This window comes from Sander vitreus, chromosome 21 (assembly GCF_031162955.1).
Source record: "Sander vitreus isolate 19-12246 chromosome 21, sanVit1, whole genome shotgun sequence".
Taxonomy (NCBI): Eukaryota; Metazoa; Chordata; class Actinopteri; order Perciformes; family Percidae; genus Sander; species Sander vitreus.
In genome coordinates this window covers 27,451,333-27,523,421 of record NC_135875.1, presented here as the reverse complement: position 1 = coordinate 27,523,421, position 72,089 = coordinate 27,451,333, and the positions used below count along the sequence as shown (strand labels likewise).

The following is a 72,089-nucleotide window of genomic DNA, read 5'->3' as shown; positions in this document are numbered from 1 at the left end:
TCACAGCCCTCTACCTGCTGAATAACCTAAAACACTGATAAAGGTCACATGCTCATTCAAAGTAAAACCTAAATATTTATATTGGTCGGTATATGACATCACCAATTAAACAAGATGAACTGCGCTCCTTGAAACTAATTGCTGCCTGAAATGTACTTTTTGTATTTTATCCTGGTTTTCCCACTGGTCTACATCCCCGGCACCATTTAGCCACAACATCCTGGAAGTGGAACGTCGTGGATATAGACTAAGTTCTTTCATATAACATAACATAACAACATAATGTTTTTTTTTAAGGCCGATATCAATTATTAGTAGTTAGTGAAACCGATATTTGGAACCGATATGCATTCACAGTGAAAATGAAAATCTTTAAGTCAAAATTAGGATTTTGGAATGTTACAAACTCCAACACAAAACTTTGTTTAAATGCTTTAAGCAATTATTTAATAAATTAGAAAATGTCAACATAATCCCCAGTAACAGTCCGATAGTGTTGTGTGGGGGTGGGGGGCATTAAGTCAGACTCAGTGGTGAGTGAAACTGAAGCAGAGGGACAGACACAGAGCTGTAGCAGAGCCAAAGTACAACACTTTTTAATACATTAACTTTATCTGTTATCACACATTTAACACATTTCCTTCTTTCACAGGAAGGTCCGGGTCAACATTAGGGTCTTTAGAAACTCATTTGGTCTGATGGCTGCTTTAATGTAGGTGCTAATGGGAGGGTCACAATTAAAAAAGGTATTCTGCTCGTTGGAAAGAACTACCGTTATCTTCATTAACACGCAAAATAAGTCATATTGAATCTGGCAGCTAGAAATGTATAGCATATTAAATATTCCATGTATTTGCATCACCTTTGTTTTAAATCCCAATGAAGAAATACTTTGTATTAACAATGTTTTGTATTTCTTTGTGTTCTCTTTATTCCAAAGAAAACTTTTGAGCCAAATGTCCACGCTGTGAGGAAAAGCAAAGATGAGTGAGTGGCCATCAATAAGATAATGCCAGTCTCCTGTTTATTAATGAGTTTTAAACTTTGCATATTGTGTGCTGTTAGTATGTAGTGTATTGTGATTATAAATATCACATTTGATTCTTGCCCAGGTTAAAGGAAGCGATCCATGTGACTCCAAAAAAGGAGAGACGAGAGAGGGATGAGAGGAGGAGAGAGAACAGAGGGAGGAGGAGAGCGAGGCCTCAGACTATCCAGTCTCACTCCATCTTTGAGCAGGGTCCTGCCGACACCGTACGCAAAACAGGTGCACAACTTCTTTCTTTTTCCTTTCTTTTTCAGTGGAATTTGAGCACCCTTCACAATCAGCCCATCTCTCTGTTCAGGTTTGCGTGGTGCCATAGACCTGCATGACTCCACCACCTCTCCTGTGTGTAAACTGGTGAAGAAAGAAAGGAAAGACTCGGAGGAGGATGAAGATGAGATACTCAGTAAACTACAGAAAGATGATGTGAGTATTTCCTGCTAGCTGCTGTACCTTCAGAGGATACATTCACAATTGTTCAAGGCTGTCTTAAAACAACAGTCAAGTGCCCATATAATCATTTTTCTTTCTGTAATTTTTAGTCAGTTAAACACTAGTTATTAACGGCGTTAAGGCAAACCCATTTTAACGGCGTGAATTCTTTTATCACAAGATTAACTTTTTGGCAAAGCAAACTTTGTGCTTTTTCACATGCTGTTGCAACAACTAGTAACGTTAGAAAAACTACAAAACCACACCGGATCTAGCTAGACCGGAAACAAAACAACAGGCACGCCGCACACACTTGTTTGGGCTTGCGAGCCGGCCAAAGAGTAGTAGGCTAACGTTATGTTTTGAGTGGATGGCGAGCGCGAGACGCCGAAATGGATGCCAATAAGATTCTGAATGGAAAGTTTACTTTTAAAAAGTTGCCAAATGGTTCCATTGACAAGACCAAAGTGATCTGTGTGTTTTGTCGTTGTGAACTGAGCTATCATCGCAGCACGTCCAGTCTGAAATACCACTTGATGGCCAAGCACACAGCTGATGGCCAAGCACACAGCTGATGGCCAAGCACACAGCTGATGGCCAAGCACACAGCTGATGCCAATTCTCCGCCCCCTCATCAAAGCCGTTACATTGTGTGAGAGATTATTTGCTCCAAGTGAGAATGTTAGTGTGAAATTGAACACTACAGTATGCCAATGTTGTTTTCAATAAAAAAAAAAACATTTGCACAAAGCAAGCTGATCCACTTTTCCATGTTGATAAGAGCATTAAAATGAGAAAAAATAATGGGACAAAAAGAAATCTAGGGACATTTAGAATAGATAAAAATGCGTGATAAATTGCGATTAATTGCGAGCTAATATTTTAATCGTTTGACAGTCATTTTTACTCCTGAAGTTTGTATGCAGCTTCAGCAGTCTGATTTAGGCAAATCAAGTAGGTATTTCACAGTTAGTCTTTTTGTAGTCTATATTCTTCGCGCTCCACTTCTGGAATTGCTCCGGTGCTGCAGGAAATTGTACCAGATGCATGGATTTTCCGTTTCCTTCCTCTGTCTCTGTGTTGGATTTGTGAGGACTATGGTTAACTGCTCCTCAGATCTCTGCAGGGTAAATCCAGACAGCAAGACTATCTGATCAATCTGAGTTTTCTCTTGTACAACTATTTTGCAGCGGCTCTGTGCGGAGTTTAGCACCGCCCATGATGATTGTGATTGGTTTAAAGAAATGCCAATAAACCACAGCATGTTTTTCTCCCATCCCTGAATGCTATGTGGACTAGCCAGACCCTCCTTCTGCGCGCTTTGGAGGAGGGTCTGGCAAAGTGAGACTAGTCTTTTTGTACAAAATTCCCTCGTTGTGTTACTATCCCTCCGCTGCAGTTCAGCAAGGACCCTATCATTGCAAGTCCAATATATTAACCCTCCTCGTAGCTCTGGTCTGTTGTCTACGCACTGTTTGGCTATATATATTTAGCAAATATTTGGCTACGGGTGACACCTTTCACATTAGAGATTTCACATAGTCATTTGATCCATTGTTAAAGTACACTGTGTAGTAGTGTTTTAAGTATTATATTAGCTAAAATCAGTGTCTTCATTCACAAATATGTCCTCATTGGTGTAAAATGACCTCTGCCAATGATCTGATTTATCCTCGTAAGCGAAGAATTTCGTATCTGTATTTACATTGGATGGGCAAGTCCAAGGAGGCTTCCATGTCGTTCCGCCATTTTGAAAAACTATAATCACTGAGAGGGACATAGAGCACTAGCCTACCTGTCTAGCTAATCCACAACGCGGTTTTGTTCAGAGCCAGCGTCACGTGACTGAAACCAGCTGAAACGGAGACGGAGATCAGTGAGAGGCGCTTGTCACTGCCCTTTAGTTCATAATGGAGGATCATACTTATGCTGAGCACAGGAGAAGGAATCCTCATCGCCAAAAAAGTGAAAATTGGAAGACATGTTGTCATAGCTTCTTGGTACATAACGGCTACCGTAGTTGCAACACGCATTTGAAAAAGCGAGGTGCTAGAGAGCACTATTGGTTTGAATGCAAAACACAATTTTACCGCTAGATGGGAGAAATTCCTACACAGTGGACCTTTTAATATGAGAATATTGACTTTAACATCATATCATTAAACTAAAGCAGGGGTCCAAAACTGCTGGCTTTTTCTCAGTCTTTTATTTAAGAGTGCTTTTCTAGGCTGGTCTTATTTCACATTCAACATTTAAGAAGCTGCACCTAACTGTGCATCACAGCACTCTGATTTACCATGACACAACTGATACAATAATGTCTCTTTCTAGACATGGAGGACAGATTTGTTTTTTAAGGAGTTTAATGTGTCTGTTTCCTGTCTCATCTGCAAGCAGAAAGCTGCTGTTTTCCAGGAATACAGTCTCAGCATCACCCATCTCATCATTGGTCATAACTAATGTTATATGTTGCACCTACAGTTCATAGATGATCCCGGGCTGAGGAATGATGACAAGCTGAAACCCATCCAGCTGCCTCTGTGTCAGTCCAGTAGCTTCAATAAGAGTCGAACACTGACAACCACCACAACATGTGAGAAAAACCACCTCGGACTACTACTCCTACTACCACTACTGTCTCACCACTAACAGTGTCACATTACATGCCTGTAAACAAAGAGCTCATTTCATTCAGGACATTCACGTTAAGGTATTAACCATCTATTTCAGCAATATCCATTTCATTTTGGCAGTGTGTCTCTACTCATGTGATGCTCTGGATCTGGAACAAATCTGAGCAAGCTTAACACAAACTATCGCTGAGCTAACAATCACCCTGACAGAGTCTGAGACACACAACTTTTATTGAACACATTAAGTAAACATGCAACATTTACGTAGGACTAAATGCTAATACTGAAGGAGGCTGGGGGCATGTAAGGAGTTATTTCTGAAAGCAGGCAGCAGTGCAGCAGCATGATAAGCACTCAGCGTTGTTGCATGCAGACCGAATGAACGCTAAATGTTTATATGGACCACCTATTGTGAGAGATAAGATAGTGGACATGTGTGAATGGAAAGTGTATGGAACACATCAACTAAAAAAATTACTTCCATTCCTGCCTGTACTGCCACGAGGCTCCATGTCCGTGCATGATCAATAAGTAATCTGTTGCAGCCCGTTCTTGTGTTGAAGTGTTTGTTGTCATGTTGGCAGGTGCGGAGAACCCTCCTCTGTTCAGACCTCCGTCCTGTAGGGCTCAGAGTAGAGCAGGCCACAACAGAACAGAGCTGCCCAAATCAGAGCCACCATCTTTGGTAGAACTGCTGCAGGATATCAGCCTGTCTGGCAGAGAGGAGCTCTTCTTCATGCAGTTACCTGACAGTATGCCGGGCAGAGCGTCTGGACAGAAGGTTGACCCCCCTCAAGGATCTACAGCAGAGAAACTTACCAAGAAGGAAGGCAAGCCTGAAGACAAGAGGCCTTCACATCTACAAGCACAAGTGAGTTCTTGTGCACATTGAGCACATAACTTTGGCTTACTTTGCTGCATTCAATGCCTCCCTCTTTTTCTGCTTTGTGCTGTTACTAACCCTCTTGGAAGCCTTTTTTCTGAATAATGCGTCAACCCTGAGGAGTTGTACTCTCTGAATTTACTTAGTGGCATCTCTTCATGCAGATATATCTGGCATTACTTGCTCAGGTTTTGAGACATACTGTATGTGTCCGAGGTTTCTGCTGCTGCCTTAAAAACCCCTGAGGAAGACACTGTCATAAACAACAGCAAACTACACGTTTTATGTCATATGTAATATCTCCAGATCAATGCAGTGCAGCATTTTTTTTGTTAAGAAGCAGAGAGATGCACCGTTTCAACTAGGCCTTCCATGCGATCGTAGGTCTTCCAGAAGCTTTTTGATCCAGCCTGAAACTACAGTGTCTTTGCACAATAAATCTATAATTATGAATCCATGTCAATCTATATCACCACATCACTTCAGGCTAGCATTGTTATGTTTGTTTAGCATGAAAGCTAACACCTGGGCATGCCAAAGAGGGCTTCTATGTGATCTTAGGCCTTCCAGAAGCTTTGTAATCCAGCCTGGAACTGCAGTGTCTTTTCGGAGACTTAATGGACCTTTTTCACAGCAGACATTTTGCTTTTGGATTTTTTTCCTTTCCTTTATTGTGTTATATATCTTTTTTGTGCATGTTATATGTTTATGTTTACAAAGTGAAAAAGCCCAAAGTCCACCCCAAAGGGACTTACCATCTCCAACAGAAAACACTGTTCACAAACTGCTCCAAACAGCTCTATTGTAGTCCAGCCTTTACTTCAGAGACAAACGTGGTCACTTTGTAACACACGTTATAACGCTCGCCTAGCTGCTAGCATGGCACGCCCTCATACTCTGCTTCTGACTGGCTAGTAGTCCTTACCTAGGTACTGTCAGGACACGCCCTCATACTCTGCTTCTGACTGGCTAGTAGTCCTTACCTAGGTACTGTCAGGACACGCCCTCATACTCTGCTTCTGACTGGCTAGTAGTCCTTACCTAGGTACTGTCAGGGCCCTCATACTCTGCTTCTGACTGGCTAGTAGTCCTTACCTAGGTACTGTCAGGGCACGCCCTCATACTCTGCTTCTGACTGGCTAGTAGTCCTTACCTAGGTACTGCGCATGTGCGACTCCCAACAAAGATGGAACAGCAGTGAGATGTCTCACTCTGTAGCTAAAACAGAGAGCTCAACACACAGGGTGAAAAGAGGAACTGCAGCAATGTGCAGTACAACAAAAAGGTTTTGCCTCTGGAGCAACTAGGGGTTAGTGTCTTGCTCAGGGACACATTGGTTGATGTATCGCAGTGGGAATCAAACCCAGATCTCCCACACCAAAGGCATGTGTCATATCCACTGTGCCATCACCACCCACTATTTATTTTGGCCTAAAGATTTCAGTCAAATTTACAGACATTTAGTACTGTACAACATATGAACTGTTGCTCTTTTTAATCCAAACATGCTAGTCTCAGCCAGTTATTAACAGATTTTGTATCTCTGCCTGTACTCAGGAGGCTGCGGTGAAGGAGGGCTGCCCGGTGCTTTCCCAACTCCCAGAAGGATTTATGGGTAAACTGCAGATCAGGAAGTCAGGAAAGGTGGAGCTGAAGCTGGGTCACGTTGTTATGGACGTCTCTGAGGGCGCTGCATTCTCCTTCCTGCAGGTAAGAGAGTGTGTGTGTGTGTGTGTGTGTGTGTGTGTGTGTGTGTGTGTGTGCGCGCGTGCGTGTGCGCGTCATATAATAACATCCATCCATCCATCTTTGTCCACTTATCCGGGGTCGGGTCGCGGGGGGAGCAGCTCCAGCAGGGGACCTCAAACTTCCCTTTCCCGAGCCACATTAACCAGCTCCGACTGGGGGATCCCGAGGCGTTCCCAGGCCAGGTTGGAGATATAATCCCTCCACCTAGTCCTGGGTCTTCCCCGAGGCCTCTTCCCAGCTGGACGTGCCTGGAAAACCTCCCTAGGGAGGTGCCCAGGGGGCATCATTACCAGATGCCCAAACCACCTCAACTGGCTCCTTTTGACGTGAAGGAGCAGCGGCTCTACTCCGACCTCCTCACGGATGACTGAGCTTCTCACCCTATCTCTAAGGGAGACGCCAGCTACCCTCCTGAGGAAACCCATATCGGCCGCTTGTACCCTGGATCTTGTTCTTTCGGTCTTGACCCAGCCTTCATGACCATAGGTGAGGATAGGAACAAATATTGACCGGTAGATTGAGAGCTTTGCCTTCTGGCTCAGCTCTCTTTTCGTCACAACGGTGCGATAAATTGAATGTAATACCGCACCCGCTTCATTGTCCCCTCACTTGCCAACAAGACCCCAAGGTACTTGAACTCCTTCACTTGGGGTAAGGACTCATTCCCTACCTGGAGTAGGCACTCCATCGGTTTCCTGCTGAGAACCATGGCCTCAGATTTAGAGGTGCTGATCCTTATCCCAGCCCACTTGGTTGCGAACCGATCCAGTGAGTGCTGAAGGTCACAGGCCGATGATGCCATCAGAACCACATCATCTGCAAAGAGCAGCGATGAGATCCCCAGCCCACCGAACTGCAACCCCTCCCCACCACTACCCCTCGACATCCTGTCCATAAATATTACAAACAGGATTGGTGACAAAGCGCAGCCCTGGCGGAGGCCAACCCTCACCTGAAACGAGTCCGACTTACTGCCGAGAACCCGGACACAGCTCTCACTTTGGTCATACAGAGATTGGATGGCCCTGAGAAGGGACCCCCTCACCCCATACTCCCGCAGCACCTCCAACAGTATCTCCCGGGGGACCCGGTCATACGCCTTTTCCAGATCCACAAAACGCATACTCCCAGGCTCCCTCCAGGATCCTTGCGAGAGTAAAGAGCTGGTCCGTTGTTCCACGACCAGGACGGAATCCGCATTGTTCCTCTTCAACCTGAGGTTCGACTATCGACCGAACCCTCCTTTCCAGCACCTTGGAGTAGACTTTACCGGGGAGGCTGAGAAGTGTGATACGAGTATCACACTTCTCAGCCTCCCTGGTCCGTGTAATTGGCACACACCCTCTGGTCCCCCTTTTTGGACAGGTGAACCACCACCCCTGTCTGCCACTCCTTAGGTACTGTTCCAAACTTCCACGCAATGTTGAAGAGGCGTGTCAACCAAGACAGCCCCTCCACACCCAGAGCTTTCAGCATTTCTGGACGGATCTCATCAATTCCTGGGGCTTTGCCACTGTGGAGTTGTTTGACTACCTCAGCGACTTCCGCCTGGGAAATTGACGACAATCCCCCATCATCCTCCAGCTCTGCCTCTAACATAGAGGGCGTATTAGCTGGATTTAGAAGTTCCTCAAATGCTCCTTCCACCGCCCTATTACCTCCTCATTTGAGGTAAACAGCGTCCCATCCTTACTGTACACAGCTTGGATGGTTCTCCGCTTCCCCCTCCTGAGGTGGCGAACGGTTTTCCAGAAGCACCTTGGTGCCGACCGAAAGTCCTTCTCCGAACTTCTCCCACACCCACTGCTTTGCCTCTTTCATGGCAGAGGCTGCAGCCCTTCGGGCCCTTCAGTACCCTGCAACTGCCTCTGGAGTCCTCCGGGATAACATATCGCCGCTGCCTCTCTCCAGTCACTCTCTAGCTCGCTTGGCCACATCACCGTGCTCACAGGCGGTCGTTGAGCTACAACTAGCCTCTGGCGACCTGACATCACCTGACATGTCGCAGCGATGACATCAGCTGGTTTGAGTCGAGCTGAGACGGGCCGGTTCAGACCACTGACACTTTTCCCCACAACGTTCTAAAACGGTGTTGTCTCGTTGCGACTCTTTGGTCTGAACTGGGCTTTACTCAAACATGTCTATGCTTGTTCAAATGAGCAAACTATAGGCAGTCACACAGAGTGGTAGGAGTATGTGACATTTTGATAAAAAGCCTTATGGCTACGTGATTATGCGTCACGTTTTCTTAAAAAATGTGATGGAATATGCGGAATGTCGAGATATGTTAACATTCAGAGTAGAGGTGTGAATCTTCAATGATCTTTGGATTCCATTATGATTATCATGTCTTAGATTCGATATCTCGATGCATCACGATGCGTCAAATACATTTTTCTATTAAAGCCATATAGGATATTTAATTCATAGCTTTTCAAGCTTCAAAAACCAAACATTCTGCAGTGCTCCAATACTAAAATAAATTGGATACATAAAACTACAGCACTGAGCACATGGCACTTCCTGAATGTGCAAAACATACCAGAATATGTAAACAGAAATGTTGTTAGGCCTACATTAAATTGTAAACAGAAATAATCGATTATGGCCCGGCTGATTATCAATGCAGCATCGTCCATGTCCACGATTCGATGCATCCATTATTTGATTAATTTCAACACCTCTAATTCAGAGCTTTTTTAATTTTTTAATATTTTCTTTTTAACTGCGGTAAATCTGCCGAGTTCTGCGTTTACAGATTCCGTGTGGACCTATTAATAAGAATATACAGTACATTTCCATTTTCATTTCAAAAATGTTAACATCATTTTAAAATCTAATTCATTTTTTTAGGAAAAAAATCTTTCCAAAACTTAGGTGAACAATATACCAAATGATTATAATTGTCACATATAATGTATTGCCAAATGCAATCTACTGGACTTTTTTTTTTTTTTTATTGAACACTTAACTATTGCAATACCAGGTTATGTCTGCCAATAACATGTGATTCGAAAAACCAAGCCACTCTGAAACTGTTAATATAGAAGCCAGCTATCCCTCTTCCTTCTGCAGCAGCTGGTGTCTGTGCGTCTGTCTGATGGCCGAACTGGAGACATGATGGTGTTGGGGAACGTCCACCACAAACTGGTCTTATCTCCGGACTTCCAGGCTTTACTGAGACAAGCTGCACCGCAGCAGGGACAAGGACCCTGATCATCTCTCAGCCACTGCACAGACAGCCAACACAGCTGAGAGTCATAGACCTTTTGAAAGAAGTTAACATTTGTTTGAATTGTGTGGGATTCCTGATCTGATGTTTTGTTACCATGCCAACTGATCACTGTGGAGGAAATGACAGGTTTGTATATTCTCCATACCTCTCCTCTGAGGTTTTAAGGCAGCTATGTAGGTTACCCTCAGTAACCTGTTTTCTTTGATAATTTTTATGCTTTGGTTTAGTTTCGTAAATTTTGAACATCCTGTGATGGCAAAACCATCTGTCAAAAGACACCGCCAGAGGAGACATGTTGTTTTTGGAAAGGATACAAATTGTGATGTGGTAAATACTGTACATGGCGTCAGACTCAACCTACTGATCCTCAAGGACTCCCATTTACAGAGGGGTGACTTCTGACAGAGAGGAGAACACTCAGCATAGCAGTCAACATGGTTGTGAGCTTAGAGGCTTAAAGCTTGATTTATGGTTCTGTGGAGGCTCCACGCCGAGCTTTCTCCATAGTCTACGTAAGTGGCCTGATGTTTATACTTGTGTGTTGGTGTGCGTGTCGAGCCAGCATGTGTCTGTGGGGGGAGCGTGTGGTAGAGCGAGGGAGAAGTGAGAGAGTGACGGCGATAAGCTTCAGAACGAGTAGAGTGCAAGATAGTACCCTAAGACTCTAGAGTCTTAGGGTACTAAGCTGGAATTTGTAACTTTTTTAGTATTTAGCAAACTTAGATATAGTAGTGTTTTCAGTATTGGTTCTAGATGTTTGTTTTGTCTGTTTGTGAGCCGCCTTGTTTTTTTTGCTACCTCAACATTTAATTGCCAGCCAAGCTTTCAAATCAATAGAAGTACATCAACATGTTCAGAGTCTTGAATGACCTCTTAGTGAAAGAGAGAGAGACTGCTCCATTTTCATTTTGCTAGACTGAAGTACAGCTTTTGATACAGTAGATCAAGTCATCCTGGTATATAAAGATTACTTTTAATGCTATTCATGGCTCCAGGTCATATTTCCATGCTGTGCGAAGCCTCAGGTCCTATTGGCTGTTCTTGTGTCTAGAGTAGACTAGAGGGGACTTGGTCTTTGCTGTCCGGGCACCCTGGCTCTGGAATGACCTGATTTGAGGAGCTCAGGCTCACCTTGTCATCATCTCCCTTTCTACTATTTTTAAAACAAGACAAGTACACCAATAACTTTTTTATGTTTGTATGTCTTTTATGCTGATATCTCATTGTTTTATACACTGTACATTGTAGATTTTAATCTGTCTGTTTTATCATTTTTTTACCGCCTTTATTTGAATTCTGAATCTTTGTTATCATTGTTTATCTGTATAAATAAACGTTATTGATATTATACAGTAAGTGTGGGCATACACCCTGTTATAAACTTCCACCTAGGTGAACTTTTCAGAATGATGTGCCCTATGGCTACATTGCAGCCCGTTCCATGGCTGCCGGTTACAGCGTTCTCACTCAGTACTGGACACATTTCAAAGATTTTTGTTCACATTAATCATTTAAGATACAAATGCATGGGGAAATAGGGTCACGGAGCTATTGGCAATACTATTGGCCCTACAGTGGATAGAGGAGGAGATCAATAACAACATTATTGCATCTGAAAGCTTTTCAGCATTAACAAACCTGGAAGTTCATCATTTAGGAACAGATATAAATGAAATATTCAAAATAATGTACAGAATGGAAATGAAGGGTTCATGTTGGTGTGGAGAGAAACCTTAAAGATTTCTGACGGGGAAGCTCCACAGGTTGACTTCATGTGTTTATGCATGTAACGTGAACACTAGCAGGATCACACATCCTAAAATTAAATATTAAGGTGCTGACTTTCCAACAAAGTCAGCTGAGAAACTCTAGTGAAGCCTTGATTCCATTCAGGTTCAGGTTTGATCTTTCTGTTTGTTAAACAGCAAGTATGTATCTGTTAGAATATGAGAAATGGCTGGTTTTGGTGATGCTGAGGTAACTTTATACCTCAGTATAACTTTAAACTTTGATTGTTATTTAGAAATATGTGGGAATACGCTGCAATACTCCATTCATCCACAGAGTGGAGCTGCAACAGAAATCAAAGCAGAAAATATCCATTTACAGTTTTTCTCAGTCGCTTTGGTACATTTCTCAAATCCGTTAACATTTTCAAACCAGCAAGTTTCAATTACTCAAAACAATTATTACAAACAGCACCACACAATGGATGACCTGCAAAAGCCTGTAACTTGTTCAAAATCTCTAGTCCATTCCTCAGAAGTAAATCTTTATGTCGATGAACATGTCAGTGGCATCATAATGTCGAGTCATTTGTCATCATTCATAAAGAAGAGGCTTAGTTTGGTCAAAAAGCTTAGTCGTGTTCGTGTTGTCAATATCAAATTGTACTCTTTAGGTATTTTCTGATGTACACTGGCTACATTTTTGATGACAATAATTGAAAATGCAAAAGACTGCACCTTTTCTGTACAGAATTTAAACATTTCAACAGTACAAAGTCACACATTCCTTTATGTAACATTAGGATTGCAAGAGATTGGACAGGATTCACATTTATGCTTTTATTTTAGTTTTTTCAACAAATTACATTGCCATTGTGATTCAGAAAGAAAACCACAAACCTATTGTATAGCACAAAGAAGAAAGAAAAATGTCAACATAGAAAAGGTTACCACAGGAAACGTTTCTATCTGTACAATCCCAATGGTTCCAGTCTGTCAGGCTCTTCTTCCTTTTTGCCTCCCTACTCTGCCACCACGCAGCCTTGGTCCTCTTCTTCCAGCTGTTGACCCGGTTTGTTTCCTTGGTGTTCTTCCATTGTCAGAAGTTGTAACACTGTGTTTTGCTCTGTTTAGATATGCTTGCCAATTGAAGTTGATCTAATGTTTCACACAATCGCCTTCATTAGTGAAGTCAAGATTCACCTGAGCAATTAATCAATTCTGGACAAATTCACAACAACATTCTGTAAGAACAATTGGAATGTATTGGATGGAAAACTTGCTTGACCGATTATGACAACCATGTTCAACCAATTTTGCATGTAAAGACATATTCAATGAAGTTATGCCAATATGTTTTGGGGGGTAAGACAATTCATCAGACATCCAGTATATTATATTTTGATCAACATGACATAAGCAATTGATCATGTAAAAAACAGCAGACACTTGTACATGATCAATTGCATGCATGTACAAAAGCAATTGCAATTTGACCAAAACAATGATAAATTGCTTTTATCTTGTGCACAAGTGACTCGATCATGTGAAGGTTGAACAAGCAGTTTTGAGTGTCTGAACGAAGGTGGAAGAAGGACAATTTGCATGTATCTCTGGGTTTATTAAGGGACGGTCTAGCAGCATACCAGAAGGCTGTGAAGGTGGTGAAGATGCAGCATCTCTCATCTGTCATAGCTAGCAGTTGCCATGAACCTAGAGTGTTATTCAATGTGATAAACTCTGTTGTGAATCCATGCACCTCTGCTCCGACAGATGTTTCAAACAGTACATGTGAGAATTTTCTCTGTTATTTTATTGACAAAGTTGCATCTGTCAGGCAAAACGCCAGTGCTAATTTCAATGTGTTTGTACCTGCTGCTCCTGGGCACTCTGCTGTGTTTGGGGAATTTAAGCCAGTTTCTCTGACATTGCTAACTGAGGTAGTGCAACACATGAAACCGACCAACTGTCCTTCAGACATTGTTCCTGCCAGGATAGTGAAGGAGGCTTTTAATGGCACCATTGGGTCAAGTCTTCTTACTTTTTTTAATTCCTGTCTTAGTTTAGGTTCTGTCCCAGCTGCTTTTAAACATGGTCAGGCCCCTACTTAAGAAGCCTCAGCTTGACCCCACAGTATTGTCCAGTTTTAGACCAGTTTCACATCTGCCTTTTCTGTCAAAGGTTTTGGAAAAAGTTGTGTGTTTGAAAACTATGTGTTTTATATCTGGTTTTAGATCACGTCATAGCACTGAGTCTGTACTGCTTAGAGTGCACAGTGATATTGCCTTGACTGTGGATGCTGGGAATCCGTCTGTTTTGGTGCTTTTGGACCTCACAGCAGCGTTTGATACAGTGGATCATGCAGTCCTCCTCTCTCACCTTGATCAGTGTGCAGGCATCCGAGGCTCAGTACTTACATGGTTTAGATCCTATTTGACAAATAGAAGCTTCTCTGTCATGATTGGTGACTTATCCTCGTCAACTGCTCCTCTCTCCTGTGGGGTACCCCAGGGTTCCATTCTTGACCCCACCCTGTTTTCTTTACATATGTTGCCTTTAGGGGCTATTATGAGAAAATATAACCTTTCTTTCTTTTCATTGTTATGCAGATGATTTACAAATTTATTTGCCTATGAAACCGAATGACAGTGTCACACTAGACTCCCTGCTTAGCTGTATTAATGATATTAAGTTGTGGCTTTCACAAAACTTTCTTCATTTGAATGAAGCTAAAACTGAGTGTATCGTCTTTAGTACTTCAGGTATGCCTAACGGTCCAGCTGTGAGTTTGGGAGCCCTGGCTTCATACCTTAAGCCAGCTGTCAAAAATCTGGGGGTTACTTTTGATTGCAACATGAAATTTGATAAGCAAATCAGCAATGTTGTTAGAATGAGCTTTTTCCAGCTTCGTCTCCTGGCTAAAGTTAAACCCTTCCTTAACAGGCATGATCTAGAAAAGGCTATTCATGCTTTCATTAGTTCAAGGTTGGATTATTGTAATGCTCTCTATGTTGGTCTGAACCAGACCTCCATCTCACGACTTGTACAAAATGCTGCTGCTCGCTTTTTAACAAATACATCTAGACGCGCACACATCACTCCCGTTCTCTACACCCTACATTGGCTCCCTGTGCGTTTTAGAATCGATTTTAAGATTTTATTGTTTGTTTTCAAGGCCTTAAACGGCCTGGCCCCGGAGTATCTGTCCGAGATCTTAACCCTGCGTGAGCACAACCGGTCCTTGCGGTCCTCACATCAGCGGTTTTAGAAGTCCCAAGGTCAAAGTGCAAACGGTGGGGTGATCAGACTTTTGCAGTCGCTGCCCCGAGACTCTGGAACAAGTTACCCCCTGAAATTCGGACGACTACAGATGTAGCGCTTTTTAGGTCTAAACTCAAAACGTATCTGTTTAGAAAGGCTTTTAATACGTAGTGGTGGTGTGACAATTTCCCTCTCCTATTTATATGTAACCTTTTCTGATTTTATTGTTTCTATGTGTCATTCTTTTTATTATATATGTTATATGATGTGTTTTAGTCTTGGTTTCTGATGTGAAGCACTTTGGATACCTTTTGGTTACTGTAAAGTGCTATATAAATAAATGATTGATTGATTGAGTGTCAATTGTGATCTGAGGAATTTGTTTTAGGCACCATAAAAGGTCATTTTTTAGAAAGGCGTATGCACATTTTTATTCAGTAAATACACAATACAAAGAAAACATGCCATCGGTAATGCTGTCTGAAAATGGTAGCACTAAATACGTTCTATAAGCAAAATAAACTGTCAATACTGAAAGTACGTTCTTCATAATTAACAGGTGTTTTCATTACAAACATGACGACCAAAAAGAATCTAGATTTTAGGACTATTAACTGACATTGGCTGAATTTCCACATAAAATGTTTTGTGACACCATTGAGCTGCTTCTGATCGACTTCATACGGTGAAATCAGAACAAACTAGTATTTTGCAGTTGGCATCTGAGGGAGGAAAGATCCTTTATGCCACCAAAACATAATCATTTGGATGAAGGCGCTGTGGGAGAAAAAGCTTATTTTATTATCAACAGCTTTTTTTACAGCACTTAACAGAAAAAAAAGCATCTCATATGAAGCTCAACTGGAACAATACATCGTTTGGAACTTTTGGTGTTTAGAAAACCAAACTGTCAGTCAATAATGTTACTTTTGTCATAAATGACATAGCAGTATTTCACAGTTTGACGTTGTGACTGTACAATGTTTTAAGTCAACAACATCAACAAAACAACAAATTCAGTCAGGTTGCATTCAGGGGAACCAGGATAATGTCTGCTCTTTAGAGGAATTTGAACCAATGGAACTTTCTCAACTTACTGAGAACTGGCCAACAAGCTGCACTAAGGGCAGCACACTTCCACACGTGACATACACTTTAAGGATAAGGCGGCTGTCTTTCTAGATTTTGGGGACAACAACAGTAACCCTTCTATTCTCCTAAAACATATTGTGGTTACACTCAGGACAATGGAACCATTTAACCTCAGTATCTGGGCCTCCTATTATCACTTTAACACTTAACTCAAATGTCTAAGTTTCTGAAAACATTACATTTCATCAACTAACTCACTTTCTTAGCTTGGAAAAATCCCACTTTACATCATTTAGATGGATTCAACCAACAATCAAAGCCAGGGTGTGTTTGTAGAGAGCGACAATAAGATCACATTGTTCCTTGTAAAATGTATATTTGGTGTAGTATTCACAGAACAAAGGTAATAATAAGGTTATTGTGAAATGATCTTCATCTGTCTGAATGCTGTAAAAGATTTGCCCTGTTGACCCTAAAAAGCTAAGAAGACAACAGTGACTTTAAAGTTTGAGGAAAGAAACAAGCAGAGCACAGCCCTGGGTCATCAGAAATCCTCTACTCTAGATATGAACTTAAACACATCTTATGTCTTCTTGGTAGTCCTGACAGTTTTCACAGAGCTACTTTTTGTTGTCTTCCCAGTGGTCTTTGACTTCCCTGTGGCAGTGGCCTTCTTCACTGCTTTAGCTATGACCTTCTTCGTTCCTTTCTTGGCCGCTACAGCTTTAGCAGCAGGTTTTTTCATGGTAGACAGGGTCTGCTCCCGGATCAGGTCTTCTCGTCCAATCTCCATCATGTGGTCTTCCCACGACTTCATCTCATTTTTATAGCGAATTTTGTCGTCCTCGGCCAGCTGCGTGTAGACCTGAGATGTAGAACAAACAGATCTGAATACTGCACGCAACACTGAATTTATTGTTTCACATGTGCAGCGGCATGAAGGCCTAATAGCTATAAAAATAGGAGATATGTAATGATTGTTTGGCCAACCTGTTTCTGATGACTGAGCAGATTCCTCCAGTCCTCCATCAGTGACTTCATCTTTGTCTAAATGAACAGCATTGGCAGAAACATTATATCACTGACTATTGTGCAAAGCCATGGGAATTTTGTGATACAAGCATATAATCACACATATCCATAAAAAGCTTAAAAGTGCTCTAAGCGATGTCACACGTTTTTTTAGGCTACATCTTTTATCACATACAGCAAACATCTCCTCACTATCTGCTAGCTGCCTGTCCCCTGAACACACTGTAAAAAACATCTCCTCACTATCTGCTAGCTGCCTGTCCCCTGAACACACTGTAAAAAAACATCTCCTCACTATCTGCTAGCTGCCTGTCCCCTGAACACACTGTAAAAAACATCTCCTCACTATCTGCTAGCTGCCTGTCCCCTGAACACACTGTAAAAAACATCTCCTCACTATCTGCTAGCTGCCTGTCCCCTGAACACACTGTAAAAAACACAGTCTCTGTAGACAGCCCAGACACAAACTGCGCCAACCTGCACCACCAAACATAAACAGTGTTCCAGCCAATAACCGACAAGAAGGATTTGGGGGTGGGGGGGTTAGTGCACGGAAGCACAGGAGGGAGGGGGAGGGGACGGGATGAGGAGGAGGGAGGGGCGAGCTAGCCTTGTTTTGAAAATACTTCAAACGTCAACAAGAAGTCCGTCACCCAACATGGCTTAGAGCACCTTTAAAAGTGAAGCCCATGCCTTAACCTGCATTCTATCTAATTTTCCAAGCAGGGGGCGACTCCACTGGTTGCAAAAAGAAGCCCGTTTCTACAGTCAATGGAAAAATGAGCCTACTTCTCACATAGTTTTCATACCTCAGTAAACATTTTCAAAATGTGTTTATGGTCTCAATCGCTAGTTTCATGTCTTTTTCAATACAGCTTGATGTACATTTTGTAAATTATGGTCCCATTTATATTAAAATTGACGATAAAGCAGGGGATGCTTTAGGGGCGGGGCTACACGCCGACCTGTCAATCATAACAGAGGCTTAGCAATGCTAACCACGGCCCTGTGGACATTAAAAGAGCCGTGAACTTGTTTTTGGGTGTTGTCCATGTTTCCATCTTTAACCTTGACCCTCTCATCAAAGTTAATTGGAACACAAACACTATCTGACTCTCTCTTACTGGGTATTATGTTGGAAGTTTCTCATTTATTAAATAATTGCTTAAAGCATTTAAACAAAGTCTTGTGTTGGAGTTTGTAACATTCCAAAATCTTAATCTTGACTTAAAGATTTTCATTTTCACTGTAAATGCATATTGGTTCCAAATATCGTTTATCAGTTTCATTAACTACTAATAATCAGTATTGGCCTTGAAAAAAACAGTATGGGTGGATCCCTAGTGAGTATCTCATACCTCCTAATGTCAAAAAATCTGAACTGACCAGTTAAATGTTAAGTCATGGTGCTGTGGTTACTGACCTGCATGGTGGTTCCTCTGGCCTCATCAAAGTGCTCCGACATGAATATGTTGAATGGAGAGCGAGGCCGCTTGGGCTTCCCCAGGTTGGTCAACTCCTGGATCACACACGAGCACAGAGGAGGCACGTGTTGTTCAAAAACATGACGACAACAGTTGATGTAATAAGGTTTAGTATGTAGATTGCTGATTGAGGCTATTCCAGTTCATGTGTCACTCCCATGGTAAGCCCTACATTCAAACCTCTGGTTGTGTGCACCCTGCAGTGCTACAGTGTGGGAGCCGGTGTGACACAGGACAAAATACTGTCAGCAAAGTTAAACTTTTAGATAATTTGAAAATCAAGTCTTAAGATGTGTTTCAAAGAGTACATAAATGATAATCTATCTCAAAGCTCTTGACAAGAGAGCACCCCTGTTCCCTATCTACTACTATGTCTATTACCCTCTTTTTGCGGATGGCCTTCCTCTTGGCCATCCTCTGCCTCTTCTCCAGGGCTTGTTGCTGGATCTGTGCTGGGGTCAGCTGGGCCTGGTAGCGCTGGAGGTCCACCTTAAACTGCTCCCTTGCCCGTAGAGAGGCTTCCTGAAAAGGCTACAAGGGTAAAGAGACCAAAAAAAAAGAAGATAAAGTGTATGTGTTTAACATTGAATTAGTATCACAGAGATAATTTGCCACTTGTGACCACTGCCTTATTCTACAATTTAAAAACTCAAGGCACTGTTAAAAACTTGAAAAGGCATACAGTTTATACTGTTTAAAGGCTCTGACACACCAACCCGACGGCCGACCGTCAGCAGAGAAGGCAGTTGGACTGACGTCAGATTTTGAGAGGCGTTAGTCAGGCTCATCCCGCTCGTCATTTCCTGGTTAGCGCTCCACCAATCAGATTGGTCATTGAGTCTGACTGCCCGTCCTCCGATAAAATATGTCAAATCGGCCAAAATGAACGCCGACGGCTCCTCCGACTGACGATGGCACAGAACACACCGAACCGACTCGGGTCAGTGACCTCGCCAGACTGTCAGACGGCCGATTATCGGCTCGGTGTGTCATCGCCTTAACAAGTAAAGGAGTGAAATACCTGTTTCTGTTCAGGGCTCAAAGTTCTCCACTGCTGAGCGACTGTCCTGATGATCTCCACCAATTTGATTTCTGTGAGCAACAATTATATGATGATCATTGACGACAGATATGTAGCATTTGAGTCATTGACTTACCTACTCACACTGCTTATTGGACCACAAGCTGTTACTGCCAAGCCATTGCATCAACTTTATGAAATCAATAACTTGGGATGCCTTCTGTAGAAGTATCAAGTGTTGCAGATTTACCTGGGTTGTGTCTGGTCATGACTGGCTGCTGTTGCAGAACATATCTCATGTATCCGTTGAGAGGTCTCTTTGGGGGCCCGCTGGCCTGAGAGGTCAGCCACTTTACTGAGTTGATGTATGCAGCTGGGGGGACACTGGTACACCTACAGCATGCATGTACACGCACACACAGAAATATGATATCATGATAAGATAATACTTTATTGATCCCGGATGCATGCAGCAATTTACATGGTGGTACATACTCAATAGTAATATACATATAATAATCTCAAAAAGTAGTTGCAGTCCAGGATTTTTTTTTTTTTTTTTTACAACTAATTAATTCTGCATATATCCCACAGACCAAAGCTGAACTTCTTTCAATAATGGTGGATGGAGATATCGGTTTTATTCACGTAAAGTATTGCTAAGTGCACCATCTGTATGTTATTGCCTCAAGTCATACTCTACAAAACAGACAGCATTAAACTGCAAAAAGGCGTCAAACTGCCGCACGTTAGAGAATTTAATTATTCTTTCACTTCTAGCCCTAACCTAAAAACACGTGCATTAGTTTCAATTGAATGTATCCATATATATATATATATATATATATATATGACATATATATGATATTGATTGTTTTTGCTATATATATAGCAAAAACAATCAATATGCCAGCACGTTTAGCTATAACGTTAACCTAGTTGACTGAGGGTCATGGAGTAATTAACTCTCTTATTTACCACACACCTATCCCAATACTAACTAATGCTTGTCATTTTAATGATAAAAACGTACAGTAACGTTAACGTTATGCGGATTGCCAAGCTAGCAAGCTAGCTTTAGCTTGCTAACTGTGCTCTACCACAAGACCACAACTTCAGCTAACGTTAGCTAACACAGTAAAGTAACTTTAGGTTAGCTACCTTGCCAGAGTGCTTGTGCAGGAGAGAACACTGAAGGACTTAGCCAACCAGCTAGCACTTGCTGTCATTAAGCTGAACGGAGCCATGTCGGAGTAAATACACGTAAAGGACGTTAAGCGGAGGAATGGAAGACACACGTATTGTCCCACAAAAGCAGCGTGTTATTATATTCACGCATTAGATTTTTCTTATTGAAGCCGAGCGTCTCCTCCTCCTCCTTGTTGACATGCATGGGCTGCGAAAGGCGCCTTAAGCCTCCCCCGGTGGATTGTGGGAAAAGGTCAAAGACAGAAGCAGCCTATATAGTTCCGTTTCCGCCGAAGTCCTGTTAGGTTTTTTCGAACCGGTACGAACCTGCAGAAGCAGAAGTTTTAACTGAAATATCTGGGGTAAAATGATTTTTAATAGGTTTTCTTGCACTGCATGGAGATTCTCCTTGTGCTCAACACATTGAGACATTCTTACAGTAGAGCGGATGCATTGTTCCCAACAGGAGGCGCCATTGTCACGTGGATGTGTGACTGCTACATTGTTACCATAAACTTCTGTTGGATTGCCCTGTAGACTCTGAAGTGTTACAAACTACAGTTCTGTCGTTATGCAGTTGCAAAACATCATCTTATTTTATACAGTGAGGAAGGGGATCTTCTCAAATGTTCGTAATATAGCCTATCACGTAATCTAGGAATATACTAATCATTTTTTGACCCAGGTATGAGATCACTTTAAGGACTGGATGAACCCACAGGCACCAGAGCAAAAATGAAGGAGCCACCTTAAGTTAAGGCCTATATTGTGCGTCAGTAATTAATGGAATTAATCAAACTAACACAAACAATTGCCACACGGGACCATGGGGCCTTCAGTGTCAGTGGCCCTCTTTGCATGGTCTGTAACCCAGCCTTGTTCATGTGACACAAATATGAAATTATTAACAAAAACTATCAAGGCAACATAAAACACACAACCACTCATAACACAGTAATATAATAGTCACACACATCATAATACACACAAATAATGAACTAATAAACACTTCACTACAGAATGGCTGTAGATTTATAGTGACATCTAACTCTATGAGCAGTAAGAGCTTGTGTACGTATGTCAAAAGTAGGAATACAACTTGAATTAGACAAACTGATCCATTGTAAAAAAGAAAAGAAAAAAAAAAGAAAACAAGAGAACAAGAAAATCTAGATAACTGGTATGTCAGCCTTTGTAAATTGATTAAAGAAGATATAGAGTCTGATATTAAAGATGGAGATAACTATAAGGTTACAAAAAAGCCATTCAATATGAAACCTTATTGGAACAAAGAGTTAAAAGAATTGTGGCAATCTATGTGTAAAAAAGAAAATATGTTTCTGAAGTGTTTAAATAATAATATAGAAAGGAAGGAACTATTAGAAACCTTTAAGAATAGTCAGAATAAGTTTGATAAAAGATACAGATTCTATAAAAGACGTTATCAAAGAGGTTTGGTATTAAACCTGAAGAGAATCCAAACGTCTGACCCTAAGAGATTTTGGTCAGAAATTAATAAACTAGGGCCAAGGCGTAGTTGGAAAATACCGATGGAAGTGCTGGGGATGATGGTAGTTTAGTGACTGGGCTGTCTGATGTCATCAATAGGTGGGAGAAAGATGTTAAAGATCTTCTGATGGAGGGTACTACGAGGATTTATGTCAGAGGAAAAATGTAATAGAGGGCCACATTTTAAAAGGGGAATATTGGATTAATAAGGATCTAAATAATAGCCTTACAAAAGAAGAAGTTCAAATGACTATTAATAAACCTAAATTGGGAAAAGCGACAGGGGTTGAAAATATCCCAAATGAAATACTGAAATCACCCAAACTATTTGATATTTTGTGTGATTTATTTAAAGGATGTTTAGAATCCGGCAAAATACCATCTATGTGGCTTAAATCAATTATTAATCCGATACCAAAATCCCAACATGACAATCCAAGGGTGCCTTTAAATTATAGAGGGATTAGTCTAATGAGCACAGTTTATAAGCTATATTCTACAATACTTAATGAGAGGCTCATGTTGTATTTAGAGAAAGAAGAGCTCCTTGTGGAAGAACAAAATGGGTTCCGTAAATCAAGATCATGCCTAGATCACATTTTTGTATTGTCTACAATTATAACTAAAAGAATAAGTGACAATAAGCCAACATATTCGTGCTTTATCGATTTTCACAAAGCTTTGGATGTGATCAATAGGGATCTGTTAGCATATAAGCTTATAGAGTATGGGGTAAATGGAAATGTTTATGGCACTGAAGTCTGTTTATCACAAGCCCATAGCATGTGTAAGATTGAATGAACTCCATACAAACTGGTTCCCAACATCATCAGGGGTGAAAACAGGGTGATGCTTTGTCTCCCACATTATTTGCAATTTATATAAACGATTTGGCAAAGGAAATTAAAGCATTGAATTGTGGGATAAGATATGGAAATGAAATGATAAGTATTTTTTTGTACGCGGATGACATAGTACTACTGTCTCCATCTGAAGATAATTTGCAGCGGATGCTCTCCTATATTGATGATTGGTGTAATAAATGGAGATTGTTCATCAATAGAAAGAAAACAGAAATAATTCACTTCAGAAAACCTTTAACTACTCGCAGCACTTACAAGTTTAAAATTGGGTCACACAAGCTGAACTTTGTAGACTCATGAATATCTAGGTTTCTGTATTGATGAACATATGAATTTCAGAAATGGTGTTAAGGTTCTTGCTGATTCAGCACGTAGAGCTTTGGGAGGAATCATTGGTAAAAGTAAGACTCTCAAAGACATAAGTCTTCAAACTTATTCTAATCTGTGTGTGTGTCCTATACTTGATTATATTGTGGGTGTTGGAGGACTTAGGAATATATCTAATTGTGAATTAGTGTAAAATAGTGCCATAAGATTTTTTCTGGGTGTGCATAAATATACCCCTATATTGGCAATAGTGGGAGACATGGGATGGGAATCATGTGAGGCTCGCTGGAAGATATGTATAGCCCAGTTATGGAATCGTCTATTAGATATGGACGCAAATAGGTTGACATGGAAAATATTTCTCTGGGATAAACACACTCTTGGTCCTTGATCTAACGACATATGCAAATTGTTTTGTAATTATGGTTTTGGTGAGTTGTTTCTTAATAATGGTAAAAAGGTATATTACTGACGACACCAGTCTTACTTTCATGGAATTGGTATCTAATAAATTAATTACAGCAGCAGGGTCTGTAGAAGATCATCTCAATCAGTTTAATTCTGAAATACTCGGAGTACTTGATGTCATAGCACCTGTTAGGACTAAAATAAGGTCTGGTAAACAGAAAGCCCCATGGAGAAATGCCCTGACAGTAGCTAATCAGAAGAAAGAATGCAGGAAGGCAGAACGAAGATGTCGAAAAACGAAAACACAGATTGACCATGAGATCTACAAAGATAAACTCTGTCAGTACAACACTGTGCTACGCAGTACGAGGCAGTCCCACTTTTCTGGAATTATTAATGATAATATTAATAATACACGTGTGTTATTTGCCACTGTTGATAGGTTAACTAATCCGCCCACACAGTGGTGCCCTGACTTTGTCTCAATTAAATAATGTAAGGAGTTTGCCGAATTCTTCAGAAATAAAATTGAAAACATAAGATTCTGTATTAGCTCCACTCTGACCGGAAATATTGACACTTTATTACCCCATACAAAAGCAATGGTCTCTATGTCTGAATTTAAAGCTATTAATGATAAAACACTCGCAGAAATCGTGCAGACTCTTAAGCCATCCCAGTGCTCTCTAGACATCATGCCTGCTAGTTTCTTCAAAAATGTTTTCAGTGCGTTTGCAATGGATTTGTTGCTTACTGTAAATGGCTCGTTACTCACAGGCAGTTTCCCTGCATCCTTGAAAACTGCAATTATCAGACCCCTGCTGAAAAAGAGAAATCTCGATGCCTCCATACTTATCAACTAGAGGCCTATCTCAAATCTGCCCTTCGTAAGCAAAATTATTGAGAGAGTTGCTCAGTGCTCTCAGGCACTGTCCTCAGGTGGTTCAGGTCATACTTAGATGGCAGGGGATATGTAGTAAGGATGTGGATGAACAAAATTTCCTCCAACTAAATGAAGATAAGACTGAAATAATTCTGTTTGGCAACAAAAAAGGAAGACTGTCACTTAGTACTTACCTTGACTCTAGAGGACTAAAAACGAGTACCAAAGTCAAGAATCTTGGAGTAATAATTGATGAAGACCTAAATTTTGGTCATCACATTAAATCGGTAACTAAGTTATCTTTCTGGCATCTTAAAAACATAGCGAGAATCAGAAACTTTGTATCAAAACATGATCTAGAAAAGATCATTCACGCTTTTATTACTTGTAGGGTAGACTACTGCAATGCGCTTCTTACTAATGCTCCTAATAAGACCATAAAACAGCTGCAACTCATCCAATGCTGCTGCAAGAATACTCACAAACACCAAGAGGAGAGAGCACATTACCCCAATTCTCAAATCACTGCACTGGCTTCCGGTTAAATTCAGAATCGATTTCAAGGCTTTACTTATTGACTTCAAGTCTTTCAATGGTCTAGGCCCAAAATATATTGCCGACATGTTTATTGACTACAAGCCTGGTAGGTCTCTCAGATCAGCAGGTACTGGTCAGTTGGTGGTGCCCAGAGTTCTTTCCAGGAGTGGTGAAACGGCCTTCAGCCATTATGTTGCTAAAGTTAAAGACTGTTCTCTTCTCCAGAGCTTTCAATTAGGCTTGCTTGATGGTATTTGAATTTCTTTATTTGTTTATAAACTGTTATGGCTTTACAATATGTTTGTCTTCTCATGTATCACAATTGTATATTTGTTGTTGTTTCTGCCTGTAAAGCACTTTGAATGACCTCTGTGTATGAGAAAGTGCTCTATAAATAAATTTGCCTGCCTTGCCTAATGAAAAGCTGAATATTGGTTTGTTTAAAGAATCTGTGTTTGCTAAAGACAAAAAGCAGTGGGCCGATGATATATGGGCTAAGTATTGTGAACAGCGTGATTTTTTTGTTTCGTAGGATAAAAGCAGAGATTGACTTGGTAAATATGGATGATGCTCAAAGACTGAGATGGCTGTTCACATGTGAAACATAAATTAGCCAATTATCTAGATAAAGCTTGGGAGAAGAGGAAAAAAGCTCTTTATCGAGAGGAATTGTAGATGAGAATTTGTTTGTGTGTGGTGTGTGTATGTGTATACGTGTATATACATATATGTGTATATGTATACATTTGCATTTATGTATTTCTCCGAATGATTTGTATATGTATTCGATAAATATGTAAATTTGTGGTGTCTTGTAATCCCATGTGGGATGGGCCAAAATGTTTGGCATGATACAGAAATAAAACATAACTAACTAACTACACAGTCTCTGTACTCACTGTGTTGACACCCATTTTCAACTGTATGTGGGTAATAAATTGTCCCGCCACATTGTGTGTTGATAATGCCATCCGCTCTGGCTACCCAATTAGCCTATATGCATTTAAAAACATTCTTCCCTGTTTTGATCAAAGGCTTTGCCCAATACTGCTGCCCCTGGCCCCCAAAACTCCAGGGACCCTGAAATGCCCAGGCTTAGTGAAAGTGATTTGCACTAACTAACTGAAAGAATATGCACCAGTGAGCCACACTATCAATTGACATGATAAGGGCCTTCAGGGGGGGCTGCCTGATCTTGAGACTGTGTCAAAATTAAGTTGTAAGACCACCATTATTTCATATGTTTGCTTAAATATTACATATTACTAAATTAGTTTGGATTTAATTAAAGAACCACGTATCAAATGTGGGGCCAGGTATTATTCTGGAATAAAGAAACTGGAGGCTTTCTCCCATGTACCTACCATAGACTAGGTAGTAATTACAACTGACCTAACCATATTAATACAAAACAATATGACCACTGAATTAGACCATGTCAACACAACAACACTGCAAAATACAAACTGCCTGCCAAAGATTAACATTGTTCAATCAGCACTCTGATAAAAACCATAAAGTCATGATAAAAACTGTACCATTCTTTAATTCAGTACAAAAGGTGCCACACAGGCCTCAAAGAAACAAGTGAGACTGCTTACACAGGAACAGAAAATGGGATTTTTACCATTTCTATAGCATAGATAGATAGACAGACAGACAGACCGGAGGTCAACCAGAAGAACACATTAAACCTTAGGTACAGGTTTCATGGTTAAAAATCTGATTTTTGGGCCTGTGTAAATCCAACCAAAAAGCCAACATCACTGCAAATGTCAGGGGAAAAGAGCACATACTTTTAATGACAGATTTACATTGTGATAACTCTAAATGAAAAAATGTAATACTATACAATTAATAACAATTATAATAAAAAGACAGTACTACGTGCCTTGACTTGCTCCCATTTTCACAGAAACTGCAACAGTACATTGTTTCATTCCACTTGGTCTGCTACAAGATGCAAAAGAACTATAAAAAAACCCTCCATCACCCACTGAAAATGTGTCAGAATAAGGGGCTTACATATTTGGCATTCACCCTTCCACATTTCCATGGTTCACTGTGATTACTTGCTGGCTGCTGATGAGTGCAGCAGGGACTGAACCTGGGGGTTTCCAGTTATGGAGCAGCTTGTCTAACATGTATGCTATTCTTCTGCTGCACTATTACTCAGCTCCTTTAAAAAAACAGAAGGGCTTATTGCTGAATGGCATACGTTGGGATTTATGACCTACAATCCACTAGTTTTACTTAAAAAATGAAGAATGCTTTGTAATTTAACTCATAAATAAAATTTCCTTGATACAAAAACAAACATACCAAACTTTGAAATATCACAGTATCTATGAAATGCCAATAGGCAATATTTCCCTTCTGCTCAAAGTAAAACCTTCTGCTTCCATATAAAAACAAAGAATGTATGTCATGGTCTCAGATTAATAATCATGTTAATAACAGTTGTTTGAATGAAAATTACTTAAGATTACGTAATGATTCCATACTATAACTTACAGTGTGTTGTGACATAAAAAAAAGGAAAAGGAAAAGTTCTCAGCATGTTTTTCTTCATCTTTCTTTTTCTTTACATGGCATACTTTTGGGTCCAATCTTTTGCTAGTTTGTTGTATCTGAGGAGAGAAAAGAAGAGAGTGAATATCAGGTACACACGTCCTGACCTGATATTGATATGACTGGACAATAAAAGCACCACCCAAGCCTGTGTGTATACTCACTTGTCTTTGTCGTTCTTGTACATGTGTGCTATGTCTGGAACTAAGGGGTCGTCTGGGTTTGGATCACAAAGCAATGAACATATGGACAATAAAACTGGAATGAAGAGGAATTTAAAAAAAAGATCACATTAGTTAACATGTAGATAAAGGAGGTTTAAAATGAGCCTACCCCAGATATATCCCTACTTGTAGTCACCAGGAGCGATGAGTTCTGTGTCCTGTGTCAGCATAGACTGGGAAGTGGGAGGGGAAGGTATGCTGTACGAACTCAAGATTTAAATTCTGAACAGCACTGCATTCATTAGTAATTTCCACAAGAGAAACAAGAAGTAAACATTGTGACATCTGTGCATTGAAGAGTCTATGAAAAGTATCATGTTGATCAAGGAAGAGAGTAGTTCTCAAATTGACATCAAGAGAGACCGAGTACAGCATTTTCACTTCAGGCAGAGTGAAAAACAGAGATGAAAGCCTCCCGTTGAAAGCGCGCTCACAAAAGGTCCCGTGGATTATGGACAGCTACAGTAGCTTGGAAAATAGTGTCATGGACACTGAATTTGAATGTACTGTTTATCAGACCCCAGGTGGTGACACTGTGTTCACTTTACTGTTTAAAACCTTTTCCAGGTTAGTGGGATTGCATAACGCTCAAAACCAATACGAGCGGTAACTTTAAATCACCTGTTTCACGTGTCAATAGCGTCTCCTAAGGTGCTGTCTATGTGTTGGATTTCTTTCTTAGCAGTGGTTAGCTAGCAATTAGGCCCAATGCCTGCAACAGTACTGATAATATTTGGCATAATGTTGAGTATGTGAATCGACCAAGACATATTTTCTTTGTAAATAATACAGTCAAGTTAATACAGCTCAAGTTGCTTCAGTTTAGGCTTGTGAATCTAAGGTTTAAATGTTATCCTAACCAAAGCGAAGGCTGAGTTTACTTGTGATCACCAGTTTATGTTTGCTTTGAAGTTTCATCCCGCGTTGAATGGGTTTAGAATATGAACTCACCTGCTCATGTTAAGTCTACTGTATGTGTTGTAATGACAACGTAGTGGTCATAGTGAGTGAAAATGTGATCTGAGATGGTTCTGGAATTGTTCATTAGCTATGTGTGCTATCTGGCAAGCTGAATATAGCTATATATAGCTGAAAATAAAGGTAACTGTTGACAACTTTTTCCATCATAATCTGTTCATTTGGGACCACGCTCAGGACCAATAACACCTTATGTTATATATTTTTCATTGCTTTTGTCGGCCGGCAACATAGCTACTATTGCACCCCCACTAATTTTCAACACTAACCTTACTGTTAACCACTGCTGAAAAAAACCCTAGAGGAAACAATGTCAAGTATAATGAAATTTGACATAATTGAATAGATATAGAGTATTATAGGTACACGTCAAATTCACAGCCATTTTTTGGGTGTATTAAAAAAAAACGATGCTTCTTAAAATACAGATAACATGAAAAACTGACATAAGATCAAAATAATGACAGTGGAGTTGCTGTTGCAGTTACAGTTGACACAGTGATAGCAGCAGGAGGCTGTAATTACCTTTAGACACTGTTAGTGCTGGAGACCACTGTGACCGTAGAATGTCCAAACAGATACTCCCATTGCTGTTTATATTCGGGTGATAAATCTTAGTCGTGAATGCTACCTGTAAAAAAATTTAAATAAATAAAAGAACAGCCACACAGGTTTGTGTGAGCAGAGAAGATGCACTTCCATAGTTACTAGTAGTGTTTGCCTTGTAGCAAAAGGTTCAGTCCAAAATGTGGCTCTAGTGCTGCTTATAGTACTGACCTTATAGTACTGTCCAATAATTTCAAACAGCAATCTTAAGTAAAGTATACTGCCTATTTGTTTTTCTCTTTTTCTGGTAGTAATCTGTCGTGGTAGTTGGGTGCAGAACTGTAAACGCAAACTAAAAGTAAAACTCTGCACTGTGGGAGAATAGTGTGCATACTCTAAATCTGCTAAGAATCAGTATGTAGTAGTTTTAAGAACCTAATGACTCTTGCGCCCAACGCAAATCTAAAATGGGTTGGTCTGAAGTAGCTACATTACTCATAGGTGTGGTTTGGGCGTAACGTGCAATAAACCAATCAGAGCATTATCTCACATTCTCTTTAAAAGCAGGCGTGCTTGTTCCATGGCAGATTGCTGTTATAATGGTAGGCGCACGCTCTTACTAGATCCATGGGGGCACGCCAGGAGCCGTTCACAACCAAGGAGAACGATGTTTGCTATTGATTTTTCTTTTTGACAAAATGTAAATAAAGAAATGTCACAAACTACACTGAATCACGAGGTTATGAATGCATGGTGATATTTTTGCAGTGTAGTCTAACATTAGACCGAGATGACCTCACTATAGACGACGCAGCTCTTCTGTCTCTCCTCTCCCGTGCTGCTGCTGGGGGGCATTTGGGTTAAGTGGCATCGGCGCATGCAGCTCAACATCACATCTGCTTAAGTCCTCTAATATTTCCTCATTTATGTCATCAACACATCCATGATTCATGGAAATGTTGTGTAAAACAAGGTCATATTTTTCCTTGTATTTATGTATGGTTTGCAAAAATGGGAACTGCTGGGTCCGTGAGATGAGAGAAGCAAAGTGTATGCGCGGTGTGCACACTCTACATTACGGCCAAGCATGCGCTCTTAAAATAGCATCTGAATAACGCGCCACTGACTTTAGACTAGGTTTTTCCTGGTCTGTGGCGGAACTGTTTTCTGAAACTGTAAAATAGCACCAGGAACGTTCGCGCCTGAACACGCCTCCTCTTTTCGCTGAACCTCCCCCGGGAGCGCAAGTTCATTCCCTAATTTACCAACGTTAGTCTGTTGAGGAAAAGTCCGCTGTGCGTCGGGTGCAAAATAGGAATGACACATGCGTCGGTGTACAAAGTCAATTGCGCTGGTTGCAAGATAGGGCCCTTAGTATGATATTTCAAACAAAAAAGCAAGATCAAAATTAGTTAAATATGAACAAATTTAATGTTTTATTTGTTGACATATGGCATTTTGTTTGCAAGAGGCCACGGTACAAAGCTTAATAATACCCTCTAAGATTGTATTTTTCATGATTGTAATGGATTGTGGAAAATCCACCAACTGCTTGTTCTTGAGAACAGGCATCCATTACAATCACGGAATGTACAACTTGTCAGGTATTATTCCTTACATAATTTATGAGACAGGAGAGGGGTTTCTGATTGCACAACGACCACAATAAATTCCACAGTACGACAGGTCAAAGCTATGAGTAAGCAAACCAGCTCATACCTTCGGTGGCTTGAATGGGTAGTCGGTGGGGAAGTGGATTGTGAGAAAGAAAACTCCTCCTTGGTAAGGACTGTCACCCTGACATAAAGACATGTAAGACATTGCTGTCAGTAAAACATTTCACACTAAGCATTCAGCTGGAACCAAATGACTGACAATAAGCACATTACAGTCACCTTCAGTGAGGACAGGGGCAACATAATGAGTTTTTGAACATTAAAGCATGTAAACATGTTCTAGTAGAAACCCAAAATACAAGTTTGAACCTAAAAGTGAGCGCTATATGGCACCTTAATATAAAAAGTATACTTTCAAGTTCAAAGTAGGGCTGGGCATTATATATTAATATTATATTGACATCGATATATGAGACTAGATATCTTACATTTTGGATATCGTAATATCGTGATATGACACACGTTGTCCTTTTATGGTTTTACAAGCTGCTTTACAGTAAAGTAATTTTCTGAACTTACCAGACTGTTCTAGCTGTTCGGTTATTTGCCTTTACCCATTTAGTCATTATTTCCACATTATTGATGGTTATTTATCTAAAATGTCATTGTGTATATTTTTCGTTAAAGCACCAAAAGTCATCCCTACAATATCACGGCAATATCAACATCTAGTTTTTGGTCAAAATTGAGCCAAAGTAATACAAGGGGATGCAAAACTATTGAAAGGAAGTGCAAAAGTGGACCAAACAAATCCCCACTGTGGTCTTAAAGGCCTATGTCAAACAACAAGTCCCAATAGCTACTAAGAGACCATAATGTAGTACAACCACAGGAGTACGTATGGGAGGACTGAAAGCCTTAAGTGATGGTGTGATACTCACCGGACCCATTATGGTTGCTTGCCAATGAAACACTAAAAGCAATTAAGGGAGAAAGAGAGAGACAGGAAAATGTAAGCTGTACACATCACAGACACAATGTTCATCAGCCATCATTCAGTGCTAACTTTCTTCAGTAGTACGTTCAGTCCGTTTGTGGTCCAAGCTATTATGCTCAGTTTAGTACAAAATTAGCCTATACAAGCACTGTACATAAGGTGAATGGCTCAGTAGCCTATTATTAATGTTTCTGTGGCTTTAGTGGTCTTTGAATAAGGAAATAACGTTCATTGCTAAAAGCAGTTTGGTCAGTTACAATGGCGATTCAGTATAGTCAGGACCATTTAAAGATTCATTGATTACGATTTGTTAGTACATGTAGTGAATACCTCTAGTGGTGTGCATGGTGCACTAGCTTAGTGTCATTTTTTTGCCTTTTCCCAAAACACTCCAACCTATGTACATATTGCACTAAAAAATCTAAGTTATGATACCTGCAGGCAGAGAACTTCATTGTGTACCCACGGTCCCACTAAAAGTATTGCAGAATTTCACAACAATGGCTAGAATGATGGGTATTTGTAACATTTGCACTACACTTGAAGTAGGCTAGTTGCTGACAAAGCTAAGTGGTGGCTCAGCTAGCTATGTAATCTGGAACCCCTCTTTCTCCCTTAACTACGCCTGGCCCAACAACTGAAAATGCCATCATCTTAAAAAACGTCCATGCTGTCGTTTCTATTTCTAGGACAAAGTCTGTTTCCACAATTCCCTTATTTGTTTATTTTATGTAAGTCGGCGAGAAACATTTTCTTTTGTGAAATACATTTTGGGCATTACCACACATTAACCATAAAAGTGCCAACAGGCAGTGGGAGCACTCAGGACATGAAATGTGCACGTGTACTCACAGTCTTCCCCCACAGGGCCAGCAGAGCACTGTGCTGGTGGGTCTCTCTGCAGGTCATGCAGCTCCTGCTCAATGCAGCAAACAAATACTCCTGTTAGTTATTTAGCTAAACAGGTACTGATCAAATGTAATACTATTTTTTTTTTAACTTCAACTTCAGTAACAACTTGAGATCACATTTGAGTCAAACCTTTTTGGCACTACTGTGATTTTTTGATGATTAATGTTTGAGTTTCTGTAAGTGACACTCCTTTCTTTATGACTAATTCTGTTTCTCTCTTTAACACAAAACTGAAGACTTTATCATGTGCACCAGATGAGTTTTCCCAGGAAATTTATCAGATAACGGAAAGACATTTGACAAAAAAACAAACAAAACAATCCTAACTCAAGGTCAGCTTTGTCTGGTCCTCTCCACGACATCTCAAGGTATTCATTAATGGATGGAGTAGTAAGCGGACCCTGAGTTAAGATTTTTTTTTTTTTCAAATTACTGGTTCCAAGGTTAACTTTCATGTAAATAGAATTGCTTCTTTTTCTCCACTACCTTGTCTCTTCTTCCAACTGATGTTAGTGCCACCAATGTGTTAAAGGTGTCCTTTAACACAGACTTTGCCTGGTAAATATCCATGTCTTTCCACAACCCTAGTTTTTCAGACAGGCTTGCTGTTATTATTTCCAAGCCCAAACTGAGATCTCCATGACAACTCATTTGGGTTATTTTCTCAAATGTTAGAAAGCTTCTCCAGAGCCATAGCAGATATCAAACGGTCATCACAGGCTGAGTAGTTTACTAGTCATGCTTAGCACTAAACTTCAAGTGTAAAGTTGGAGTGCCCCTTTAAAACAACATGAAAAGTAATGCATTTAAGATCTCTGGCTTATTTTGTGAACAGATGAACAGATTCAGCAAGGTAAGGTATCTGTATTAAGGTTGCTGGTGTCAAGAAGATTTAAACAATCACCCCTAATCCCTGACATTTTTCAGTTTCAGTTTTGGATAAATAACTTCATTGTGATGTAACCAATATGCCATCACAAAGCATTTACAAAGAAAGAAATTCTTAAGATAAAGGTTCAACATATATTTGTAATGTCACTTATTAACAAACAAATCAGCAGCCCCAGTAGCAGGGTAAAGGGTGCACAATGATTTGGATGTGGTCGCTAAAAAAATGTTATTAGCTACATAGGGATGTTGGCCTGCATCAGTTTTCCACATCACCGAATAGCAGACATCCCTTCTTGATGTTTCAATGGCAAATAACTTGTCCCAAAAAGCTTGCTTCAGCCCTCCTCCCCTCAGGTTACTTCCTGGTTGCAAGGAGTAGCATAAGGAAGAAGAGCGTTCAAGATCTTCCCTAGGAGGAGCTATACCTATGTTAAAGCTTTCATGAAGTGCACACAATTAAGCAAAATTACTTGTATTTCATCACATCATAATATAAGTTCCTATTTCCCAATTCAAATTCTGTCCTTCATGAGGACTTGTGGTAGTTTAGAGATACCTGACGCTGACCCTATATCCACGTCTAGTATTCTACTAAGGATGTTAAGCTAACTAAATAGCAGGGGTAACGTTATATCAATAAAACGGAGAAATGGCACTGTGTGTTGAGAAGCACTTTCCTTGTCACTGCATAACTTGTCTACCGTCAAGAGGTAAAGTTCAAGTACAACAGGGCTGTTGTCCGGTTACTTAGACAAGTTAGATACCATTAGAAAACACACAATAGTGACAGCTTCGAAAATAGTGACAGATTAACATGTAGCCAGAGTAGTTGTTAGCTAAATTGTTAGCAAGCTAGCACCAAACTTTGAAGTTGTCACTGGCTGCTGTATCTGTTCTGGGACGTGTCAACAAACAAATTATTTCCAAAAACGTTACGAAGTAAGTCAGAAGTTGCTCTGATGCAGGGGTAGCGTTGAAATCGATGTTATTAAACCTTTTTATAGAAATGAACTCTGGGCCAGTTAGCTACCATTAGCTGGCAACCATACCTAGCCAGTCAAATTTACCTTCTGTATTCTTTTCAGTGCCATGTAGATGCAGTTTGCTCCTCAACTCACGTCGACTCGCTCTTTATTTAAATTTCAATATTATTGTTGGCGAACCAAATGGCTGTAGTTTATTCCCTGAGTACTTCGACAACCGGGGATGTGTTTGTGTTTTTATAAAACCTCTTTTGTTTCCGCTTTCTCCTGTTTACGGTCGGTCCTCCAAAGTGGATCATGGGAAACGTAGTTCTGAATATTACAATTTGGTGTACAACAGAATACATCCATGGAAATTACACTAGAAGTCTTGCATTGATATTAGTTCTCATATAACACAGTTTCTGGTTAGTTTGTTCATAATTATGACTTTAATCTCAGAATTATGATTTTTTTTCCTCAGAATTCTGTATTTAAACTCAGCACTTGAATAAAATTGTCACATGTGGCCTGAATCCTCTTCCGTACTACGATCACATGGCATGGTTAGGATACGTTTGAGACAAAGAATTGAGGACTGCTTCATTTCAATGAATTATGGTAACTTTAGCCCCATTTTCACCTGGTTTTAAAATCCGTCCTGATTGATCTGCCAGTGCCTGAATTGGACCAAACAAGGTGCCAGTACCCTAATATAGCAGTTGCATGACATGATCATTGCATGGTAGATATATTTGTATTTTGACATAATTGGTAATATATCCCACTTCTCATGTATTTTGTATAAATGTCATTACATAGGCTACAACATTCCTTTTTTACAGTTGTGTCACATAAATGTTATTTGCTTGATAAAAATGTTGTAGCTATTGATACAAATCAAATTGCACACAAATATAATATTGCATATATGCTACAATAAATGAAATGAAAATATGATATCTGTTGGCCTACAGATTACATTGGATAATGAGAAGGAAAAGCCTACAAAAGGCAAGTATGGGCAAGACTGCATTTATTTAGCTCCAATGATACAGTAACATCAAATGTCACCTTGAAGTACCTTGTATCAAATCAACATACATTTCGTAAAACTTAAAGGTCACATATTATATATATCATAAAATGTTCCCAGTGTGACTGAAGACCCCCAACCTATGAGATAAAACTATGTCTCTCTATTAAATGTGTGTGACTTTAAAGTAATTTAAAGTGAAAAATACAATGAATGGATCCCCATTATAACAAAAACTGATTCATATTGCCTGCATAAACCCCAGAAGAGCAAATGTTGCCTTAAAAACAATAGTGCTTTGGTTCCATTGATAATCATTGATAACATTGATAATCAATTATCTATATCAACAATCCTTTTCTCCTGTAAAGAAATGTTATAAAATACTGCTACTTTGCACATACTGTACGTGTGTGTGTGTGTGTGTGTGTGTGTGTGCGTGTGTTTTAGTCTCTAGTTAGACTAGCCTAGAAATCTAGACGCACCCTAGCGGCAGCAAATGTAATTTGCAGCCAGGGTCAACATCTTGATGTGGGTCTGGCTTGTCAGGCTACCGTTAGACATGAATATAAAGAATAAAGCATATTGAGGTCTGGGCCTCTACATTCAACTTATATAATACAGACAGAAAGCATGTGCCAAATCAGAGTAGTATACTGCCATTTCTACATTATGTAGGGCAGATGTAGGCATACAGCATAAACACCATCATTATGTTGTTATGAGCAAGAGAACAGACTGGACTGGACAGCACTTCATTTCCCAGTAAACAGACTACAATCTGTTTACTGATCTCAGTACTTTGTTTATGGGACTTTAGGCCAATAAGAGTGTTAGCATGAACTTTCAAACAGATACATCTAATTGTCAGTGCAATTATGGACCCATCAAAAATGATTGTAGGGGAGGCCCTAAATTACATGACTGAATTTCTCAGCGAGTGGTGTGTGTGTGTGTGTGTGTGTGTGTGTGTGTGTGTGTGTGTGTGTGTGTGTGTGTGTTTGTGTGGGGATGGTGGTGGTGGTGGTGGTGGTGGTGTTGTTGTTGTTGTCAGGTCCTTAGATAATTTATTACATGCATTCCATTACTTACTAGACAGACAGCTAAGATTTAAACCCTATCTACTACAAATTATGTTTATTTGCAGCTAATCTGTAGTAGATTTACAATCACAATTGTCAATCACAAGCACAGAGACCTGTCTTCGACCTTTTGACAGCTGTGTTGGTAATAATGTTATGAATGGCGAGTAAAAGGCATTAGTTATCTGATAGGATGCAGAGACTGACTAAAATATTGTACTGATACATACTCTTGCTGATATAAGAAAGTAATCTCATAAACTCACTGTTGAATATCTATGCCAGAACATATGTTTAATTAATAAAAATAAATATAGCAGCAAGCGGCAATTTCGGGGTTCAAACCAACACAGGCCATTAGAAGTTGAATGCTGTGAAGGAGACTAATGATGCCCACAAGTGGGAATGAACATATAACCTCATGTTTGTAAGACAGCCATGCTATGTGTGGCAGGGTGAGGAGATGGATAGTAGCTATGGATGGGTATGGATGGTAGCTACAGGACATGCTTTGAATTCATAATATTTAACAATACAGTGTTAGGGACAGATAAGATGGCCAGAGAATATAATGAAAATTCACTATTAAAAAGTACGAGCCAACTACGGGTATTTTAAATAAAGACCAAACCAAAAGTGGGATGAGGGTAAATGGGGTGTTAGGCTACGCTAGGAATGTGCATACTCACCACAGTCACAGCAACTTGTACAGCAAGCAGGTAAACCACTCATGTGTCCCAGGGCCTTTAACCACAGCAAACAGTGAGGAGACCTCAAACAGGATAGTCTCGCTTTACCAGACCTTCCTCTAGAGCGCTACGGAGGAGGGTCTGGCTAGTCCACCCAGCATTCCAGGATGGGAGAAAAACGTGCTCTAGTATATTGGCATTTCTTTAAACCAATCACAATGGTCTTGGGCGGCGCTAAGCTCCGCATGGAGCCACGGTGCCTCTGTTAAATAGCCGCGGGAAGGAAGGAACTTGTAGGCAGATGGACGCTAGATCGCACAGTAGGAGGAAGTAGAGACTCCATCTTTCATTGTCCATCTTTATGTCAGGCCCCCAGGAAGTACCCTCAGCCTTGCAGCCAATTTCTTCCAGTGGCCACTTGTGGTATTGCAACGAAAAATCCACCTGCGGACCAAAAAGGATTTCCCCTATAGGCCACAATTGTAAAAGAAACGTCTGTGAAACTATTGACAGGACACCTCGAACTGCAAACAACTAATGAATTAATCCATGGACTTTTCATATTTTAAAAACTTGCCTTGAGCCAAGAAAAGCGATTTTAAAAACTTCTGACAGCTCATCAATGTAAAGTCTATGGCCTGGGCGGGAACTCGGGGGCGGGGCCATCGGGAGAAACACTACTGCGCATATTCAGTGGGCTTCATATCACAGAAGTAAACCTGAGCATAGAAACTTTTTTGGCATATGCGCCAGGCAAGCTACTCCATTGAACTGAATAGGCGCCATTTTGGGATCCAGTATCCAGTTATTATTATACGTCCATGTTTTACAGTCTATGGGCCAAACAGTGCAAGTACTCCTGGCCCATCATGGGATGCCCAAAAATACTTGTTTTTTTCCTATGGGGAGACTGGTGGATACAACTTGGAGGAAGTGCTACCCTTGGCGTGGTCCACCGCTCGAAATTGCTGCTGAGCGCTGGGCTCAAAGTTCAAATAATTTCAACTTTGACCTCGTTGACACTGACCTTTCAAGGCGCGACCAAAGCCAGAAGCAATGATATGACATATAGCTGCGCTTTGCCTCTGTTCTTGCAATGTGGGCTGCGCCCTACATATTGGTTTTACCTCTGATAATTTGTGACTTAACGGAGTGGCACTTTCTACCAATTATGCTTCTAATCCAAAATCTACACAACTGGACATGTTTCTGAAGCAATGAGATCCGAAATTGGGGAGAAATTATTAACAACGTTGACAGGCAAGAGTGTGTGTAAAATATAAACACAGCAGAAAAGTTGAAGCCCAAGTGATGACGTCGACACGTGTATCGAATCGTATTTAGAATCTGTGGTCGCATCGTTGGTGCGATCTAGCATGCATCTATCATCCAGCCACGACTGCTGCCGCGAATGTAAGTTTGCGACACTAATGGCAAGTGTTGCAAACCTGTGAAAGGCTTTGGGCGCTTTGGGTGCACATTGCCGCGTTCTATTTACCCATAGACTGTATATAAGAATGGACCAACAGATCCCGTTGCTCTGGACAGAGACCAGTGAAATCTATTAGAAGCACTTTTCCCGGTGATGGCTGAGCGTTACTGAGCAGCCTCCAACTGAGCTTGAAGACGTAGATGTGACGTGAGCAACCTGTCTGAAAGTTGGAAGTCTTCTGGTAGCTGTGCCAAGAGAAATCTCAATCATTCCCAATCTAGCAGAGACGGAGAGCGTAGGTATATGTAAGGAGATAACATAGACACAGGCTAATTATTGATCACTAAAATGATAGTTAACATTAGTAATTACACTTAAACAGTTAATGTGAGACGAAACTGCCTGCGCGCTTCTCCTGTACTATACGGTAATTCCTCTACTATGAGACAGTAAGTCGCGTGGTTATGACACAATCGTTAGCCTATTGTTATAAAAACGTCTGCTACGGAGCCATAACGTGAGGTACAAGGTAATGGAGCCTTTTATACATTGTCGTGTTTCTTTAGAAATAAACAATGGACAAATAGAGTCTTTAAACACTTCAGATGTAAAGTTATTCACTGTCAAAGCGACGTCAAAATGAATGGCAGTCAATGGAATGCTAACGGGAGGTGATGGCTTATTAGCATCAAAATGGCGCCATAGGAGGTTCGCGGTCCGAGGAGAAGCTTACCCCCTTGCCCCTACCTTGGAACTCGGAAGCTGGAGCTGGGAATGACGTCATACCCGAGTTGAATGCGTTCTATTTAAAACTATTAAGTCGGATTTTCATTGTTTTCATTAGCTCTAGCCCGGCTAGCTATTGTTAGCAATACCAGTTGATAACAACACATTACGCCGTTTTTTGTGCATGCAAACAGCGTAACAACATGTCCACAGATAGAAGTTGAACATGCCTGTGTGAACGACTGATTTAGTGACACAAATAAGACAGAAGCGCTTATAACTTTATGTTACTGCAGCTTTTCACAACTGTTGATACAGGGGGCAGCCATGTTGGATTTTGAACTCGGGCTACTGCGAGGTTGTGGTACGAGTTCCGAGCTCGTAAATCCGAGGTCAGGGGGCGTGTTTACGACTTTGACCTCGCTAAAACCGAGTTGCGAGGTAAATAGAACGCGGCAGACGGTAGTCCCCTACACTGACCTGGATATCTAGATGAGGATCACTCTACTGACTCCTTTAAATATAAATAATTTTAGGACGACAATGCATCGTTTTTGTGCTCAACCTCAACGGATAGGCCTTCGTCTTGAAGGCGTCTGCATGGCAAGTGTGATGTTCCTCTGGTCTGCTGAATTGTGACGCGAGGAAGGGCTTGCTTAGCAGCCTAATGGACAGTATCGATGACTTAGCAATCAGCACCAGGACTGAACAACCTCTTTATGCAATTTCGAGAGTTTATTGTCTCTATTTGCCCCGCCTGCTTCTCTATTTGCTGACTGGAACTGATATCACTCTTGAGTGTGTCGTAACCTCACCATTACTGATATACAGAGCAGTATTTACTACTTGAAGCGAAGCTGCGTGTGTCAGGCTAGCTGAACTTGATAAATATAAGACCGGAGGTTGGAGGACTTTGCCTTCAAAATAAAGTTGCCACATATATTTGTATTGACAATAAATAACGATGTTCGGGACTTGACCGACACGTAACGCTTGAACAACACGAAAGTCGACTTTTTATCAGCAGCAGAGATCTCCGCATTTAGTACCGTGGTACAAAGCACTGAAGGCAGTATCGGTGCGTCTCCGTTCGTTTTATTTTGGAAGGTGCGAACGGAAATCGTGCTTTGTTTCTATTTGACACACTGATAGGAAGTGGGATGTGGCCAGGGTGTATTTATGCTTCTGTTTAAGATATGAAAATCATTGAATTAGCACTGCTTCAGGAGCCCTGTTTCACCACCGGACACGGCAGTGTTGCTTTCCGTCAAGGTGGTTGTTCTCGGTGGTACAAAACTGCGAACCCAAGCGAAGCTGCTGTGCTGGTTTCATCTGGACTGGACCATATCCATGAGGGCTTTTCAACCTCACGCCCTAACAATTTGTGTGCGGGGCTGTATTCTGTGCTTACGTAATAATAACAGTATGTGAATCGATAGTCATATCGTTGACTTTTTATTTTTTCTTAAGAAAAAAGACTGTGCTTCTCCCCCTTTTTTATAATTTTTTTGGTGCAAATGTCAACAACTCAGCGTCAAGTGATGATGGAGTCCTCTCTAGGTCTCGGAAGACTGGAACTGACCCCCAGTTCAGGAACTGGTGGGGTCAGCCTGACCCCGCGGCTCTCCGGCGGGCACCCCGCGAAAGACAAGTGCGGTCAGCTGCCACTGGGGCCACAAGTCCAGGCTCACCTGAACGGCTGCGTCCCGCTGTCACATCAGGTGGCGGGTCACAAGTATGGAGTGGATACAGTGGGTAAGTAAACTAGACAAACTATCTTTCTTACTTCTGTCACAAAAGATGACTTCCTTTACACATTTATTAAATTAAAACTTCGCAACTTAATGTTGCTTGTTACACCTATATGTGACCGAGGACATTATATAAATTGTTTGGGTTGAGCGGAAAATTCGGCCTACAAATAAACCACCTAGAGTTTTTTGTTCCACTATAAACACACACACCTTTATTCAAACTGTTTGCTCTACCAGGTATGTCATCAGGAACAGTAGGCTAAATTAGGAGATTATGTAATAGAAGTTTGGCCTGGTGATTTTTTTCATACTTAAGGGAGCAGCATGTATACTGTAAGTTAGGATTCATGCACCACATTCATCACTCTGTCACTACTATTCTACACCAACTACATCTTTACATGTGGGTCCCTGCACTAAATCTGACAGAGATGATTTGTGGATTTGTAACTGTGACATCCCTGCTCCATGGTCCCCCTCTTGTCTTTACTGGCACACACACACTCTTGCACACAGGGTACCTGACATTATTAAAGCCTCCATTGTGTGTTATCAAGCTGAATTGATTGGGCATGCTACAGCCAGCAGCTGGTGGTATTTACAGTACCTCTCAGATGGATGAGTCATTGGTCAGTTTGTTACCTCGAGGAATTGCAACTTCCTGGAAGATGCAGCTTTATGTTGTGAGGCAGGCATTCTCAAGAGTGCCCTGCTGCCTGCAGTCAGCCAGAAGGCATCCAGGAAAAACCTGTCTATTCACAAGATTTCCTGTTTTACCTGAGCCATTTTGATGTAGTATACACATTTCTTAGTGTGATCAAACATTTACTTTTTCCATTTGGTTCATCCGTTTTCACTGTGTTGAATTACATGCTTATCAGAACTGTAAACAAAATTTCCTGTTTCTACCTGTCTGTCATTATTATAATGTATGAGCTCCAGTTTAAGTCTCAGCTAATAATGCTCATAATTAGTTATTACTTCATGAGCTCCTGTGACACCAGAGACGATAAATAAATCCATCAGGTTCAGTTCAGTGATCTGCTGTCACAGTCGGATGTGATTTCCTCTATGGGTTAGTAAGTAAGTCATTGTGAACACAAAATGGAGCAAAACTAAAATACAACAATGATCATGGATTAATTGATTACAATATTTAGCCTACAGAAAATAAAAAAAAAAATCTCATCATTAATATGCTTTGCTATATATTTGAACGAAACAGTTCAGTGAGTAAAGTAGGCTGTACTTATCCAACCTTTGTCTCTCCTGAAAACAACTTAATAAAAGCCAGCAGATCTGCAAGAAATAACAGTCATTCAAAACCAATTTTGATTCCTCAACTCTCCTTTTCCCAGATTTAAAATGTTGTGTACTTTGGAACTCGCTGGAAGCATAAGTAGAAGAGACCTGCATCCTATACTTAAGATTTATTTAAACTCCACCACTTTATTTTTTTATCAATGTCAATGAATTAGTCGCTCAACGGAAAATCCATGTACAACAGCGTATTTATTCAGTACAATTACTTACAATGCATTCTCTGGCTCCACCTTCTGCAGTTTGAAGACTTGCTCTTTTCATATCACTGTAAACTGAATATATTTGGTTTTGCACTGACAAAACATAACATTTCAAGACATAACCATAGCCTCTCAGATGGGAATTTGTCACTGTATTCTGCCATTTTATTAACTAAACAGGTAATTGATAAATTAAAATAATGATTGAGTAATCAATAATGAAAATAATTGTTAGTTGTAGCCCTAAATGTGTAGCCTGGAACCCAGACGAATCTGTGAACTCACCTGTTTCGGTGCTTACGGAACCTAGTTACGAACGTAACTGGCATACAGCATCCAGCACAATGCACCAGGCTCATGAAACCCAGATCAAACTGTCAAACTAGGCAGTGCTGATCAAATATGAATGAAGATTCTGTTCCTTTATTGCCTATTTCTCACCTCAAATGTTTTCAGAGACACATTTTAGTGTACTGTTTAGCTGTAACTAGTAAATGTTTGTGACCAGGCAGTTATCTTTTTTGCCTGCTTCAAAACGGTCCAAGCACCGTCCACACTTGCATGTGTCGCCAGAGACGGTTTAGAACCGAGACGCCCCAACTCAGAGTAGTTTCCTGTATCTGTGTCACGTGGGCTCCGCCCGTGCCACGCCTCTTTAGGAGACTAGCAGCAGGTCCTGAGTGTGTTGATTCCAACGGGAGAAGTGAATATAACACAGATTATGACCAATTCTTTCATCCCCATAGTCACCAAAGTAAATATTAGAGCCATTTTCACAAGCCACATATCTCTAGAACATTCTGACACTAAAATGTCATTTTTCAGATGGACAAATCAGGAGAAAATTAAGTTAGTTTGAGACCTGTTTCTGTCTCAGGACCAAACTCTCGCCAGATCTGGCAACACAGAGAAGCTAACGTCAGCTAACGTTCGTTAACGCCCTAACAAAACTAATCTCTGTGATGCTAAATATGAATTTTAGCCGTGTAAATATATAACATTAGCTAAAAAAAAAATGAATACATTTTGCAAGTATAACTTTTCATCCATCCACACGATGTTCTCAACACAACTTAAAATGAGGCCATGCCCATTTAGGAGACAGGAAGTGTGGACTGTTTCATATCATTGGCACTGCTTGAAATGGCCAATCTTTAGTATAAAGGATTTTTGGTGTCGCTCAACGCTACTTTGTTTCGTTGCTCTGATTGGTTGGTTGTAGGTCACGTTTTGTTGCTCTGATTGGTTGGTTGTAGGTCACGTTTTGTTGCTCTGATTGGTTGGTTGTAGGTCACGTTTTGTTGCTCTGATTGGTTGGTTGTAGGTCACGTTTTGTTGCTCTGATTGGTTGGTTGTAGGTCACGCTTTTGTTGCTCTGATTGGTTGGTTGTAGGTCACGTTTTGTTGCTCTGATTGGTTGGTTGTAGGTCACGTTTTGTTGCTCTGATTGGTTGGTTGTAGGTCACGTTTTGTTGCTCTGATTGGGTGTAGGTCTATTCAATTGTGTCCAGAGGCATTTTGGTCTGCGCCCCTTGGAAATCAAAAATGAACTGAGAGGAATCCAGACTAATATGCATTTGTGAATTAGTCTGGCGATGCCAGGCTACTTAATGTGTAATATTGCATAGGCCTGCATTTATTTGCCAGTTGCTTTTGAACCAAAACTTTCTAAATGGAAGATGACAGATGACAGCTCTGGATCTCTTAAATATAGTAATTTAGTTTTGCTGAACAGAAGTTATATATTAAATATAAACCATATCAATAATGTAATCTGAATAATGCTATCCAAATGTGTGCAATATTGGGAATGTGTCTTTAAATATAAAAATAATTGACGGTTTTCTTCTTTATCTTTTTATGTTTGTTACGTTGTTTTATAGCAGCAGTGACACAGTACTGTATATTTGACAGTAATGTGGAATGATCTTATGGTTGGTAGTGAACAATAATTAACACAGGCCACAAATGTTCAAACTAACAGGCTGGGAAATGTAGTAGTGACACAATATTTGAGACTGAGCTAACAATCTCCTTCAGTCTCCATAACAGTTGTAGAACAAGCACTGGAATCCTGTTCAGCTTGTAGCCTACTGCTGCTGACTGAAAATGATCCTGCTCACTCCTTCAGGATGCCAGACTACAGTCTATAAGTCTTTTATTTATATAAATAAATATATATATATATATATATAGTTAGTGTGTGTGTTTAAATGTGTATTATGGGCAGTTATGTGCCATGAAGAGGTTGTGTAGAGGTTCTCATTGATCACTGACTGAAGCAGGTGGTTTCATTAATCCCCATAAATTCGACGGCAACCCTGCCAGTTAAAAAGAAGGTTGTAATAAGATAGAAAGGACCCAGAGGTTATGTCAGCACTGTCAGGAAACTTGAAACTGTACATGCAAATCTGCACTGTTAGTGTGTGTAGTTAGATCATAATGTAGTTACAGGGTTTGATGCAAGACAGACAGGCAAAGGGGAAAGTCCGGCTGTGTTACTCAGTAGTCCTCACCTGTCAGCTGCTCCATGTTGATTCTTCATGTTGAAGGCGGGGCAGGACTTTATAACCTTTCAACCTGAAAGCTACATTTTTCTAAATGATTGCCAGACAGTTCTGTACTAGATTATAAAATATTCTCCAAAGGATGGTAGGTCACTGTGGTTTGAGTAATATGGGGTAGAGAAGCAGTACCAATCTTTTCAGAATGACGCTGCTGACAACCGATATTTTGTTATTTGATATTTATTATTATTGTAGTAGAAACCCAAACTACAAGAATGAACCTGAAAGTTAGCATGTAAGTGGGCCTTTAAAGCGGCTAAAATCAATATTTTTTTAACAGTGTATCAAAAGACTATGTGAAAAACAATTTGAAAGGTGTCTCATGTAGTGAAGAACCTACAGAAAATGATCACCTGAATCTGCAGCTCCCCTTGACTTTACAGAGCTTTATAGTGAGTTTCAGCTGATTGTTCATCTGTCCGGTCTGTTATTTTACAGTTTCAGTTCACTCTCACCTCTCATAGCGCTGTCTTCAGCAGCAGCAAGCAGCTGTTTTCAGAAGAAAACCTTTAAAATCTCACTGTACACCCCCTGCTCAGCAAGGTGGGGGGTCCGTAGACTAGGCTAGGTTGTAACTGTTAACATGGCTTGCTGTAAACACGCAAGCTACGACGTCCTTCCAACTATTCTTTCTTGTTTGTGATGGTGTAAACACAAAAACAAACTGGGAGAGCTGTTGACTTCTCTCCAATCAGATGTTTTCCACGAACTATCAAACTCTTCAGCCAATCAGATTGTCTTGAGAGTACAGCCCAGCACACGCCCATAACAGAGACCACTGCGGGATATCAAAACTAGGGATGCACCGAATCCAGGATTCAGGTTCGGATTCAGCTGAATATCAGGCTTTTTGACGGGCTTCGGTTTCTGCCGAACCTTAGAATTTTTTTTCCCACCAAACCCTACGCTTGCACTAGGCGCGCTACGCTGGTCGACGTAATGACGGCGCCGTTGATTACGGGAAGGTGTTTACGTAGGTGGAGCGTTCAATGCAGTAGGCTGTGAGAAAGTGGAAATGGAACTGGTGAGCAGAAAAAGTGTTGTTTGGCAGTACTTTCAGTCAAAAGAAGGCCATTCAAGTCCAGCTACATGTTCAATCTGCAATGCTGATTAGTCTGGTGGTGGCGAGGACCCTAAACAATACACAACATCACCGCTGTTACAACATCTGGTATGAAACATCTGGAAGAATACGAGCTGAGCATGAAGGAATCTACAGACAGCAGCCAGAATGCAGCAACTTCAGGTACGGCAAAGGAAGGACAGTCACTGTTTACTTCATTAATGTGTTGACTGTGTTCATGGACTGAGGACGGGACGAGGATTCGGTATTCGGTTTTGGATTCGGCAGAATCTTAACCAGTGCATTCGGTATTTGGCCGAACCCCAAAAATCTGGATTCGGTGCATCATCCCTACTCAAAACACAGTTGACAGTCGCTTAACTTCAGCTGCAATTGTTTTCCGATGATTCAAGGCTTTTAAGAAACCATCAATGAAAACATCTCGAAGATACCCAGCTAGTTAACCTCTTGACACATAAAAATCAAACCGGTGTGATTTCCCTTGGCTGGTCCCTGAAGGGTACTATTAAATTCAAACTTCCCATTAGAAAGCGCATGACGTAACAATTTCATTAATATGAGAGTTCCGCGAGACATGTTTGAAGTTGTTAAGCACGCTAGCTGCAAAGGTCTAAAAAGGCATAGAAGGGGATAAGAAATCTTTTGGATTTTATGGTTTTAGTTATCACAAAGGTTTTTTAAAGTTGTACGGTATGATGTAAAGATTGTGTATTAAGTTCATATTGTTCAGTTTGTCATTTTCATTATGCTGTGTGCAAGTGGCCCACAGGCCCTATCTGTGGCCAATGACTTGAGTCATGTGTTAATTACCTAAAGGGGTTAAGAAAACTATTTTGGATTATATGTTTTTAGTTGTTACGCACCATTTCATTGTGTACAATTTTTTCCATTTCCACTACAGACTACACCTGATTGATGCATCCAATTATTAAAATGGTCAAAAATCTCCCAGCTGAGCATACCTTCCTAGAGGGGTCAAAGCTACCCTCCACAAAGACGAGGACATGAGCTTAATATTGAGCCCTATGTGTGGCGCTAGATAGAAAGAATGATTGCATCAGGCAAGTTCCACCAGTTAAAACAAACAAAAAGCAATATAATATATGAGGGTGGTATATGATCAGGGCGTGGTGGTATATAGGGCGTGGGTGGGTGCGGATGCTCTGTACAGTATATTTTCCTGCTTTTTGGGCCTCTGCCAATCACATGACTGACTCAGCCAGTCTGTCTCTCTCCCCAGTTCATGGAAGCCTTGGTGCAGTGAAATATCTCATTAAGTTCAAATCAATTGCATCATTAATAGAAGATATATGTATAATATATAGCAGAGAAATGCTTAAGATCTGATTGTGGTCATTTAGAAATTGTGTCTCCATGACATAGTTTGTCCACCAGAGAACACCGCCAAGTTTATTTATACACTGTGAAATGTCCCGCTCACTACATATCTGGGTCACTATTCATTTATTTTTAAGATAATTTTGTTGGGCATTTTAGGCCTTTATTTATATAGGACAGCTGAAGACATGAAAGGGGAGAGAGGGAGAGAAGGGGCATGACATGCAGCAAAGGGCCGTAGGGCGGAGTTGAACCTGCGGCTGTTGCGTCAAGGAGTAAACCTCTATATATGGGCGCACCGCTCTACCAGGTGAGCTACACACAGCATTCCGGGATGGAAGACAACCGTGCTCTGGTTTATTGGCATTTCTTTAAACCAATCACAATCGTCTTGGGCGGTGCTAGTCACCGGAAAAAGCGGCGGTGCCTCTGCTAAATAGTCTCAGGAAGGAACTTGTTTTGGTGGAACATGTGTACCTTCAAAAGTAGTTTTAGTCGTACAACAGAAAACTCAGATTGGACAGATAGTCTAGCTAGCTGTCTGGATTTACCCTGCAGAGATCTGAGGAGCAGTTAACCATAGTCCTCACAAATCCACCAGAGGTTAGAACGCAAAGGAAGCCCAAGGCAACGGTTATCCAGCCTAAATGGGTAAAATCCAGCCAAATTTCCGTCCGCAGCGGAGCAACCTCGGAAGTGGAACATCAAGGATATTGACTAATGCTGTCACTACGCAGCCTTTGCAGCTTTAATGTGTGATTAATGATGTTTACGTGGATTGGACTGATGGTGTGTGGGTCAATGCTTATGGGCCCTGCTCACACAGCCCGTTTTGAACGGTCACTGCCTGTAGAAGCAGTGCGACAGTAGCTGTAGATTGAATGGATGACTGCCCCCTGCTTGGTCTCAGGATTCTGACTAATGACCTTACGGCCTCCTTTGTGTGCTGGTTATTTTTACATGTGTATGGAGGTTTCGTATAGTCTTTAGTATTTGCGTGTGTGTGTTTGTACATCTGTGAGTTCTTAGACTAATCCTTCCATTGCAAGTTTACTCAGTCCATTTGTAATCAGCTGTGGTCAGCATGTGATGATGTAACGGGATGCTCATCTTTTCCTCACTGCATCTTACTTTCTACACTGGAAATAAGGTGGTTCATGCGAAAACAAATGTAATGCAACACAAAACAAATCATTGACTTATCGTAATTCTCATAAAGAATAGTATTTTTTCTCCTTTTTTTTTCATTGTGTAAGGAAGACTGGCAAAGCAAGCTTTTCATTGCATGGTGTAAGACGTGGAGCAATAGTGGTAGGGTGCACATCCCCACTGGGTGAGGTGCAGGGCAAAAAGGGGCTAGATACAACTTAAAAGAATGAGGTGCTAATTCTCCCATACATTTATAGTGTAAGACGTGGCCTGCACAAACAAATAATAGCTTGTGTTTACAATAAAGTCAGCCGATATGACGATATACAGGAATATTTGCTGTATTTATCAGGAGTCTCAGTGCTTTAGTGCTTAAACTAAACACGACTAAGAACACTCTATTCAGTAAAAGAATTGACTAATCTGTTTGAAATTATTCTAGATAGCTCTATCCAATCACAGTTTTACATGCATATAAAAGAGCTGTGTAGCAATATGTTTTATGACTTCATACTGAAAAGCGTGGAAGTAAATGAATTAGTGCATTATTTTTTGCTGTATATTGTTAGTTGTGATTGACGCAAGTCATCGCTGTTGAAAAGCTGCATTTTGACATTGACGTAGTGGGGCTGATAATGCAGAGTGATCCAGCAAATAAGCTGTCCGGCAAAAAAGTTGAACCTTGCTCAAATGTTACTGCAACACAACGTCATCGGGCATTACCCTGATAACTCCAGAGCTGTAAAATCCTGTCTCATAGTATTATAAACCTGATAAGAACACAACCTCACCAGCAACTCAGTCAGCATTCAAATTCCCTGTAACTTTAAACATGTTAGGACACCTCTGGAGCTCTCCTCAATGTTGGCACGAATAGAAATCCTTTCCTAAATTAAGAACGCTGATAAAATGCCTAAAGGTTTAACCAAATAATCTGTGACTCTGAAAATCTTTGGTCAGTAAGGACTATGTTTGTACTCTGAGATACTTACAGGCCCTAATTCCTAGATCTATTTCTAAATATTAGATTGCATGTCTTTTTTTCCTGTATACATGCTCAGAAATCCGATTGTGAACAAAGAGTTCTGATGTTTGTCAGGTGTTGTAAACGTTGCGTGAGTATAGGGTAATGATGGCAGTGAGTTCCTCATTGACAGCTCATGGAGACCTACAATACTTCATTGGCCTATCTACAGTATTTTAAGGTCGCTCATGCTGTCTCTCTCTCTCTTTCTCCCTCATTATTTTCCTCCCAGTAGCACATTTCTTTTAAATTAATGTCATCACCCCATATTGAAAGATTCTACCTTTTAAGTTCTTACACTTCAACTACATAGTGTGTGTGTGTGTGTATGTATATATATATATATGTTTATATATATATATATGTTTATATATATAAAAAAAAAACATGTTTAGAGTTACAGGGAATATATAGTATATATAGTGCTCCCTCTGTCTTAATCTCTCTTTCCATGTATTTTATTGCTGCTGTCTAGGTGTGGGTGTTGGATAAATGTCAGAGTTTATGATTCAATATTTAACATTAACCTCAGTTTGGAAGGCAGTGAACACAGTGAACTGTTTATGGTTAACTGAACAATATGTTTTCCATTTACAAGATGTATTTCTGTTCTGAATCAACAGCTGACAGAAATTAAATAGAGGTGTCTGAAAATCATAATTTTACTGTACTTCAGTACTGTAGCTCTGGTATGCTCAAACGAGGCTTGACCACCGATGACTGGGGCTCTTTTTGTCAGCTGTTAATTCTTGTTATTATTCTGCAGTGCTTAAAGCACTCAACTCCCTACACTGCTTTACTTTGCTAAACTTTGCTTTGATTTTTGATTTTCACTGCCGTCTTTGTATATGTTGCAGGTATTTTGCAGCATCCTGATGGAACGGTCCTGAAGCAACTTCAGCCTCCACCCAGAGGTCCACGAGAGAAGCAGTTTTACAGCATGGTAATACTGATGCATTCATAACCCTCTATACTCTCACATAATCACATACACAACAATATCAACAGCTGTATAATATATACGTAGGGCTCATTTTGTTCAGTTTATATGTATTTATAAACATAAAAGCATGTGGTTATTAGCATATCAAATTTATAAATATCTAGGTGAAAATCCGATCATAATAATTTGCAGAACAAACTTTCTGTAGTTTCACCATTTCTTTAGTGCATGAGCTGTCTGAGCTGTCACCATAACAGTTGAAATAAGTGTAGTGTGAAAAATCAAGCTTTTCAAAAGCTTCGGGAAAAAGTGGAAACTATTTTTCAATCTCAAAAACTTTGCGGGGAGCTCCTTGCACTGGCGCCACGGAGGGAAACGCCGTTTATCTGAACACACTGCCCACCCAAAATAACACAGCTCAGCTGGTTTAAAATCGGCAAAACGTCCCTTTTTAAATACTGTATAATCCAATAATTCACTTTGCATTTGCTACCATTGCTTTGGTTATATAGTCAATTGATAAGATTTAGTCTAGAAAAAGGTTTTCAGTTATTTTCATCAATGATTAAATTGTTGATTCTTTTCTGTAAAATGTCAAAATATATGCTGTGTTTTGTTCCGACCAACAGTAAAAAAGCTAATGAATATACACAGAACATCTTTAATTTGAGGCATTTTTGTCAACCAAGTTGATATTGGGGCGCCTGGATAGCTCACCTGGTAGAGCGTGGGCCCCATGTACAGAGGCTCAGTCCTCGCTGCAGCAGCTGCAGGTTCAATTCCGACTTGCGGCACTTCGCTGCATGTCGTTCCCCCTCTCTCCCCTTTCATGCTTTCTAAGCTGTCCTATCAAATAAAGACCTAAAATGCCACAAAGTTGACATTGCAATTCCTTGTTCAGCATCACATTACATATTGCATTTTTCATTCATATAATTTATTTGTATTAAGTTATGTCATTCTTTGATACAGTATTACACTACTTCTCATAATGCAGTAATGAAATAGACTTTTGTAAGGTCTTTCGCCGTGTATTTAGAGAGCTGTAAATATGTTTGTATGAGCATTTACCTCTATTGTGACTCACCTACTGACTTATTGTTGAAGAGCACTTTCAACACAGTGTATGCACGGAGAAATGTGAATTCTTGATAATCAGTGTAGATATCAGACATTCCATATGGGTCTATGTAATCACAAAGTGTCACGTGTGTCCATGGCTTCAGAGCTTCAATGTCTGCTTTAGAGCTTAGCAGCACTGTCAGCCTCAGCAAGTCTCATACAAACAGGAGTGAGTCATGGTATCATGTCCGGCTGTCTCCTGACCTAATCCCAATAACACACACATCTCACACTGACCTGACATCCTGCACAGGCCTGGACATCTAGCAACTAGAACAGGACATATTTAACTAAATGGGACTGCTAAAACGGCTGTATGTCGTGCTCAACTTTCACCATTGTCATGCCACTGAATTCAGATTTTCACTTTTCATCAGAATTGTTTTCTCATTGGGGTAGAAAAGCCTCAGAAAGAAAAAGAAGAAGAATTCAATTGAAACTTTACTGCATTTACCCTGTATTAGTGATGAAATGATTTAGTTGATTTATTAATTAGTCGACCAACAGAAAACTAACCAGCCACAGCTTTGAATCATTAATTAAGCACACATGCCAAATGATTGCCAGACACACACACTGTTGTGTTGATGGAGTTTATTGTCAAAACGTTTGCTTTCTTCCGAGTCGACTATTAAACGAACAACTCCTCCAAAAAACGTCACAGCGGGAGATTGCTTTGAAATGCAGACACCAAAATCAAGCTAAGAAATAAATAACTAAGGCTAACATTACAGGAAACATAAACAGGCTAGCTAGCTAACTGTTATCTCACGACGTGACCTTTTGACCGAAGACAGCGTTGTGGAGACTAGAAAAAGGCGTTCAGGTAGTGTGTTGTTAGGATGGCTACAGTAAATCATAGGCTTCTGTTATCTAAAAGATTTTCAATGTAATGGCTCAATATCTAAATGATTTCGACAATGTGGATGAGGTCGTTATAATTGGATGGCCTGCAGCTTCAAGCACAATTCGTTTGGTTACAAGCATTACATTTTGGAAGATAGACGGGATTCTGAACAGCGATACACACACACACACACACACACACACACACACACACACAGCAGAGGTATGTTACAACACGCAGCACATGCACCTGACTGGGAAAGATACCGCTACGCTCGTTACTGTAAGTAGGCTACAATAAAACCTAAAAGTGAATACATATCAATACCCACTCACCTGTCTACAGGCTTACACATATAGGAAGCCATATATTTCAATCTCATCTGTCTGGGCAGTCCTCTCTCGTCCACCGCGCTGTTTACACAAACACAGCTCTACTCTACTCTAAATAGCGAATTTTGACAAACAAGCTAAAACAAAAGCTGTCGGTTTGTAGTCTAACTGTTTATCTTAGTTTGCCACAAATCTTGAAATTTGGACAAATTCTTGTAAACTTAGCTGCTGGCTAAACTAACCATCCTCTCTGCTGGAGCATTTATGGACGTATTATAAGACCAAAACAAACCAACGTGGCTACTTAATATGCACGTGAATGATGCCATCTTTATGTTCAGGTCTTCATTCTTGATGATGATGATGCTGGTTGTATTCTGGCCCTAGGCAAAATGTAATTGACTATAAATTAAATTATGTACATTTGCACAATTATATGGTATTAGGCCTAGGCCCAATTTGTTAGGATTGACATTGATGAAAATATGATGGTATATACACTCACTGACCACAATATTAGGAATACCAGTTGTACCATAAAATAGGATGAGAAATGGTATTGTTTTATTACAATTCTATACAACAATATTGAATAGGGTAATAAAATACAGTAGGTGCCAATGATATGTGAGGGGGAGGTTGCTGTTTGGACAGACCTGCCCCCACTGCTAAAAACAGTCCTAAAGGAAACACTGTTACTAGTTGACTGCTTGTAGTTCAATGCCATTCATCCCCAGACATCATCTGACAAACCGCTCCTGTTAGGTCCTACCAATAGTATTCATCCATAGTGATGCCGGCTAGTTTCACTTTCACTCCTATATATTTTTTTTTATTTCAATTGCAAGATGATCCTACCAGAGCCGGTAACATTTACATATAAATATCAATTGACCCTGTGTTTACTTTCTTCCCTGAAACATACGAAAATGAAAAGACTCTGTCAATTAAAGCTCAGCTTTGGGAGGGGAAGAGATACGGGACAAGATGAGGAGACTGAGAGAAAAAGAAAGGGAGAAGGTGATTGAGATGAGAGGAAAAACAGGTACTTCAAACTGAGCTCAGGATAGAATTAGCTTTCTGTCTCCGTGCTGTTCAACCCAAACAAAAACTCCCATGATCCAATTCAAACCACAGAGATACATATGTTTTTTAGTCATTACAGTGGAACCTATATGCTCAATTTAACAACACAAACACCTAGCATAATTATAGTGTCATTATATAGTATTATTGTATAATAAATATATTATTGTAAAACCCACAATTCGGTTATGGTTATGAACTGTTTGGGACACATTTTTATCATTCTAAAATGATGCAAAAAAGAAAAATGAAACAAAGAATGTGTATATCATTTTTTTCTGAACAGTTTTTTGGGGGGGCATTTTTGTCCTTCATTTGATTGGACAACTGAAGACAGGAAAGGGAAAAGAGAGAGAGAGAGAGAGAGGGGGGAGTGACATGCAGCAAAGGGCTGCGGGTCAGACTCGAACCCCGGGCAGCTGCTGTAAGGACTGAGCCTTAGTACATGGGGCGCACGCTCAACACGGTGAGCTACCAGGGCGACCCAGAATTTGTATATAATTTTACTTAATTATTTTGAATATACTTTGGCAGGAGAAACAAGGTAGGAGTTGCAGAGAAAGGGATTGATTAGATTTCAGTGGTGTATGTACTGTGGATTTCCCTTTACCAGAACACTTTAATTAAACATTGACTCTCAGGTGTTTTGTGACCCCTTTAACCTCTTCTGTATTTACAGATTGTGGTTTGGATCATTTGTTGCAATGTTTAACCTGAGTTTCATTACTGCTTCACAGATCAGTTATGCTACTGCCCACTGACATGATTTTAAAGCTATTGTTATCCAATTTTTGCTCTCCAAACATCAACAGCACATATTTAGGTCAGGGAAATCAATTTCATGCCCTCGAACCCCCCCTGCTGAGTTTTTGGACCTTGGTATTTCTAACATCCTGCGTATGACCATGTGTGTGTCTTAGGTGTGTGCAGAGGACTGCTGTGATCCATGCCTTCTGCAGCTGCAGAACCATCTACCCAAGTACTACGGGACCTGGTCCTCTCCTGACAGCCCCAATGGTAAGAGCCTGAACTCTGTGTGTGTATCTGTTAGGGGTGTGAATCTTCCAATTCGATTGCAATTATCCTGTCAACGATTCAAATCGATTCGATATCACGGTACATCTCCATATTATTATATATGGAGGAGTCTGAACACAGCAAACAACAGACAAAAGGCAAAAACGAAAGAAGTAACATCAGTAGGCAATAATCGATTATGGTCTGTCACTGCATCGATGCAGAATCGTCCACGTCCGCATCGCGATGCATCAATGCACTGATTCATTTCAACACCTCCAGTATCTATCTCCCTCTTACCCGAGTCCCAAGATTTAAAGAAAATCATAATTTTGACATATTATTTGGCATAACATAAACAAACAATCTTGATTCGTTACCTGTGGTCAAGATGTATTCTGAGCAGGACATTTTACATTTGAAAACTAAACATGTCAGTGTTCTCTGGTGGACATATCAGATAACCATGTCACCAGATTTAATGGAAACACTAAATGATCCAACCCAGTTTGGCATTTTTGGCCTACATTTTCTTGTTATATACAGATATATCTACAACGAGCGATAAACCTAGATATTTGTCTGGGTCTGCTGGTAATCCCTTTGATCCAGTGTATGCGGAGTCAGGCAACTTTCAATGGGACAACTGGGTCCCCATCAGTTTCACTTTTAGGAACAATGGTACTGGTGCAATTTCAGCAATATTTACAGCAGGTTAAATAAACTATTCAGTAAAGTCCTCCCACATTACACTGTAAACATTTCTCTCATAAATGAAGATATTAACATGCAGTTAATAGTCAGTGAGAACCTCTGTCATATCTGAAACATTATTAGAAATATTGACTGTTAGATAAAAATCTTAATGAAAAGGCAACATCAGTCTCATATGAACAACCTAGTACAACTCCATACCACACAGCATCACTTCTGTTTCCGTGCCTCTGCTCAGACCTATACCTGAAGCTGGAGGATGTGACCCGACGCTTCGTCAAGCCGTGCATCATGGACGTGAAGCTGGGCCAGCGGAGCTACGATCCATTCGCCTCGCAAGAGAAACGGGAACAGCAGATCAGGAAATACCCACTGATGGAGGAGATAGGCTTTCTGGTCCTTGGCATGAGGGTGAGTTTGAGCTGTTTTGCTGGTGTGGAGGATCTTTAATCTACCAAGCTAAGGATTTCAAAACTCTGAGTGGGGTTTATATAATATTCTTCTGTTTTAACAAAATGTTATTTACATAATGAGACTTTTGATAAATAATGATGACAAATGTTGCTTTAATGATTTAAGTGGGTAAAGGCAATATAATAGAAAAGGTAGAACAGTCTGGTAAGTTCAGAAAATGACATCACTTTACTGTAATGCAGCCTTTAAAACCAGGAAAAGACAACACTTAATACTATAACGATATTACGATATTCAAAATCTAAGACGATATTTAGTCTCATGTAACGATATCGATATGATGCCCAGCATCTTTATATACTTTATTAGTTAAACTACATTTTACAAAACAATGTACAAATTTGTTAGTGGGCACAGACAGAAATAACTAAAAAATGCATATAATTAACAGACCAAAAGGTGTAACATAATAAGTATATACTAACACAAATCTTTAAGAAAAGTTATAAATAAAGTACAGTTTTCACAGCCCTGATCTTTTAGAAAACTGAATTGAATGAAAATACTTCTTCAGCTCAATACTCCACCCATAGTAACACAATAACAGAAGTAATTGATAACACCTTTCATACACACAGTGATGAACAACATGAGATACTGTTGAACAGCCTTGAATGGGTCAATGTTTAACCCATGTGATATGTGAAAGATGTTTACGTCGTTGACTGAGCTGAACAGCACATCATTCACCATCTTATGTGTTTTAGTACACACACACACACACACACACACACACACACACACAGTTGACCACCTGTATAAATAGCTGCTGTTTATCTGAAGCGGTCTGTTGAATCCCTAACCTCCTCAGACTATTGCGGTAAACATGCATCGTGTCACTGTCTCATTATTTTGTCCACATGGGTGAAACGGATTTCCGTTGGAAAGGAACGCGTTTATCGCTTTGATCAGTTTCCATTGCAACCTACTGTCAGTATCATCATTATCAGTAAAGTTTCCTGCAGCAAGAAACAAACAAATACGCCCAATGAGTTACATTAACTGTTTCTGTGTAAACTTAGAATTTCTATGAATTTCTTGGTATGTTCATAGTTGTTTGGAACTCTGGACAGTGTTTGAAATTGGACTGATGCCAGTATTATACTGCAGTTTCAAAACTGATGCCAGAATGATATATATATATATATATATATATTTTTTTTTAAACCTTTCTCTGCTGAGTTTAAACACATTTTTCAACAAAACTCTTTTGTTTATTTAATAAAATATAGCTAGTCCAGGGGTCATCAACGTTTTTCAGGCCAAGGACCCCTTAGCTGAAAATAGAGACCGAGTAGGGACCCCCTACTAAATATATTTTATACAATTGAGTTGCATATTAAACTGGGCCGGATGGATAAAAATTAATTCCTAATATAGTGTTTTAATGTTAAATATACATTTTGAAGGCACAGTGAATCCTTAAGATTAACTGTATGGCTTCCTTACCTATAGGAAGCTTATCTTCAATGTGTACACATTTGTTTTTCTCACAAATGTGCCATTTATTTGGCGGCCCCCTGCACTAACTCTGAGGACCCCCCCCCAGGGGTCACGGACCCCCTGTTGAAGAACTCTGTCATATGGCACATACCCACTGTTAGTACCAGCTCTACTCAACTTGGCCGCGGTGCCCCGCCCTCCATTTTCCATTGCAGATTTAGTACCGCCTCATGCGTGAGGCGAACGTGGCTGGTCGTCATAGCGACGCCACAGAAAACTGCCGTGACCTAACGCGACGCACACACAGAACGTGAAGACAGAAGGTGGCTGTTTGTCAGAAGACACATTTAGTTTCTAAAGAAGCTGGAGGCAGCAAAAAAACCACCACTGGCTAAACTATTTAAAAATGGGGGGTTTGTTTCATTACACCCCCGTCTGTCGCTATAGCAACGATGACGCAGTGATTAGTGACTAACAGGCAAAATTACTAAAATAAAGTAAATTGTATGCTCTACAAATTGTAAAGTCCTTTGAGGCAAATCTGTGATTTGTGATATTGGGCTATATAAATCAAATTTACTGAACGTATCAACAAAAACATTAAACTTCTTATTATACATACAACTTTTGAATTAAAAGTCATTGTTTAGCAGAAGAAAATAGTTGTCAAAGTTATTCATCAAACCCAGTGGGTAAGACAATCCAGTCCCAAAAGGTCCAAACTGCGAAGACTGACAAATCTATCCACAGACACTTAACTTACCATAACCTTACATAAGAGGGACAGAGAGAACAGAAGCCTCTTCAGCATGAGTAGTGGATGAGGATATGGGTGAGGGTGGGGTTTATTCGGGGCTGAGAGGAAGTCATGAACTGTGTTTTGAGAAAATAAGTTGTGTCTTTGTGTGCTTGAAGAAACAGTCCACTGACTTGAAGACCTGGTAGTGTTTGCCTAACCTGATCCTCAGTGTAAAAAGCTTTATGTTGTAGGCTGTATGTCCCCACCCTTTTGTAAACCAGTCATAAATATACCGTCCACTCAGTGCTCTGATATTTGCTTATATGGTCTCTATGGAGACTGGTGGAGATGAATGTACAGGAGGTGAACTTGATGTTAGATCCGTGCTATAGCACCATAGGCTGAATAGTGAACAAAGCATTTAATATAAAATGCTGTATGCATCCATCCTGACATACAGTATTAGGTGTCTTTAAAAAGTTTGGTCTCTCTACGTAGTAGATTTAATCGATTTTAATGGTTTATTGGCTGTGAATTATGTTGTCAGTACAGTAGGAAGTTTGTAAAAATGGGCCCACAGGTGGGATGAATGGAGTCGAAGAGCAAATACCAACCCAAGATCTAATTTAATCAGATGGTTGAAAAACCGAGAGGAATCAGTAAAGTTTGGTCATTTTGTACCCTAGAACAAGCAGTTTGGAACAGAACGTGCATGGCACTAAGCTGGAAAAATTCCCATACTAATGTCTGCTATCTGTTTGTTTAGATAGAGAGGAGACTAATTAGTGGTAATGATCTTCCTGATGGAAGCATGATAGTGTGGGTGGAGAGAGTTGGAGAAAGATTGAAAGGAAAAGATAATCAAGGTGATTAAGTGTAGCGCAAAGGAGAGAATCCTTCTGGTCTAAATGTAAAACTGTGAAGCCCCTTATAGTTTAGTGTTCTTCAAACGTGGCTTTTTACATATATACTGTGTGTGTGTGTGTGTGTGTGTATATATATATATATATATATATATATATATATATATATACATACTATATCATACACATACACACACACACACACACACAGTGGGGGAGAACAAGTATTTGATACGCAGAAAATCATCCCCAAAGAATGATGTTTCCACCTCCATGCTTCACGGTTGGGATGGTGTTCTTGGGGTTGTACTCATCCTTCTTCTTCCTCCAAACACGGCGAATGGAGTTTAGACCAAAAAGCTCAATTTTTGTCTCATCAGACCACATGACCTTCTCCCAGTCCTCCTCTGGATCATCCAGATGGTCATTGGCAAACTTCAGACGGGCCTGGACATGCGCTGGCTTGAGCAGGGGGACCTTGCATGCGCTGCAGGATTTTAATCCATGACGGCGTAGTGTGTTACTAATGGTTTTCTTTGAGACTGTCTGTCCCTGTTCTCATCTGAAATCAGTGTGAGTGCAGCTGTGGACCACTAGATGGAGGCAATGTTTAATCAGTTAAAGAGAACCAGCACTTCAGTCATGGTCATGCATCTTGACACATCTGTTGCATTCTGTGAGTTTTGAGAGATGAACACAATAACAGAGACTGTACACAGCTGTTGGCGGCAGAAGAATTACTTTCATGTGTATTGGCTTTTCGTCAGCACGAACAACTCTTGTTTTCTAGACGTGCAATTCCATAAATTATATGATGACGTATGAGGGAGGATCTGAGCAATAGGAGCTGTGTTATTTGCTGTCAGTTCACAACTAAATTAATCTTTGTTCTGTAATAAGACACATGTATGTATATGAAAACGAACATATTGTGGGTTAAGGGACAAGGACCAACAAAAACACAGCGCACACACTCTTAACATAATGTATTTTCTTTTGTTTCAGGTGTATAAGATGTGCAGTGACACATTTGACTCCTATGACCAGCACTACGGGAGGGGACTGGCTAAGGACACCATTAAAGATGGTACGTGTGGACTCTCAAGCTATCACATGCTTAATCACATGTATGCCGAGAGAAGAAGAGCCAGTCAGACACAAGTGTGTATAACTCTCTTCTCTCTCCTTTCCTTTCCCCTCCTCTCCTTTCCTCTCCTCCAGGCCTCGCTAAATTCTTCCATAATGGCGTTAGTCTGAGGAAGGATGCAGTGTCAGCCAGCATCCGCAGAGTACAATGTATCCTCCGCTGGTTTGAGTCGCAGCAGCAGCTGGCCTTCTACGCCAGCTCCCTTCTCTTCGTCTACGAGGGCCTCCCCTCCTCTTCCTCCTCCTCCTCCCTTTCATCCTTTCTCAGCACGCCGCCAATCAGCCCAACTGCGGGGAAAACTGCCTCGTTGTCATTGGCAGATGACAGCGGCCGACGCGGGGAGGGGAAAGTGAGACAGGAAGGGGCGAAGCCAGAACAGGAAGTGGCTGAGTACAACAACAACAACATTCAGGTGCCAGTGCCCTGGGACTACAGCCTGTCCACCATCTACACCAACCACAGGAAAGGTGGTCACCACCTCTGTGCCAAGGGTCATCTCCGTGGCAACAGCGGAGACGGTGATGCTGTGCAGACGACACTGAGCTCCGTTTCTGGAGATAACATCCCAGCACTGTGCGAAGAAGACAACTCTGCATGGAAACGGACAGGTGAGGCGCAGCAACCACCAAATGGAAACGGAAACAAATCACAACTGGAAGGGAAGGATGAGGATGGAGAGAGGGAGGGCAGAGGCAGGAGAGAGGCAAAGGAGGAGCTGAAAGGACGAGGAGGCAATGCAACAGAGGGTGGTGGAGGAGACACGGAGGTGGAGGTCAGGATGATCGACTTTGCCCACGTTTTCCCGAGCGAGAGCCACGATCACGGCTACATCTACGGCCTCAAGAACCTGCTGACCGTGCTGGAGCAGATCCTCTGTGACGCTGCCTAGAGCTCTCACTCCTCCCTACCTTCTCTTTACCTCTTGACCTGCTCAGTCAACCACTGTCCCCCTTCTGTCAACCCTCCTTTCTTCTCCAAAAGACAGAAACCTTTAGAGTTGCGAGGGAAGAATCAAAGAAGTGAATATTAAAACCGAACTATCATCATCATCATCATCATCTCACCTGTTTGTGATGGTTCGTCGGTCATGTGTGTGTGTGTCTGTGTTTGTGTGTCTCTTGTCTGTTTGTGAGCAAGATGGGGATACTAGAGGCTGACATTTGTGTCCCCACCCCCCTGTGATCAGCAGCACTACATGCACTAATCAATCCATGAAGGCATTGCGACCCTGTACTTAAACACAGCATCTTTGGCTGCGTGATTTACTGATGCTCAGACAAGCCCTGTAACGTCACGACTTCACCTTTAGTCCATTTGAAATGCATTCATAGAAAATAGGGTTATATGTTTACACCATAGCCACTGGTAGGTTTCTGTTAAAATCGCATATCAGTACACCTTAAATTAGGCCTGGGCTGGGCAATATGAAAATATTTCGACAGGCATTTGTCAAGCACCAGACATTTTTCTATACCACTACTACAGTAGTAGCTGTCCCTTTTTTAATATCTCTAATTGTGACAGTCCCTAAATACTGGAAATCAGTGAGCAGCACTGTTGTACTGTATGTAATATCCATTTTACATGAGTTTTGCATCAATGTTTTTTTTTTCGTTCTACTATATTAGCTAGAAGCAGACATTCCCATCTGTTCCCTACAGTTTCTCAATTTCTAGGAAATGGACATGGATATATATCAATATTGCAGTAAGATTGCAGTAAGATTATGATTACTTGCGCTGTAATAAAAGATTGTATCACCCTTTATCTCTTTTGACAAAACAATCCCAACTCAAGGTCCACTCACCAGCTTTTTCCAGAGATTTCAACTGTATCACACATTTTACATCAGTTGTGACGGTGATTGACCTGTTGACATAGAAGCTTAGTAGCTGTTATGATTTCACCCTTAGCCATCCAATGCTTCTACTAAAACAAAGGAGCGTTATGACGACTGAAATTATAAGCACAAATTCCTAATGGATCAGGCTTCATATGGCTGATACAGCCATTCACAAATTCCTGGATCAGGCCCACTCCCGATCCTGTGGATTGGATTCCGTTCTCCTGCACAAATGGGGTTCATCAGCAGATAGAGTTTGCTCATTTGTCATGGAGTTGTCGATGTACAACATCAGTAGCTGTTCTGATTTCATCAATTGCCCTGTGGATTGGGATTGGGTCCTCAGGATTCCACAGGGTTTGGGCTGGTACCAATGGGTTTGAAAAGTTATGTGCTGAAATTGATTTTAGGTTTTCTGTGAACTTAAAAAAATCAGCGATAAAGAGTTTGGTGTGCATTTTGGTTAAGATGAGGTGTACTGTTGGATCATGCAGTCTGCCTAGGAAACTAACTCTACTGCAGTAACCGTTGGACATGTTAGCACGATTAAACTTCATTCTGCTACTTATTCGCGTCCTGGGCATCCACTGCCCTAAACTGGATTTGGACCATTTAAGTTTACAGTACACTTTTAAATTACAAACAGACCAGGGCTGGGAAACAGAAGTCTGAAGAAGAAGTTTTTTTTGTTGGTCTCCATTGAAACCAACAACTGAACATTTCAGAATGGCCTCTGGAAGTGTGTGAGCATTGGGTAAAACAAGAAGTCTGGTGAATGTTGAGGTTTAAGTCGGGTCGTTCTTTTGTTTTTGTTTAAATCCCTGTCTACAGGTATCTCACTCAGGTAAATTTACTGTAAGGAAAAAAAAAAGACTTAATATTGCTACTATTACCCTGTCAGCAAGATGATCCTCATGCTGTCTGGTTGTTTAGTTCTAAACGATTGTTTTATTGAGTCTTATGCAATGTTTTTAGTTTATCTCATGATTGTCCTTCTCTCATTAATGTTGACCTTCGAGTCATGTTCCTTGCGCGTTGTATTATCTTTTACCATGGCTGTTGTAATCGTTGTACATGTTCGGGCCCCCGTTCTGAGAGCCTGTGCTCTCTGCTGTGTTTATTCCAGTTATTTGGTGTCCCCTCTCTTTCTGCTCTTAGATTGCTGATATCATACCTTGTGCTCGCAATTCTATTTATGTTTTAAAACCTACTTATATCAAAAGGTAACCTTGCTAATGGTGTGGATGTCAGTGTCATGCGCTAGTATTAACCATGAGCTATTCTATAATTTAGTTATTGATGATAAGTTATTATAATGTAATTCATTGAGTTATAACTGGGCCACAATAGTGAAATCAACCATTTCCCTTCCCAAATAGCGCAATTGGCAGAAATGTCGGAGTACTGGTTGCTAGCAAAGCAGAAGTCGGCACGTCCTTTTTACACTTATCTCAGCCTGAGACCGTACAACTGATTATTTTTAGCTTTTTTGGGTTTGTCATATTTGGTAGGGTTGACTAATGTGGGTTTTTAGGCTGATCCACAGACTGATGCTGTAGCTATTCTGTCTACATTTGATGAAGGTTTAGTGAAACTGTATTAAGACCAAAGCTTTCCATTGAAACCAATGATTAATTAATCTGTGATGGATTCACAAAGGCCCATAGCAGCCTTGGTTGCTACAATATTTTTTGTATTTTCTTGAGATAACGTCATCTTTTCTTGCAATCATGACTTCATTATCTCCTTTACTCCAGGCAACAAACTGACACAAAAAAAAACATTTTATCACAAGGTCCACTTTTCTGGAGCTTTCAGCCACATCTCATGGCCTTCATTAGCAGATTTGGTTATGCATATAAAGTATGCAAGCCAGTCAACCTGAGCAAAGCAGAAGTACCATTAGTAGTCATTTTAAGGATTTCAAGTCAGTTCACTAACTTATTTCATACCAGGCAGGGGAATTTAAAGGAGCTGTACTCGACATTCAGAACATATAATAGTAAGCTGTAAACAAATGTTTGCTATGTAAAGATATAGTGGAGTAAAGGCGTTCTGAGCAGAGAATCAGTCCACACTCCCTCTGTGTGTGTTGTAATCCAACTTTCTCTGCTCTTTGATTTTATAGCCGGTCCGGCCACGCGTGCATGCTAGTGCATGTGGGCGGGAAAAAACGTTGGTTCACAAAATGTGAGATTGAATTCACAGCCCACTGTTTTTTTTTCTCCACTATTTCGAGTACAGCCCCCTTTAAAGCTTTAGTGTGTAACTTTTTGATATTAATAAACGTCCGTTACATTCAAACCATTGCCAAATGAGTTGCTACTAAGCTAATTAAGACTATCAGCTCCACAAAACTCTCTCTGGATGTCTCAGTGTGACTATGGGGGGGGGGGATGCACGGTCATGGAAGGCTTGTATCATGTGGACGCGCCGACAGTGTTGTTGTCATTACTTAGAATTCCTCTTGGGGGAGACAGAAAGTACGCACTATAGCTTTAAAGAGTCCATATACAGTATATTTGGTAATATGCAGCTCTAAAACATAATAGAAACTGAAAGTTAGACATCTTTTATAGCAAGTGTTACAGATGGACACCACTAAAGATGTTAAATAACATTAGAACCTCACCTGATCTGCAGTCTGTTTTATACATTAATCCAGTCCTACTTTCCAATGTGATGACAGCAAATACATCCTAGGGCAGGACTTTTTATTGATTTCATTATTTACCTTAAGAGAATCAACCGTGTGTTTTTTAAGATAATTTGCTGTAAATTGTTTTCACTTCATCATCGTTCCATGCTCAGCAGTTGTTTTGTGTGTGTCTGCTCTCTAACACTGGAGCTGTCACTGCTCCAGTACGGCACAACCCCACTTTGATTTGAACTAATAATATGCACAGGTCTCTTCTGTTTATGTAGCTTGTAATATATGAATGTAATGAACAATATGAAAATCCTGATCTTTTGTAAATTAACTTGATTAAATTGTATTATTATTTTTAATCTGAATCAAAACAGACTGCTAACTACTAGATTATAATATTTTCTCTGACGTTTCTTTTTCATAAAATTGATCATTTGTTTGAAGTAATCAACGTGAAGGAGTCTTTTAAAGGATGTTTACAGGAGTTAGAGAATTGATGTTTTATCACTGCCTTATTTTCTGTTAATGTCTCCTCGTCGTCTCTGTGTTTTGAATATTGATTATTGATCATTTGGGCAGCTTTGTGAATCTCCTCTGTGTTTCTAGCCTGTTGTGTCACGGCTAACTAACAAAAACCATATCATGCATTTGTGTACAGGACCTTGTTAATGGAACTGGTTTAATGACTGACTCATAGTGATGCAACCTTTGACTTTATCTCCATTTATATCAGTGTAAACATCAGAAAATCAGCCAATGTTACTGAGATATTGTATTCCAGTGTAGGTGGGCAGATATCCCATCAGCACATCCACCATGTTCCTCACATTATACTTAATATTTAGGACCACAGAAGGGTTTTTATTACATATAATACCTTCTTTACATTACAGCTGAAGCAGAACATAGTGTGTTATATTGCTGAATATGTTTTTCCATTCTATCTGCCTTTTACTGTATTACAGTCGTGTTTAAATGCAGACTGATTTGGAAAACGTCTGGATCACTGAATTACCACACGACAGTCCAAAATATCAAAATACCAAAATAAAAGCAGACAAGCTGCTACTGTGGAGCCCGGAGTGTGCCATCGGTAGAATTAAACGCTTTTACAGTGTATGTAATAATTATTCTTCTATCAGTTGGTCAAATTATCAATTAAAAATGTATTACAAACCGATTAATTTAAATGATTCTGAATTATTTGACCTTATTCTGTCTTTAAATGTAATATTTGTTGGATTTTAAAATGGAATTGCAACATTTATTTTAAAGGGCTTTTACGTTTTACCTGTGTTAAGCCATTTATTTATTTGTCTGCCTATCATCATATTCACGCTGACATCCATTGATAGTTTTCAATGAATTTTTTCGCCAATTGAAATGAAACTTACTGAGCAGCAGAAAGAGCTCTGATTGGCCCATTATGTGTTGGCAGGAATCGGACCAATCAGAGCTCCTGCTTAGTTTGCTTAGTGGCTCATTTCATTTTTATATGTCTTCACAATACAGTGATGAAATGAAAACTGTCAGTGTTACAGCAGGAAACAAATGCATTGTGGAATATGTTAAGCAGAAAAGCAGAAAAAAATCTACATTTTAAAATGTTATTTTGTAATTCCATTTTACATTCATCATTTGAAGACAGAATAAGGACATTGTATTATAAAGGTCTATGATTGTCTCAGTGGCACAGTCCAGGCTCTCTGGACCTTCTTCACAGCAGACATGTTGACTTGTCATAGTAGGAAGAGCACAGCTGAGACTGATGACCTTAACGATGGCTCAGTTCCATCTAGTGTCCCAGTGAGCTATTTCAGTGAGTCAGCATGCTCACCACCAGGGCCTCTCCTAAGTGGAATGCAGCCATCATTAATGGTTTTGAACACACCTGTTCTGTTCCTACTGCTGTGAAAAAGGTCTATCCATCTAAAGTATTATTTCATTTCAAGTTGATTTTCATACCACAGCGAAGTGAACAGATACCAATGGCTGCCTGGAAGGTAGAAGAGGACAAAATAATGATACAAAGTATATGCAATTGGTATTTTAAATTGGTTAAAAAATGCATAAATACTTAGATGGTCATTTAGACCCTTAATAACATCTATACATATTAGGGAACAACCCATATTGGTTTTTCAAGGACTGGTTTTTCAGAGTGTTGTGGGGGGGGACATGAAGTCAGACTCAGTGGGGAGTAAACTGAAGCAGAGGAACACACAGAGCTGTAGCAGAGCCAAAGTACAACACTTTTTAATTCATTAACTTTATCAGGTAAATAAAACGCTGACACAGATAATCTGCAAACTGCCAAAAAAGCTATCCCTAATATATACATACATCTACAGTATACAGTACCTGCAGCCTGTTGGCATGGCGGCTGGTCACTTTTGCTGAGTTTTCTGTACAGTCAGTGGAGTAACACCTCCTCTGCCTCAACATGTAGAACCTTTACTGAACATACTATCATACAGTATCTCATATATATCATATCAGTCATCTCAGAATGGAGCACACTGACCAGTCAGACTACATGATACAGACATACATACAGACATGCAGACATATACAACATGAGTATGCAGTATCAGGCCAGCTGTGGTCAGCAGATGTGTTCTGACTTTTCACCACTGATGATTAGGATGTAAAGTGTGAGACTGATTAGATGAGAGGTCAGAGTGGAGCTGTTAGGGCTGACTGCACGCTGCTCTCTCCTCTCCTCGTCTGTTTATATCTGAACTGCTAGTTAAAGGTCTCTTACTCCTGGTTGTTGGGTACTGGGCCAAACTTTATTTTCTTCTTTTGCTTTTATTTGTCTCTCATGAACTGCAGACAATGGAATAGCAAATTCATGGCATCTGCTTTACAAATGTTTTTCTCACAGTAGGGTTGGGCATCGTTTGGATTTGAACAATTCTGATTCCAATTCCGATTCTCTGAGGGGTGGAGTTGAAACGGGTCACATGATAAGAGGACCATTTTATTTTGATATAATGGTGATTTACAGTTTTACCAGGCTTTTTCAACGTAAAATAAAGGCACACTTTAGAGCACCGCTTACTGTGCTCCATCGCTGCAACACAACAGGAAGCTGAATGTAGGGTGGCCGCTACGGAAACCAAAACTTACACGTTAAATTTGGAGCGGATGATCCGATTCAAAACGATTCCAAGAAAAGAACTGGTTCTCGATGCCCCATCCTGCTGACCAGTTTCTCTCCATTAAAGAACCCTAAAGGTGGTTTGACGTGTTTTAAAACCATGAGCCACAAATCATCACTACTGTACATTAGTGGCAGCCATTTTCAAAGCATACTGTTACGGTACTCTGTAAAATCTCATAACCACTTATATTAAATAATCTCTTCTTTTGGCATGATTCCTGTTATGAGATACATCAGCCAGTATCAGATCAGTTCAACCTAAGTACAGTAATGTAGTTCATGTAACGTGAAATGATGAGTGGACTAAATGTCCCACTGATTCACTTAGTTTGTCACATTTATTATCAATTGTTTTAGAAACATTGCTAACTTACCTTTGTTATACTTCCTGCATTGCATTTGCTTTAAAAATCCCCTAGAAAGTAGTTTTTGGAATCATTTGGAGGACGTTACACGATGGAGGCGGCTGTGCCAAATGAAGTCAAGCTCAATTAGAAACTGCATATTCCAAACCAGATAGAGTAAATTAACTGAGGTGAAAATTCAAAGCTGTGACAATAAATGATTTCAAAAAAAACTATAGATTACTCTAATTTGGAGGAACTCAACGAGAGAAACCCTGAGAGTCTTATCTTGAGTATCTTAGAACTTACAGGACTTTGTTACCTTGAAGGAAGTGACTGTCCCATCACTTGTTCATTTGATTTCAGTACATTTTAAAAATCATTACAGAGACTTGCTGCAGATACTTTCAGTAAATATTTTGTCCCTTTTTACGTTTCGTCAGTTAACTTTTGTAGGTGCAGTAAATTTAAAGTGCCTGCTGGTGAGTGTTGATAGCACACGGCCACGGTAGGAAGGTCAGACCTCAGTCTAACACCTGATGGGATGCTTTGGACAATGACAGCAGTACTAAAACCAACCATCTAAATGTAAATGGGGTAAAACATGCCAAACCAGCATTATGCTTCCTTAATGGGGTCCAGGAAGAAAAACAAAGTGAAGAGGGGGGGAATGGAAGACAAGTGTCTTCTAGGCCAATCAGCCATTAGACTTTGCTTGTTTGAGCTTTGAGCTGGGTTATTAATGCTGCGTTTATGTCATATGGGAAGAACCATCTCAACAGTTCACATAAGCAATGATCATATCTTTCACTAGATTCAGTGTTGTAATGTAACGAATACTTTGCTATTGTACTTTAATAGAATTTTCACGTATCTGAAACTTTTCCTCCACTACGTTTCCCCTGAGCATCTTAGTTACTCGTTATTACAAAATAAAATCAGAAGAAATGTATTACACTGGAAAAAAGCAGTTTGGCGAATCATTGCTCCTAAAACGCCAAGAAAATGCTCCATTCCTGTTGGTTTGTTGCCAAGCGACAAAAACAAACAAACACATAGGCCAAAACTAGTGCAGAAGAAGAGGATGCATAATGACTGATAGTGTCATGGAAGCTCCTAGTGCAGGCTCTGTCGCCATGGTAACAGACGATGACCACCTCGACAACAGTGGTGATGAAGATAACGTTACACACGTTTGGCCATAAAGTTCATCACCAAAGTTTTTTTTTACTTTTACTTCTACAGTAATACTTAAGTACGTTTAATATCAGAAAATTACTTTTACAGTAAATATCAGATACTTTAAGACTTTTACTCAAGTAATATTCTGAAAGGTTACTTTAACTTCTACCAAAGTCATTTTCTATTAAGATACTTGTACTTTTACTCAAGTGTTGCTTTCCAGTACTTTATACAAGACTGCAGTTATCAGAGCTGTTTACTAACCTACGCTGCAGTCACCAGTTCAAAGCTGAGATGAACTGCATTCTCTAAATATATATATAATATATATACTTTCTTACCCGTTTGACACAAATGCAGCCTTGGGGAAAGAAAAGAGTTTCATGCACACATTTGACTGAAAAAGCAAAAGCAAGCAAAAGTACACATTCAAAAATGGGTTCTGATTGGCTGTGATATCCTCCAACACTTTTCTCCTGGATGACAACTTTTGATCCACTTAGTGTCTTCATGTGATGTCTGATGGAAACTTCCAGGTGTAAATGCACAGTTAGTATGGCTGACTGTGGAATGCCATTCAATGGGGTGGAGCAGTGTGTGAATGCTTGTGGCATGGTGTTGTTGGGTTGCCATCGTTAAAACAAAACCTGTTGAAGGATTGAAAGTGTGCCAGGTTGAGGTGATTTCTTTGAATCATCTGCTGACAGAAAGACGTCCAACACATGGAGCTTCTAGAGGAACTGAACCTGATCGGCCCTGTTGGGCCCTGTAATGTAAAGTCAGTCATACTTAAATCCTCATTGTGGATTTTATCCAGTGTTTGTAGTTTGATAGGCTATACTGGATTTAACATGTCTTACAAATGAGCCTAAAGCAGAACAGGAAATATCAGTGTACATAAGGAGAGGAACTCATAGTTTAAGTCCCTCTACAACTACAAACCTGATACTCATTATTTTTTCAACAATAAAAATATGAATCAAACTGTTTGATGACCTGCCTCATTTCTGTCCGTTTTGGTTTGTGTTTCTGCGTTCTTTGAGGGCTTTCTATGTCAGATTTCCAACCATTGTGACACATCAGTGTCTCTGTGGCGAGTCCCTGATATCACTGCGTCAGTCCAACGGGACAAACTGCTCCTTTGGCTTCCAACCCTAATAGGTGCCAGATGAGGGGAACTGTGTTGGATGTTGGCCTGTATGTGGATTCTTTTTACAACTTAACATTTACCTTAACCTTTAATAAGCATGTGAATGTGCCGACCAGCCAGTAGTTATCTGTCGCTGAATCTGGGGGGTGGAGCTTCTGAAAGGGGGGTTGTAATTGTTTGGCAGATGAGTTCAAATATCAACCATCAGCATCAGCATTACTACTGCACCTTTAATGGTCATAAACCACAATAAGGGAGCCTGAAAGAAAACTATATGGGTTTATTTTAGTCTACAAAGACACTTACTAAATATGATTCTAAGCATATTACTTTTTGTATCTTGCTATACTGAATTTATTCACCTTAAATATTCTAGCATCAGTATTCTACCTGGCTGACCTCTCATCAGTTTGTGTTCCCTGTCCTCTCGTTCTATATATTCATATATAACTATATCCTAGTATACATGTTTGTATTATTATATTCTGTGAATCTGCTGCTGACAGAAAGATGTCCAACACATGGAGTTTATAAAGGAACTAAACCAGTTCTGCTCTGTGAGGGGGGCAGGATTTATCTTTCAGAATTCAGATTTATCTGGAGACCCTTTGGAGGGG

The 72,089-nt window shown here is 40.3% G+C and overlaps 4 protein-coding genes across 5 annotated transcripts in view; 2 read left to right on the top strand and 2 right to left on the bottom strand.

Moving 5' to 3' along the window:
• Nucleotides 1-11,325, top strand: part of LOC144536210 (DNA-directed RNA polymerase III subunit RPC4) — a 13,276-nt gene extending 1,951 nt beyond the window's left edge. Inside the window, exons 2-8 of one of the 2 annotated variants that reach the window (XM_078279227.1) lie at nt 941-987; nt 1,113-1,267; nt 1,347-1,471; nt 3,959-4,070; nt 4,695-4,981; nt 6,551-6,703; nt 9,797-11,325. In XM_078279227.1, the coding sequence (XP_078135353.1) occupies nt 941-987; nt 1,113-1,267; nt 1,347-1,471; nt 3,959-4,070; nt 4,695-4,981; nt 6,551-6,703; nt 9,797-9,958 (1,041 nt within the window). In that variant the 3' untranslated portion in view covers nt 9,959-11,325. The remainder of the gene's footprint in view (nt 1-940; nt 988-1,112; nt 1,268-1,346; nt 1,472-3,958; nt 4,071-4,694; nt 4,982-6,550; nt 6,704-9,796) is intronic. The other variant, XM_078279228.1, reaches the window with a different exon arrangement.
• Nucleotides 11,326-15,745: 4,420 nt separating this feature from the next.
• On the bottom strand, nt 15,746-21,038 carry tfam (transcription factor A, mitochondrial). The gene is made up of 7 exons (XM_078279448.1): nt 20,756-21,038; nt 19,845-19,987; nt 19,595-19,665; nt 18,955-19,104; nt 18,513-18,608; nt 17,048-17,104; nt 15,746-16,922 (listed from the first exon to the last, which is right to left on the bottom strand). Exons 1-7 carry the CDS (start codon nt 20,839-20,841, stop codon nt 16,641-16,643), a joined length of 885 nt encoding a protein of 294 aa, XP_078135574.1. The 5' UTR covers nt 20,842-21,038; the 3' UTR covers nt 15,746-16,640.
• A 5,791-nt stretch (nt 21,039-26,829) lies between these two features.
• On the bottom strand, nt 26,830-35,308 carry LOC144536261 (ubiquitin-conjugating enzyme E2 D4-like). Its single transcript, XM_078279300.1, has 7 exons — nt 35,112-35,308; nt 33,094-33,157; nt 32,186-32,217; nt 31,348-31,425; nt 29,608-29,713; nt 28,045-28,138; nt 26,830-27,939 (listed from the first exon to the last, which is right to left on the bottom strand). Exons 1-7 carry the CDS (start codon nt 35,133-35,135, stop codon nt 27,894-27,896), a joined length of 444 nt encoding a protein of 147 aa, XP_078135426.1. The 5' UTR covers nt 35,136-35,308; the 3' UTR covers nt 26,830-27,893.
• Nucleotides 35,309-40,401: 5,093 nt separating this feature from the next.
• Nucleotides 40,402-66,918, top strand: ipmkb (inositol polyphosphate multikinase b). Its single transcript, XM_078279430.1, has 6 exons — nt 40,402-41,726; nt 51,268-51,353; nt 55,661-55,757; nt 56,710-56,882; nt 60,996-61,077; nt 61,212-66,918. Exons 1-6 carry the CDS (start codon nt 41,489-41,491, stop codon nt 62,024-62,026), a joined length of 1,491 nt encoding a protein of 496 aa, XP_078135556.1. The 5' UTR covers nt 40,402-41,488; the 3' UTR covers nt 62,027-66,918.
• Nucleotides 66,919-72,089: the final 5,171 nt, after the last annotated feature.

What these genes read in the sequence shown, in the direction of transcription:
- LOC144536261 (XM_078279300.1), bottom strand. Translation starts at nt 35,135, where the DNA reads ATGGCACTGAAAAGAATACAGAAG. An exon ending in TGGCCCTGTGGGGGAAGACT is followed by an intron (nt 32,218 to 33,093) that starts GTGAGTACACGT and finishes AATTGCTTTTAG; the next exon opens with TGTTTCATTGGCAAGCAACC. An exon ending in AGCACTAACAGTGTCTAAAG is followed by an intron (nt 28,139 to 29,607) that starts GTAATTACAGCC and finishes TCTTCATTCCAG; the next exon opens with TTTTATTGTCCATATGTTCA.
- ipmkb (XM_078279430.1), top strand. Translation starts at nt 41,489, where the DNA reads ATGTCAACAACTCAGCGTCAAGTGATGATGGAGTCCTCTCTAGGTCTC. An exon ending in CTCTCCTGACAGCCCCAATG is followed by an intron (nt 55,758 to 56,709) that starts GTAAGAGCCTGA and finishes GCCTCTGCTCAG; the next exon opens with ACCTATACCTGAAGCTGGAG. An exon ending in TAAGGACACCATTAAAGATG is followed by an intron (nt 61,078 to 61,211) that starts GTACGTGTGGAC and finishes CCTCTCCTCCAG; the next exon opens with GCCTCGCTAAATTCTTCCAT.
- tfam (XM_078279448.1), bottom strand. Translation starts at nt 20,841, where the DNA reads ATGGCTCCGTTCAGCTTAATGACAGCAAGTGCTAGCTGGTTGGCTAAG. An exon ending in CATGACCAGACACAACCCAG is followed by an intron (nt 19,666 to 19,844) that starts GTAAATCTGCAA and finishes TGTTGCTCACAG; the next exon opens with AAATCAAATTGGTGGAGATC. An exon ending in AGGCCATCCGCAAAAAGAGG is followed by an intron (nt 18,609 to 18,954) that starts GTAATAGACATA and finishes TGTGTGATCCAG; the next exon opens with GAGTTGACCAACCTGGGGAA.